General features: G+C 32.9%; 1 protein-coding gene, 1 long non-coding RNA gene and 2 pseudogenes across 2 annotated transcripts; 2 read left to right on the forward strand and 2 right to left on the reverse strand.

The window, feature by feature from the left end:
- Positions 1-12,508: 12,508 nt before the first annotated feature.
- On the reverse strand, positions 12,509-13,856 carry LOC120140604 (annotated as a pseudogene).
- A 560-nt stretch (positions 13,857-14,416) lies between these two features.
- LOC120139508 lies at positions 14,417-16,027 on the reverse strand. The gene is made up of 2 exons (XR_005517649.1): positions 15,953-16,027; positions 14,417-14,911 (listed from the first exon to the last, which is right to left on the reverse strand). It is a non-coding gene; the product is annotated as an uncharacterized LOC120139508 (long non-coding RNA).
- A 41,557-nt stretch (positions 16,028-57,584) lies between these two features.
- LOC120142851 lies at positions 57,585-58,548 on the forward strand. The gene has a single exon (XM_039157337.1). The coding sequence runs from the start codon at positions 57,628-57,630 to the stop codon at positions 58,444-58,446; it is 819 nt and encodes a 272-aa protein (XP_039013268.1). The 5' UTR covers positions 57,585-57,627; the 3' UTR covers positions 58,447-58,548.
- A 7,944-nt stretch (positions 58,549-66,492) lies between these two features.
- Positions 66,493-71,676, forward strand: LOC120140613 (annotated as a pseudogene).
- The last annotated feature ends 413 nt before the right edge of the window (positions 71,677-72,089 follow it).

Raw genomic sequence — 72,089 nt, forward strand, 5'->3', positions numbered from 1 at the left:
ACCAATGCACCCACTCCCTTTATAGACCTAATGAACTGAGTCTTCCACTATTACTTAGACCAATTTGTTATTGCATTCATCGACAACATCTTAATTTACTCTCATTCAGTGGAATCATGACCATCACCTCTGAATTATACTCCAAATACTAAAAGAGCATAAGTTGTATGAAACGTTTAGCAAATATGAGTTTTGATTATCTGAGGCATCCTTTTTAAACCATGTGGTAGTTGTTGAGGGTATTCGAGTAGATTCACAAAATATTCAAGCAATGCTAGAGTATGAGTTATCGAGTAACTTATCCAAAGCATGTATTTTCTTTGGACATGTCGTGTATTACCATTGCTTTCTCAAGAGGTTCTCCATAATTTATGCTTCTATGAAAAAAATCCTTTAAAAATATGAGCCTTTTGTTTGGAATAAAAAATGTCAGCAGAACTTCGATAAGTTGAAAGAAATTTTAATTCAGAAACCAGTTCTAATGTAACCCGAGCCTGGTAAGGACTATACTGTGTTTAGTGATGCCTCGTTTAATAGACTAGGATGTGTTCTTATGTAAAAAGGAAAGGTGCTTTGTGACAGCTTAAACCTCAAGAGCGTAACAATACCACCCATGACTTGGAGTTGGCCATAGTAGTCTTTACTTTGAAAATTTAAAGGCATTACCCTTTTGGAGAAAAGTGCTACATTTTCAAAGACAAAAAAAGCCTTAAGTATATGCTTACTCAGAAAGAGTTGAATCTAAGAACACTATTGGGTGAAGATATTAAAGGATTATGATTGCGTTATAGAATAACACCCAAGAAAAACTAATGTGGTTGCCAATTTTTTGAGTCGTAAATCAATGTCAAACTTTTGAGTGATGTTAGTTAAGATGAATTTGACCTCAGATGGGGGTTTAATCGCAAAACTCTGAGTTGAACTATAATTAGTCAATGAGGTAAAGGAATTGTAAGTGACAAGCAAGCATATGATGTCTAGAGTAGAGTGAGTCTATCAAGGCGAGTTTCCGAAATTCGAGTTGAAAGATTGGAGCATGTTATATTTTTAGAACCAACTTTATGTGCCATCTAATGAGGAGTTAAGGGCAATGATATATTGTAAAACCATTGCATTCCACTTTCTGTGTACCCCGAAAGTGACAAGATATACCAAGAACTTTGACATTTGTATTGGTGCCCAAGCATGATAAGGGAGGAATATGAATTCGTATCCAAGTGCTTATTTTGTAAACGTGTTAAGATGAAACATCAAGTTCCCTCTAGTTTGCTTCAACCGATTCAAATACCTCAATGGAAATGGGATAGGGTGATCATGGACTTCATTACTAGGTTGTCTATGACCCGTCAAAAGCATGATGTCGTTTGGGTAATGGTAGACTGATTGACCAGATCTGCCCATTTTCTACCAGTACGAATGGATTTCACCTTAGAAAGGTTGGCACAACTCTACATCAAGGATATTGTCAAACTTCATGGGTAACCCACATCAATCATTTTCAATAGAGAACCATTGTTCACTTCAAGATTCTGGAGTATGTTACACGAAGCTTTGGGTAATCGGTTACATTTTAGTACTGCCATTCACCCATAGACAGATGGACAGTCAGAGAGGGTGTTTCAAATTCCTGAGGATATGTTGCGATGCTGGGTCGTTGAATTTGTGGGTCGTTCGAAGGATCACCTTTCATTGGTCAAGTTTACGTACAACAACAGCTACCAAAATAACATTCAGATGGCATCTTACGAGGTGTTGTATGGGAAAAAGTGTAGGAATCATTTGTGTTGGACAGAACTTAGCGAGAAGAAATTGGTCGGTTTGGAGTTGATTCAATAGGTAGTGAAAAAAGATACGCTTGATTCAAGGTCAATTAATGGAAGTTTTTGATAGATAGAGGTATTATGTAGACTTGAAGGAAAAGGACACAAAGTTTTTCTTAGATTATCACATTGGATAAAGGTTATATGTTTTGGCCAAAAAGGGAAAATTAACTCCACGTTTCATTGGGCCTTATGAGATCCTTGAGAGGGGAAGTTAGGAGTTATTTTATTTTAATGTTCCTACGGGAACAATCTGAGTTCATAGGAATGATTCGACACACATTTTTTAATCATACTCTTTCAATATCACATGATTTACGCCGCGCACTTAAATATATAGATAAATAAGAAATATATAACTATTTTTATAATTATTTTTCATTATATTTATTCCTAGAATTAGAATTCATTTTTATAATTAGAATATAATTATAATATTAATAATATGTTATGATTAAAATAATTTTATGATTAAATTAATTATGATTAAATTAAAATAGAGTCGTTGCAGCTTCTTCCCCGTCGAGAGATGTCCCTTCTTCTTATCTCCAGCATCCTCCGTGCGAGGGCCAATATTCAAATGAAAGCAAGGGGTTGATTGCCCTCATGGGAAAGGGATGAATACGAGCATTTAGAAGAGAAGGCCTCTCAGAAGCAACCAATCCAAGAATTGATGGATTTGGTAGAGTGCCAGTCACAACACGTCTCAGCCAGGTGCATAACTTTCCCTAATGCGTATTAATGATTTCCCGTTGTAACCCTCTCAGCATAGGTCAGGCCGCTTGAGACTTTTGATACATCTCTTTCGGGTCGGTGATTCTGTCATGTCTGTCTAGCCCGCCTAAGATGGAGCATATTCATAATGTGTTACATGTGTCCATACTTCGGAGGTAACGTTTTGACTTATCCCATGTTATTCTGGTATAATAGATTGAAGTATGGCTCGAGAGTTCAAGAAACTACGAAATAAGAAGATTTCGTTAGTTAAAGTTCTATGTAGGAATCATGGCTTTGAGGAAACAACTTGGAAAGTTGAATAAGACATGCAACTACAGTAGGCACACTTATTTGGTTAGGTAAATTATGAGGGTGAAACATTTTTAGGACGGGTGAGTTGTAACACCCTTAAAATTGGTTTAGTAGTTTTGAGTATTAACTTTGTGCTTTTATTGTTTAAATAAGTCTACTTTAAACATTTAGACCAAATAGAAAGAGGATTAGGCTTGAGGGAAAGCCCATAAGGTGTTAAAAAGGGTATTTTTAAACTAGGACCAAAATAAAAAGAGGTCCAAGAGTGTAATTTACCCATAGTTTGAAAAAATTTGATCCCCTTTAATTGTGCATATGTCACACGTTGGGAAGGGCTAGTTCTTTGTCTTCTTCTCTTTCATCTTTTCTTTCTCTTCAAAACTCTCAAAGGTAGAAGATTTCTTGTCCTACACTCTTAGCACAGATTTGTGAAGGTAACAAATGTAATCTTCTCCCTTAAAGCTTCAATTCTAGTCCAAAATCTTGAGGTTTGTCCATGGTGACCAAAATAGGGAGGGTTTTAGAGAGGTTTTGATTTTAGGGGTTTTGTTTATAATCATGTTTTTACTCACTTAGAGTCTTAAAACGAGATTATAATTACCTCATTTACTTGTGGTTAGTGAAAGAGTTGGGGAGAGCTCAAAGGCCATGAGCAAAGAAAAATTAGTGCTTGGGTAATCTTGGGGGCCTTTTCTTTCAGCTGGTGTTAAGGTAACATATAACTAATTCCCCTTTACCACATTAGGTCATTAAACTATGTTTGCTTGCTATCATGTTCATGAGTGCAAAAATGGGTCTTTGTGGGTTTTGATGAAAACAAGCATTTTATTGTTTCTATTGTAGTAAAATGACCTATAATGATGCTATAAACTCTCATAAAACTTAACAAACATTTGGTAGCCATAGAGAGGCTTGTGAGGGGGTTTTAGAAACCATATTCGTGCATTAAAAGGGAAATTATGGGGAGGGGTATCGATACTCAAATAATAGTACCGATACTACCATTCGTATAACCTTTAGAAGTGAGGATTTTAGGCTAAATGTATCGATACCCATTCATTGGGTATCGATACTTCAGGGAGGGTATCGATACTCGGAGAGGCAATATTGAAACCGAGGACACTTTGTAAATTCTAGTAGCCATTTTTGGTATCAGTACTCATGGGAGTATCGATACTAGCAATAAGAGTAATGGTACAAGAAATTATTTTGAAACATCAAAGCCATTTTTAGTATAGATACGATGGTAGTATCGATAGCTCCAAAGAAGAGTATCAATACTCTCACATAAGTATCGATATAGAGCAATTTTCTAAAACATCGATTTTGATTTTGGTATTGTACTTAGGGAAGTATCGATGCCACAAGGCCAGTTCAGATACTGCCAGGCCCAGTATCAGTACTATCATCCTGGTTTAGGCAGAAAACTCTAATTAATTTTATGAGCTTGGAAAGGGGTTATGAGGGCATCAAAACTTCTCTAATAAGACTACAAGTGAGAACATCATTTGAAATTATTGACAATGAGAACAAATATTAATGTGGCATAAGATTAGCCTTTGTTTGCTACTCAGGAAATATCGAGGCCGCTCGAGAAACATCAAGGACACCCGAGTTACTTGAGTGTATGCATATACGATTCGAGATCGAGAATAGAGACATTCAAATATTCTCACTCAGTGCTAAGGAACTTTAGTATCAGTGCGTATGCACTTCTGTATTAGTGCCAAGGCACTTTACTATTAGTGCTAAGGCACTTCTATGATTAAATAGAAAGCCCATAATAGGCGTTCATATGATGTATTGACGCACGATATTATGTCATGATTTATGTCTGATGCATTTCATTGCAGCATGATTTAACTTGTTAAGCATTCGTTGTTAATGAATCCATGTAGTATAGTGGAGTCATTTATGTGGCACTGAGCTTGTTGTGATGCCCCAAATCTTGAAATAGGAGTTTTGAGTATATTTGATTTAGATATTAGGATAATTAGCATTGACCCATGAAGCTTTGGACCCAAATAGATTTGATTTAGGCTTGGGATGAGCCAAACAAGCCTTAAAAAGGGTGTTTTTAGCCTTGAACCAAATGTGGAGGGAGCAAGTGGATAATTAACCTATTTTTTCAAATCAACGATGATTTCCATTTATGAAGTATGATATCACGTATGAACCATTACTCCTCTTTTTCACCATCTTATTGGTTTCTTCTCTTACATATCTCCATCCTCTTTCTCTCCAAGCATCACACAAAGTTATAAACTTTAAGAGTTTCAAGCATCCATTTGAGATTCCAAGGTAAGATTTATAATCCTCATCTCTCAATCTTTCATTCAAATCCCTATTTGTAAGTTTTGGCTTTAGTAACCAAAAATGGGTTTTTTAGGGTTTATGTAATCATTAGCTTTAGCTCGTTTTGTGATATTTTAGTTGTAGGGAAACGTTTGTGATATTTTAGTTGTAGGGAAACGTTTTTAGTATCATCCAAAGGCAAGGGTGAGAGCTCTAAGAAAAGGGGCAAGAAAAATCTAAATCTTGGGTGATTCAAGACATTTTTAGTCACTTAGCATCAATGTAACATGATTCTAACTTGTTCATACCATATGTAGATCATTGTATGCACATATAAGGTTTGTTTGTTCATGAAAGCATGCTAGAGTAAATTTATGTTAAAATTTGTATTTGATGTTTGCAAGCATGAAAGTTAGTACCTTTTGACCTCTAAGACACCGAATAATACTTTAAAAATGTTTTCTAGTCTTAGGGGAGTGAAATGGGGAGATTTGTGCGTGATTTCATGCTAAAAACATAGCACACAGGTTTGTAGGTATCGGTACTAGAAGAACATTACCGATAATATTCTTCATAAGAGGTAAAAATAAGACAATTTTTTAGGGTGACTGTCGATACTCTCTAAAGAAGTATCGATACTCAGGGTCTAGTATCAATACTGAGAGGGTCAGTATCGATGTTGAGGAACTTTTGAAAACATCGAAGCCAAATTTGGTATTTATACTCATGGGAGTATCGATACCCAGGGTAGAGTATCGATACCCCTATAGGAGTATCGATACCCCTATAGGAGTATCGATACCAAGGTATTTTTCAAAACATAGAATCTAATTTTGGTATCGATACTCAGTTGAGTATGGATACCCAATGGGTCAGTATCGATATTGTTGGCATAGTATCGATACCCATGGTGATTTTTTGTGATATTTGGTTCAATCAGTTTGGGTGTTCGGGCTTTAGTGTTTTGAGTTCGTTCAAGCTTCAAATATTCTATACAAGTGAACACAATCAAATTAACTAATTTCTCACCTAGAAATTGAGCAAGTTAGGTTGACAAAAGATTTTCCTTTGTATGATGCTCGGGAAATGGTCAGGATACCCGAGTTACTCTAACATTATAATTATCGTCCTTTGTTTATGAATATCCGAATATTGTTTGTTTGATACGCATCCGATGCACATAAATTATGCGTCGTACCGGTACACATTTCGGTGCTTGTAAATTCCAGAAAAATACTATTAAAATATATTTTGATATAACAATTAAGGCAAAATGTTTTTGGTTTTGAATTGAATTTATTCAAAGTTTTTCAAAGTTTTTAAAAATAATTCAAAGTCCATTTAAAGGTTGGAATTGAGCACAAAATGTTTTTCTAGACAAGTAGTACCGACTTTGTTCTTACAGTATCGATACCTAATGAACAATATCGATACTGTTCATATGGTACCGAAACCTATGGTAAGGGAAGTATCGATACTTACTAGGTAGTACCGATACTACCAGCATTGCTCAAATTCCAGAATGCAAAAATAGTATCGATACCCAAAGGAGTACCGATACTACTCTGTATAGTAGTATCGATACCATAGGCATAGTATCGATACCATCAGGCCCCAACGGCTAGTTGATTTAAATATAACAAAGGTAGTACAGATATTCCCTTTAGGAGTATCGATACCCTCTACTCTGGGAAGCTTTATTTTGCACGAAAATTGATTTCCAACGGCTCCAAAACACTCCCAACAGCTAGAAACGGACACAACAACATTCCAACATATAAATATAAGTTGAGGACACTTGAAGAACGGTTAGAACACCTATCCAAGCAATTAAACATAAGAGAAGAGTTTTTCCATTCTTATTTTATCTCTCTTGTAAATATTTGTGTTTTAGTGAGCTAAATAAACATCCTACCTTATTGAGGTTTATCTGTTTACTTCTTTTTTCTTTTGTAAAAGGGGATTGGTTTTATCTTAGCCAAGTGAAAAGATAGGGAGTTGTAAAGGTTATCTCCTTTTCCATGAAAAAGAAAGAACAAATTAGTGAATTTGTTAGAAAATCCTAAGTGAGGAGCTTAGGTAGTGGATGTAGACTTGGTTGATAAGTCGAACCACGATAAATCATTGTGTAATATTTTTCTATCTTTTGCTCTCTTTACTCCCTAATCAAATTATTGTCAATTAACCCCCTTTACACTTTTTCAATTATTCAATTGAACCTCTTTAAATCCCAACAATTGGTATCAGAGCTTGACTCATTAGAAGGTTTATTCACCTTGAGACGATCCTCGAAGAAGCTCTACCGATTCTCGATGCAACCGACAAAGAAATGGCTTCAACCTCCAGTGCCTACTACATTAAAGGTTCACAACCGGTCAACAAGTCACCCTATATCAAGGGAGAAAATTATTCCCATTGGAAGAATAGGATGATGTTTTTTATTCAAGCCAACGACTAGGAGCTTGGAACTCTATAATAAAAGGCTACACCATTCCAACCGGCGAGATTGACGATTGGAATGATGGAGAGAATAAGAAGTTCCAACTCAATGTTAAAGTTATGCACATTCTCTTTTATGCATTAGGCCCGGATGAATATGGAAGAGTTTCATGTTATTCCAATGCCAAGGTGATATAGGATAAGCTCTAAGTCACTCATGAAGGAACCGATGAAGAGAGGGAAACCAAGATAATTTTTCTCAACCATAGCTACGAGAATTTCAAGATGAAACCCGATAAAGACATCAAAGCTATGACAGATAGATTTTTCGTGTTTATCAATGGTCTCAAGGTATTTGGAGAAGTAAGCTCTAATGAGAATCTTGTGAGGAAGATGATCTACTTTCTTCCAAAGTCTTGGCAATCGAAGAAGACGACGATTATCGAAGCTAGAGACCTAAAGTCTATCACTCTTGATGAGTTGATTGGTTCTCTTCTTACTCATGAGTTTATGGTGAAGGAAGAGGAAGAAAATGAAGAGAAGCAAAACAAGAAGAATAATGAGGTAGGCATTGCCTTCAAGTCCACCAATGAGAGCTATCAAGATTCAAGTGAAGAGGTGGATGAAGACGATGATGAAGAGGAAGAGATGGCCAAGCTCTTCAAAAAGTTCAAGAGATTCATGTCTTCCAATGAAGTGAAGCATGAATCAACCAAAAAGAAGGGTCCCCCGATGTGCTTCAATTCTCAAAGAACGGGGCATGTCAAGTACAAATGCCCTCTCCTAAAGAAGAAGGGATCAAGCAAGAAAAAGGCATTTGTGGCTGCTTGGAGTGATGAAGATAACTCCAATGATGAAGATGGAGTAGCCAACCTATGCCTCATGGCCATCAAAGGATATTCAATTATATCTTCTAACTCTAATAATTTAAATTCACATTCTTTTGATGAGTTACAAGATGCTTATAATGAGTTGTATTTGGAATTTGAGACCATGATATCCTAATATAAGAAATTAATTTCAAAATTTAAAGTTGAAAATGATTTGATTTTGAAAGCCAAAGTTGATTTTGAAAATCAAAAATGAAATTTTGAAAAATGATTTAGAGATTTCAAAAGTTAAAATCAATGATTTAGAAAAAGAAAATTTTGATTTGAAAGTTAAGTTTGAGAGCTTAACAAAAGAAAAAGAATTAATTTCTCAAAACAACTCATTATGTTTAAAAATGGAAAAATGCTCACATTGTCATTTTTATGGTCATTTGGAACATACTTGTCCCATAAAGAAAAGAAAATCTTTTAAATTAGACAAGTATGTGTTCCGAAAAGAATAAGGGACATTGAAACTAACTTCCAAGGATCCAAAGCAATTTGGATAACAAAATCTACTTAAATGTCTCTTGTAGGTGTGTGGGAGCAATGAAGATATTAATTGCTCTAGCCACACTTGAAAAAGAAATGGGTAACCTCTAAGGTTAATGTTTTTTATTTTTGTTATTTGGTTACTCATTTAGTTTATGCATGCATTAGTTTTGATTTTAAATGATTATGCATTGTTTTTAATCTCATGTATGTTGAAAAGTGTTTTATGATGAACAATTTAAAGTTTTAATATTTTTTATAATTTTTAGTTCATCGTAATGAATTTTGGTCAAAATTGATTTTCAATGCAAATGATGTCTCTCTAACAATTGATATAAACTTTTAAAAAAAAAATTATTTTACAAATTTTAAATTTTTGACCTAAATTTAAATGTTTATGCATGTTTTTTTAATCAAAAGATATATCTCTAACAATTGATATCAAATTCTTCAAATGCTTAACATTTTTGAAAGCTTTATGCACATGTACTTAATTTCAATTATTGGTATTGCATAAAGTATTTTAGACTTGGATATATTGAATTTCATGTGCTACTAACATGTTTGTTACTCTTTGTTGAAATTAAATTTTGTTTAAGTGTCAAGCTTTTAAAGTCAAATTTTGTTTGGAATGCAATTTTTGAGGGGGAGCTTTGATTTTTCAAATGTTTTTTATGTCAAATTCACCACTTACTCTCAAATGTTATTTTTTAACTTTAAAGTTGAATTCTTTTTGATCAAACAAAAAGGGGGAGAAGTATGGTTTGAAAATTCAATTTCTTAATGAAAAAGGGGGAGCTGAACATTTTCACATATCTTCCAAAAATTGGTATTTTTTCATTAAATATTTTACTAAGGGGGAGTTTTGCCAAAAACAATTTTTCAAATGTTTTGTTATATCAAAAAAGGGGAAGATTGTTGAACTATATTTTGATATAACAATTAACGAAAAATATTTTTGGACTTGAACTGAATTTATTCAAAGTTTTCAAAAATAATTCAAAGTCCATTTAAAGCTTGGAATTGAGCACAAAATGTTTTTCTGGACAAGTAGTACAAATAATGTTCTTACAGTATCGATACCTAATGAACAATACCGATATTGTTCATATGGTATTGATACCAAAGGTAAGGGAAGTATCGATACTTACTAGGTGGTACTGATACTACCAGTATTGCTCAAATTCCATAATGCAAAAATGGTATCGATACCCAAAGGATTACCTATACTACTCTGTATAGTAGTATCGATACCATTAGGCCCCAACGGCTAGTAACAGCTAGTTTATTTAAATATAACAAAGGTAGTATCGATACTCCCATTAGGAGTACCGATACCCTCTATTTTGGGCAGCTTTATTTTTCACAAAAATTGATCCCCAACGGCTAGAAACGGCCACAACAAATTTCCAATATATAAATACAAGTTGAGGACACTTGAAGAAGGGTTAGAACACCTATCCAATCAATCAAACACAAGAGAATAGTTTTTCCATTCTTATTTTATCTCTTGTAAATATTTGTGTTTTAGTGAGCTAAATTTTGTAAACATCCTACCTTGTAGAGGTTTATTTGTTTACTTCTTTTTCCTTTTGTAAAAGGGGATTGGTTCTATCTTAGCCAAGTGAAAAGATAAGGAGTTGTAAAGGTTATCTCTTTTTCCATGAAAAGGAAAGAACAAATTAGTGAATTTGTTAGAAAATCCTAAGTGAAGAGCTTATGTAGTGTATGTAGACTATGTTGATAAGTCGAAATTATTTCCGTTTGTAGGTTAGTAGGTGCAGGATTCGTGAGCTTATCGCCAGACAATTGGATTCCAGACATCAGCAGTGGCAGAGTATGTCTTGATTTTTCTTAGTCGGCATGTATTTCTTAGACCTTTGTGTACATCGAGTCATATCCCCTGAGTTTTATTTGTGTCTAAGATTTATTTTTGGGAGCCCCCGATTTTGTATACTTAACTATTTTGTTCTTATTTTATCTTATGGGATGGTTTACGTTATGAAATTGAAATGTTTTTAATAAGAAAAAAGTTGGGTTAACCACTTCAGAGGTCCGTGCAATCTCCAAACCCACGGGCTTCAGTCAGTTCGAATTTGGGTGTTACATTTTGGGTGGTACATATGGTCATGGAGCTGCTCTACTAACACAAATAATTGGCCGAGCTTTTTGATTCTTCGCTGAAGACTTTGTAAAAGAAGATGTGATTTTGTCTTTGATGAAAACTTTTATGATCGTGGGATCTTATTGTATCCTGTCATCAAATGGTTTCGATGATTGTTGAAGCAAGGTGTCCAATGATCTTGCCAAGAAGTTCGAACCAGGTAAATTCCATAAGTATTCCTACTCAATCTTGGGTTGGGATTGATCAAGGCGAGTATGGATGGTGCGGTGAATCTCCAAGGAGGCGAGGCCATTGCGGGTGGAGTTCTCCGAGATGAACGTGGTGCTTGGATCTGTGGTTTTTCTCGTTGCTTGGGAAACTGTCCAGTTATAATCGCAGAGCTTTGGGCTGCCCATGGTGTCCTCTCCCGAGCTTGGTGTTTGGGATATCGACGTGTTAAGGTTGAAACAAATAATTATGAACTTTGGAAGATTTTATCTCGACAATCTCATGTTCTTGAGGGTAGTGCTTAGGTTGTTTCACTGCATGGTTTGATTTCACAGGAGTGGTTTATTCACCTTCGTCATGCCTGACAATAGTTGAATGTGGTTCCAAATAAGTTGGCTAAGCTTTCGAAAGGGCTTCCCATCGAAGAGACTAATCTTGTTGATCCTCATGGTGAGAATGCTGCACTTGTTGTGTTAGAGAACACAGCTTCTTAACTTTCTGCTTTCTGTATTATCTAAACAAAAATAATCTTATTGACAAAATTAATAGAACAATGGTCAAATTGGAACCATCTCATAATTAAGTGGTCATTCATGTGGTTTGCTCATAAAATTTAATCACCGATTAATCTTCATCAATTAAAATTATAACAAAAATCAACTTTATTAACCAATAGAATTTTAATCAATATGTAAAATAACATTTTCAATTTTCTTAATCGGGTGAGCTATTTGTTGCTTTAGATAATGGGCAATTGGGCATCTTGTTGCTAATTCCTTGGATTTTTTTTATCTTTTTGGATTTCCATGTATTTGTTTAACGTCTAAACCTATTAATTATAATACTTTGTTATCTATTTTTGTGTCTTTGAAACAAACATCAGTAAAAGGTTAATTGCAAAGAAAAGTTGGTTCACTTTGAGGAGGTACGATTTAGTTTAAGATATAGAAAATCTGGGTCTGGATAATCCATTTTCTGTTTAAAAAATAGGTATTATTTTAGTTCATGGTGGAAGCAAAGAGTTGCAGAGAAATAATTTTGGTGCTTTGCTCTCATGTTTGACTTTTAAGCTTATTGTTGTTTAATTTACTATGGTATTTCTTTTATCATGTTCTTAGCATATGTTGGTGGCACTGCATGTTTACTTTATCCTTTGCATGAGTCTTTTGCATTAATATCATAGCTTGGTGCTGCATGTTTACTTTATCACCTGTTGCTAACTTGCAAATTACTCAATCTAGATAATAATATGAACCAGCATCCTTTTGCTCTCGGTCCTTGGTTGAATCCATTTTGTTGATTCTTTCTCGGTAATTGGTCGGATATCGCCTAAATGTGATGTCCAGATGCTGCACGCCATGCACACACATGACACAACCAAAGGGGGCAGCTACAAGACTCACAGTTAAGAAGAGATTCATGCCAGTCAAAAAGGACCGACGGGAATTCAAAGTACAATCCACTGATGGTTTCCCCTCATGCACGATTACGTGATCTGCAAGGTAAGTATAAAATCATGCTGAACCACAACCGCAGGTTTCTTTGCAAGGAAAATGAGACTCTTTATGAATTATGACTTTAGCTGCAAGGATTCCCTGCTCGGAGTCGAGATAAGCACTCGGTTCATCTATCAGATATATATCTGCTGGCTGCATGAAACAGAGACAAAAATGGCATCAGACAGATCTAGAAACTGCATCCTTAACTATTTGGTAGTTTATAAAATTTACCTTTCCAAGGCATAGACATAATGCAACTCTCATTAACTCTCCTCCAGAAGGATTCAATACTTCCCGATCCATCCATTGTTCAATGAGAAGACGCTTCATCACATCTGAAATAAACTGGCAACGCATGCACGAATCAGGTATCTTTACATATAGCAAGTTCTTGACTGTTGATTCATATTTGGGACTGATCTTTTGGGGCTTGTAAGAAACATTAAACTCGGTTACCTCGACCTCAAAATCATCTACGTTATCGTGTTTGAATGAACCAGCCTTCAGGCTGCAGGTTTACCAAACAATGTCAATCGACCTATGCATAATGCATGAGACATGCAAATCTATAATGAATGAAAACACAGAAAATGGGGGAGCAAAGTACCAGCATACGAATAAATGTCGTCTTTCATGTCCATTTCTCACCAAGCATTACAATAATCTGAGAATCAGTAATTACTCCAAGTTGAAAATTGTTCCGAGTTTTTGTCATGGTTGGGCATCTGTATTGAGCATAAGCTTTGATTTTCTCGACACTTTCCCGCTCGGTCTCTGCAACCTAAAACAAAAGAGAAACATGGGTAAAATGACAATAACTTAAAAATGAATGAAGAGCTCACTACTTGTAATACACTAATACTTGAGGGTTTACCTTGAATGTCAAAGATTCATCTTGAAACCTTAGATTTTCTGTATGGACAAATCCAGCCAAGAATATATTGATTCCTTCTCTTACTGAAAAGGGAAGGGTTAAGACACCATATGGACCCGGTTTTCCGTACAAGCAACAAACGGAGTCAGATAAGTATTCAAGGACACTGAGTACATGCTCGACCGTAAACACATAGCTGAATGACATAGTGTAAACAAATTAGCACTACCTTAATTCGATCCATTTGAATGATTAGAGACTTAAGGAGAAATGAACATTTAACCGTCGAAGTGCCGTCCTTTAGTACATCGATTGCATCCAGAATGTGTAGCAAAGGCAAAGCAGAAATAAAATAGGATAAGCTACCTATTCAATTTTAGTCACCCAACTATTTCTTTTTATAATCATACCTAACGTTACATTTTGATTTTATTTAGTCACTTACTATTAAAAAATAATAGTGATGAGGATGTGTCATCATAAGAAAATGTCACATCATCAATGAAAAAAATGAAAAATATCATGTCAACAATTTTATTAGTTTTTTAATGTCAACAATTTTATTAGTTTTTTAATGTCAACAATTTTATTAATTTTTTAACGACGGGTGATAAAAAAATGCCACGCCTAATCCAACATCCAACCTCTTCAAACAATAATATAAGATTACAAATGATAAGCTTTTAAGCATGTACTATAACTATAGTTTCCGAGTAATACATACATAACAAACAAGCAGGAACAACCCCTTGTTTCTAACACATACGTATATACAGAAGAGAAATCTCATGTAGAGCCATTGAGCTTAGATAGCAAAAACAGGCAACCAGAGGAGAGTAGGACAGAAGCCGAGAAACAAAGCAAATCCTGTGTAGAGTTTATGGCAGTCTTCTTGCAATTGTTCAAAAATCCTATCAGAAGAAGCATCACTATTACATGACCCAGTTTGGTTTTCAGTTCACTCACTGATTTTATTTCCAACCATCTTGGTCGTCAACTCAGCCATATCAGAAATCAAATTATATTCACAAGCTCATACATGCAAGAAAAAATATCCTCAAGACTGCAACTAGAGAAGACCCCAAAAAGAGAACAACATAGCCAGAAAATTTGACTGACATTTAAAGCAAACATGCCAAAGAGATTTGATGTCGATGTGCCCTTTTCCTTCGATTGTGCTTTTGCAATATCAAGATTGGAAACAAAGAGCTCATAGAGACCCATTCCAAAAACCAGCATTACTGTTCCTAGCAGATATACATCTGGAAGAAGAATACAGTGGCAATTAGAGGCCTCATCTCAATAGGATCTAACCATAAACATGCATACTTATAAAGCCAAGCAAGGTTTATTATCGATGAAAGCCATCTATTCAGGCTCCAAAGCACAAAGGGTGTTTACTTTAGGGTGAAAATATTTGCTTAAGGTGCAGGCCGAGCATCTAGACTTTCATGCTTAATAGCCTTATAGTGTAATCATCTTTCTCAAATTGGCAGCTAACCAAGCAGGATTTCCTCTTGGATTAATACTTGTGATGTTTCCCCACCTTCACCAAACAGGATCGACAGAAAAGTAGAGTTTTTAAATGCAAACCAACGGACTACGCATGAGTTTTTCTAACTATCACTTTACTTCAATCTGAACGTTCTCATAATAACTATGAAAGTAAATAAGCAAAAACAGCAAGCCTATGTTAGATAGTGTGGGAGTTGAGAGAAAATAATGGCTGGGAGTGTGGGAAACAAATGATTTGCGAATTAATGACATAATGCTAAAGTCTTTTAATCATGAAAAAACGAAATAGACACACAAGAAAAGTATCAGCACTCAGCATGCCAATCTAGACTCCAAACCAATATTAGTCGATGGAATTATGCAAAGGAAAAGAAATTTTGAACGAAACTACATAAACTAGCAGCGTTAATTGATTACACAGATCATTTGATGTCAGCCAATGTCAGCTTTTACACCAGATCCATACAATGATTTTCCTTTTTATCAACGGTTTAATGGACATTGATGCTGATGCAACTGTCCTTATGTAAAACCTATATGAACTTTGTCTAGAGAACTTGCTTTCTGCCTGGAAATATAAGCATTCGTTGTATCTGTAGAACCAGTTTAGTAACAAGTGTTTAATTTCACTTGACAGTGTAGTATCTGGAGATTATAGCTATAGTATTTGAGACAGTATCAACTGAATTGTTGATAAGAAATAAAGGCAAGTTTCGTTGTTTCGTTGATTGGTACTCTATCATCCATAACCTTAAAGAGCAAAAATATTGGAATGAACAATCCCTCACCTATTGCCTCAACCAGCAACAAAATAACTTTGCTCCGATCCACAAAATATTCAACGAAAGATGACACGATAAAAGTACAGCCCAGCATATCATAAGTGCAATTAAGATAACAGACTAATGCAATATTACAAGTCACATCGTCCAACATGTGGATGTGGTGCATAGAACAAAACATGATAAATTGTGTTTTCTCCAGGCTATATTATCAGCTCTTTATATTATTAGCTTGGAATATACAATATAGAACAAAATAAACAATATTACATCCATGAAACCAAATCTTGAAGCCGATTAAGTGTAGAAGATAATCAAGTAAGCATTACAAGAGCGACTCAATAATCAGTAGCACCCCAAAAGAGGGGGAAAATACCTTAACGAAACAAAGAATTGATCCTGTTAAAGACCCGAAAACAGCCAGAAGAGTCATAAAACGAAATTGATAAATGACCTGTAAAATACACCCAAAAATGGAGATAAGTCTGAGACACAGTATCTTATTTGAAGAATCATATAGAGAACGTCACACCTTATCTAAGCGCTCTTCTGTAGCTTCCAAGTAGCTGGATGAGGTCTGGGTGTCCAAATGAGAATTGGCTGCTGAAAAGGCTACTGATGGGACTTGAGTACGACGACCCAAAGATGTTCTGGCGATCGGGAATTTGGCAGTGGCACAAGGAGGGTGAGGGAGAGAAACCCTTTTGAAATTTGGTCCCGAACGGTGAGAATTGTGGTAGAATTGCATCGATGGCGCGGTGGTTCTGAGGGGATTGGGGGTAAAATGTAGAGGAGATTGTGGTTTCGTCTTCATGATTTGGCTGCTGGCATAAAGAACAAGAGGGAATGGAATAAATGTCAAATATACAGAAAAATAGAAAATGGAGGAGCAGTGAATAAAACAAGTGAAGGTGGTGATTTGGCTTGACAATTTGCATCCAACTTTGAAACAAAAATGGAAGTATGGGAGCCACTCATAATCAGCCATGTACAGATGCAATTGTTCACTTGAGTTCCCAGCAATGTACAGATGCAATTGTTCACTTGAGTTCCGTCGAGATTCTCGAGTGGTGACCGGTGATTGCAAGACGATAATAAATATATTAAATTAAAATATATATAAATAATCTTGAAATATTCTAAAATAATATTTTTATTTAATTTTTAAAATTATAAAATAACGATTAAGTTTTTATTATAAAATAAACTTCTAGTTGTTAATTTTTAAAAATATTAAAAAATATCTGTGATCTATTAAATTGATAAATATTAATTAAAATATATATTTTTTAAATCTATCAAATAATATTAGAGATTAAAAAAATATTATTATTTTTAAAGATTTCAAATTTAAATAATGAGTTTATAAAGTATGTATGCGTTCATTCTGATTGAAAAATATTAAATCAATATTATATTATTCCAAATTAATAAAAATATTTGCAACTTTCTCCAGCAGAGATATAAGCTTGAACTCCTTTTGGTGTATACTTCGATTTCTTTGAACTCATTTTGCGAGTGTTAAGACAGGTTCAAGATAAGGTGTTCGTGCCTCCCCCCCCCCCCCCTCTCTCTCTCTCTCTCTCTCTCTCTCCCTCCCTCTCCCTCGCCCTCCCCCTCCCCCTCCCTCCCTCCCTCCCTCCCTCCCTCCCTCTCTCGTGAAACTTATTTCAATTGACAACAAAATCTAACCGTCGAGACATACAAAACCCCGTTTTTTACTCTGTAAAATTGGTCCACTATCGTAGGCAAGCTAATTATTTAGTCTAATACAGGACTAGAATTTTATTTTAGAAACTACTACATTTATTATAGTGACTTGAAACTCATCATATGGGCCTGACAAATTCTAATAAAATATATTTTTATTGAAATTTATCACTCCGACATCACAAAATCTAATAAAAATTAAATTTTATTGGAACTCATCACTTCAACGTGATGAGTTTAAATAAAAACAATATTGTAACCTCCTCAGACTAATATGGGTGACCCAACAATTTCAAAGCGCCACATTAGAACCATCGAAGTGACACACTTTGAAAATTTCAAGAAAAACAAAAAACTTTAACCAATAAAAATTTAAAATCATAAAACAATCTTAACATGTAAATAAATTTAGACATTAAAATAGAATTTAGTAATACACACTATAAAATTAAGTTTCACACTCTAGTATATATAAAAAACTGTAACATACATGTCTCCTAATTACATGTGTCGTACTCCACAAGCAACGTCGGAGGAATCCCAACTGATGTCGATAAGAGAACATAATCATTGCCTTAAACCTGAAACGGTAAGTGATAGAGTTAGCTTTAGGAAAGTTCAGTAATACAGAACTACCAAAAGATGCTAAAGGACAAACAGATATATGGTAATACATGAAATTTCCTTAGTGATATAGGCATATACAGACTCCAGAAAAGTCTTGAAATCATATTAATAAATCCTTAGAGTAACAGTCGGGAAGTATCTAGGTTGAAAGAGTCAGACAGAAATAGATCCCATACGTTAAAGAGTTTAGTGTGTCTCATTAGTGTAGAGAGATACATATATATATTTCCATATTGAAATAATTTATTTAAGTAAACATACATTTAAAAAGACGATAAATTTTTAGTTTTTAAAAAAATAAAATTGGCTGCCCTCCATCTAAACGCCAGAATGTGTTGGTTCCCTTGAACCATACATCTGCCTGTACACCTGGTAAGAACCTTATACTTATCGCATAAGGGTCTGCAGTAAGAATTTACCTTGTGCACAAAGTATAGGAGCCTGCAGTAAGGACTTATCATTTGCACAAAGTAAAGGAGCATACGATAAGGACTTACCCTGTGCACAATGCAGAGGAGCCTGCAATAAGGTCTTACAAGCCATAGACCATGCCTAAGTCACTTACTCCAATAGTAACCAACCCCAGAACAGTAAAACGGTAATATCAAAAAATCATGATCTAGATATATTTTCTATCAGTTAACATAAATCAGAGATTATGTTTTTTATTCAGATAACAGAATCATCATTTAAAATAAGAGAAAACATATTCATTTAAATCAAAGAAAATATTCAGATGGATATGGAACACACTAGAGGGCCCAATTCATTTTTCAAAAGTTCTTAATGATTTTAAGAAAAGGGGAATAGATTTCAGACTAATTTCATGATTGAGATCCTTCTTTAAAAAGGGTTCGATAACTAATAAACCAGATTAGAAATTTTATATCAGATACATTAAGACCATTTAGGATTTAGATAACTCGTAAGGTTACTAAAGAACTGCAACCCCAGAGTTATTCTAGATTCTGGTATTTAAGTTAGTATGGCATTTTAGTCACTTTGGTTTTCGGAATAAATCTTGGTGAGACGACTTGTTCAGTTTCCATGACAAATCAAACTAACAAATCCCATCACTGTAGTACTTATCATGAATTATGATAGGAAAACTTTACGGATGTTGATTATTTGATATTGTCTGCATTATCAAATTGAACAATTTTACCTTCACACTTCTTCCCTAAACAAATCCCAATGAGATGTAAACATTATTCATACGATATCTATCCTTATGATTCTTGTGACAAAGTATTAAGAGAAGCCGACATATTCAGGTTGTACTCCATAATCCTTATGGTCGTTAACGTGTTTAAGCTTTACGAGTATTTTCAGAACTTATATAAAGTACACTTAATCCAATTTATGAGGATATTTTGGTCATTCTAGAACTCGAGGGTATTTCAGACATCTTAAAACTCATGGATATTTCGATTATTTTAAAGCTCAGGAGTATTTTGATCATTTTAATGTTCGGGGGTATTTTCAGTCATTTTAAATAAACTTAGCCATATAGAGTACTTTCGGTAATATAGTCTTCAGGTGTTGCTCAGAAATCAGAAAGTTTAGATCATGAGCCTTCTTAGAGGTTAGAGACTGATTTTCGAAACTTTTCCAAATAGGTCAGGAACTTAAGAGATAAATTGGTAGTCATATCATGCCAAATTATAATTTTTGGGTTAATTCCACTATTAAATGCAATTCGCGTCCTTTTTAAACCTTAAGGGTATTTTCTTCATTTCTTATTTGAATATTAACGGTATAAAATCTCATAACATAAAAAATCAGGAGGTTAATTTTAATCAGTTTAAAAATCCATACCAATCCCCTAGTTCCTTATATAGGTCATTCGAACCTTAATCAGCTACTAATGTTATACCTAAATCAGAATACGATTAGAATAATCAACCAATAACACATATCCAACTCATATCCATACATGCACTGACCAATTATCTACATGTACCGTGAAGCATGCATAGGATAGTAAAATATTACCTCAATTTTTTAGCCATATCAATCAACCAATTAAACACTATTCGATCACCCTTTAAAATGAATTTGATTCCCCATTAAGTCTCAAATACATAGCAAAACAAATTACGTCAGAAAATATAACTTAATCGAAAAAAATAATCGAATCAGAAAATAAAACGCTGAAAAATAACTTATCGAGTTTGAATTTGGTGAAACAGACTTGGGATTGGGACTTGGGATATTAAAAGACATAAAATAGGACTTTTCATTAAAAAAATTTAACTTTTTGATCAAAGTCAACCCTGGTCGAAGTCAACTGGGGTTAGAGTTCACTCTAGTCAAAGTTAACGGTCTAGGTCAAAGTCAATGGTCAGATCAGTTTGAGTTGATTTAGATCGGTTTGAGTTGACTCACTTGATTTAACTCACCTTAATTGACTCAATTGACTCAGTTTTTATAAAACTCGACTGGAAGAAAGCCCCACGAGCGGTGGTGGTGCTTGGTAGCGCTTGTGTTTCTAACAAGTTCTGTGGATGTCTACTGATTACTCTTGAAGTTATAACTCACCAAAATCAATCCATAAACACTCAAATTTCAATCCCAAAACACAGTGAAATAACTGGAAAAATAATTGAAGGCTTATCACAACGACGTTAGGCGAAGGCCGCGACGGTGAAGTAGCCCCTCGATTGGGTTCTGATTGGAACTACATAGGGAGCACAATGGTGACAGTCTTTTGGCTCATGACAGTTGAAATCATGAAAATAATTAGGTGACTCTATGGGTTTGAGGTTCCTTCAAACGATTTTTCACAATGATCGACGGGGAGTTTCGTCAAGGGGCTAACGGGGTCTAGATCATGGTAGCCTAGTGCTCACGCTGACACTGGCGGTGATGGTCATCGCCCAATAGCGACAGAGATCACCGACGAGTCTTTGAATAATCTTCTCACGATTTGTGACAATTAGCGAGTGATGACGATTATTTGAGAATAGGTTTGATTGGGGGACGATGTCGAAGTTGATGGCAGTATAAGCCACCGCTGGCTTGAGACTGGTGAATGGTAGGGCAACAGTTAGGGGCGATGAACTTTCTAGATTGGTTGCGGGTGTTTTTTTACCTGGGGATTTTTTTCGAAACAGATTAAGGTGTAATACCCCAAATATTAGGTAAGAGACTTTATTGAAAAGATTTGAATAAATGGTAAAGGATGAGGAAATGATTTGGAATAGTGTTTTAGACTAATTTGTAACAATATATGAATAAAGAAGGCATTTTGATCCTTTAAAGGAAAATGTATTTAAAATTCATTTTCTTTAATAAGGTATTAAAGTAAGGGAAAGGGGAAATTAAGTTAGTCAAAAAAAGTTATTTCTCTTTTCTTCTTCTTTCTCGTGGAAAAAGCTCTCCCCATAGCAAAGGTAAGGTTTTATTTGATTAGTTTCTTCTTTCGTTTTTGGTTGGTTTTTGAAACATTGAGTATGATAGAAGCTTAAGGAATGATATATGGAATCAAAACTAAGAGATGAATGAAATATTAAGGATTGAAGGAAATGGGTTTTGAAATGATATGTTAAGATATGATTGTTTATTGATGTTTACTAGTATATTTGACTTGTCAAATAAGTAAATGAGAGATTAAAAGCATTGGATAAGTTTAAAAACAAGTTATAAAAAGTGGTGTGATTTTTAGATTTAAATGTTCTAGGGAGATTTAAGATGTTTTAAGAAGCTAAATCAAGGAAAATTTGTAGAGAAAAGTAAAGAAGAGTTTAATAGTATTAAGGAGGTAAAATTAAGATATTAAAGGGGAAAATATAGTAAAAATTGGCTTGAATAATGGTAAATTTAGGTAAGGGTATCGGTACTGATAGAATAATATCGATACTATAGGCTTAAATGGGTAGAAATGTGACGAACAATATCGGTACCTATTCAAGTAGTATCGGTACTGAAGGGGTATTGATACTGAAAGGGAAGGTATCGATACCATTGATAACAGAATGCCAAAATGTATCGATACCAAAAGGGGAGTATCGGTACCATAGTGTAGTAGTATCGATATTGAGAGAAAGGTATCGGTACCATAGTAAAGTAGTATCAATACCATGGTAAGGGTATCGAAACTATTGAGCCAAAAATTTAAAGATATGATGAGATTGTTATAGAAATTTAATAATAGTACTTTTGAGTATTGTTTAAGTATAAGTGTTAGAGAATATACTAACAATTGATATTATATGTGTCGTTAATGGATGCTTGAGTAAATCGAAATCAACTCCCGAGTCAAGCAAAACGAAAGGCAAAGGCAAAGTAGTTGATTAATCAGATTTGCGTTTTGGATATAATAACGAGGCAAGCCATGTGAGTGCATTTATTATGTACTTATAAATTATAATAGTTATAGATACATGTTGCTTACTATATGTATAGTGATTACCAAATGGCACTATGTCTGCAAAACTAAGAAATTCATAATAAGTTTATGAATTTCCGTATGAGCACTTTGTGTGAAAAAATAATAAATTCATAATAAGTTTATGAATTTCGGTATTGGTAATGTGTGTGCAACCCACGTAACTAATAATAAGTTTGTGAATTTATTCTAATTGGCACTACGTGGGCAAACTATAGAGTTTATAATGAGTTGAAAGAGTTAATTGATATTATAAATAATTATTAGAGTATAAACTATTCCAAAATAAAATATTAATGGCCTAGCTGCGCATTTGACAGAAAGGTGTCAATTATGCTAGTTAGATGAAATGTTAAATACCGATGTGCATTTGACAGAAAGGTGTCAATTATGCCAGTTATATTAAAGGTTAAATACCTTTGAGTAAAAGATTAATGGCCTAGCTGTGCATTTGACAGAAAGGTGTCAAGCATGTCAATTAGATGAAAGGTTAAATACCTTTAAGTAAAAGATTAATGGCCTAGCTGTGCATTTGACAGAAAGGTGTCAATTATGCCAGTTATATGAAATGTTAAATACCTTTGAGTAAAAGATTAATGGTCTACCTGTGCATTTGACATAAATGTGCCAATTATGCCAGTTAGATGAAAGGTTAAATACCTCTGAGTAAAAGATTAATGGCCTAGTTGTGTATTTGACAGAATGTGTCAATTATGCCAGTTAGATGACAGATTAAATACCTTTAAGTAAAATATTAATGACCTAGCTGTGCATTTGATAGAAAGGTGTCAATTATGCTAGTTAGATGAAATTTTAAATACCTTTGAGTAAAATATTAATGGTCTATCTGTGCATTTGACATAAATGTGTCAATTATGCCAGTTAGATGAAAGGTTAAATACCTCTGAGTAAAAGATTAATGGCCTAGTTGTGTATTTGACATAATGTGTCAATTATGCCAGTTAGATGAAAGATTAAATACCTTTAATTAAAAGATTAATGACCTAGCTGTGCATTTGACAGAAAGGTGTCAATTATGCCAATTAGACGAAAGGTTAAATACCTTTGAGTAAAAGATTAATGGCCTAGTTGTGTATTTGACAGAATGTGTCAATTATGCCAGTTAGATGAAAGATTAAATACCTTTAATTAAAAGATTAATGACCTAGCTGTGCATTTGACAGAAAGGTGTCAATTATGCCAATTAGACGAAAGGTTAAATACCTTTGAGTAAAAGATTAATGGCCTAGCTGTGTGTTGAAAACATTTTGATGTTTCGATATTACAAATAAAGTACTATTGAATTTTAAGATTTTATATTCGATTAAATTATTCGAATATCAAAAATATTACTCCAAGTTTTCAAATATCAATTTCAATCCTTACTTAAGTGTAAAATTGTGTTTGTCTTAAAATATTTTTGAAACAATTTTTACAAAATATTTCGAACCATAATCGGGCCAAACATTAATTGACACATTTGGATGTACCGATACACTCTTGTATGTACCAATACACCCCATACATCGAATGTAATTAGTGTACTGATACACAGACAATATATCGATACACTCCTGGCTTTGAGAAACATCGAATGCAATTAGTGTACCGATACACCTGGGATGTACCGATACACTAAGTCAACCAACGTTCGAAATATTTGAATTTTACACTGAGTGTACTGATACACCTTGAGAGTGTACCAATACACCTACGCTCCCAACATATTTTTAAATGATAATTACACTATAACGGATCTATTGACTTCACCAATGATCCCCAACATTCAGAAGTGATCCAAGGTGTATTTAAACAAGCTTAAGAGCCATTGATCAAAAACAAGAAACAAGAATTGAGAGAGAATCAAAGAGAAAGCCTTGAACTTATCGTTTGAGCATTTTCAAGCCTATTTTCATTCAATATTCATTTTTCTTTCAAGAACACCATTTGTGCTCAATTGTATTCATTCTTGAGTGTTCTTTCTTTGTTCTAGAATTGTGCAAACATCTTCCCTTGAGAGGTTTTCTGTAAGTTTGCAAAATTTGTAATTTTCACTTTGGGAGAGAGTGTTCTCAAGAATTTGGGGTATAATTCTTGAGGGAGATGCAAGGTTACTCTTTGTCCTCAAAATAAAGACAAATTAGTGAATTTTTGGAATTCCTTAGTGTGGATAGCTAAGGTAGTGGACGTAGACTTGGTTGAGAAGTCAAACCACTCTAAATCGCTCTGTAATCTTTTTCAATTTTCTGCAAACGCTTCCACCAAAATTTTTATTGCCAATTCACCCCCCTCTTGGCTGATTCGTCAATCAATTAACTCAATAATTAGTATCAGAGCTATACTCATTTGAAGGTTTAACCACCTCTTGATTCGATCCAGGAAGAATTATATCGATATTCAAGTCATCAATGGCCTCCACTTCAAACTTTGACTTTGTTCTTGATTCTCAGCCCGTCAACAAGCCTCATTTCTTCAATGGATCTAATTATGCTTATTGGAAGAACAAAATGAGGTACTTCATTCAAGCAAGTGACATAGGAGCATGGAAAATCGTGGAGAACAGATACATCTTACCATCCACTCATTCAAGTTTGTGGGGTGAAGAAGAGACGAGAATGTTCTAGATCAACTCAAAGGCTATCCATATTATATTTTGTGCTCTTGGACCAGATGAATACGGGAGAGTTTCATCTTGTACAATCGCTAAGGAGATATGGGATAAGCTACAAGTCACTCATGAAGGCACAAACGAGGTAAAAGAATCTAAAATTAGTATTCTAACTCACAGCTATGAAAATTTTAGGATGAAACTGGATGAAGATATCAAAGCTATGACGGATAGATTTTTCGTGATTCTCAATGGTCTCAAGCCATATGGAGAGATCATTCCAAATGAGAAGCTTGTGAGGAAGTTAATATATTCTCTTCCTAAAGCTTGGCAATCGAAAAAGACGGTTATCATCGAAACTAAAAACCTAAAGTCTTTAACTCTCGATGAACTTATCGGTTCTCTCCTTACGCATGAAATGACGATTCAAGATGAGGTAGACCTCAAGAAGAAGGATGAGACAAAGAAGGATACGGAGAAGAAGAAGAACGTTGGAGTTGCTCTTAAATCCACAAAAGTTGAGAGTGATTCTGATAAACGATGATGAAGAAATTGCATTATTTGCCAAACAGTTTAGAAAATTTATGAAGCTCAATAGAGGAAGAAAATTCAAAAGAAATGATGGCTTCAAAAATAAACCTAAGGAGAAGGACCCGATCATTTGCTACGAATGCAAAAAGCCTGGGCATGTCAAATATGATTGCCTACAATTAAAGAAAAATGGTCAATCCAAGAAGAAGCACAAGGCACATGTGACTACTTAGAGTGATGATGATGATGAATCATCAAATGAAGAGGAACAAGAAGTAGTGAACCTGTGCTTGATGGCCACCGGGGAAGATTCTAAGGTAACCTCTAACTCATTTGATTTTGAAGATTATTGTTTTGATGAGTTATTAGAGGAATATACTGGGTTGACTTCGGACTATGAGAAATTATTTTTGAAATACAATAATGATATTTCAAAATTGAAAAAAAATGATCTCATATCCAAGACCAACAATGATCTTGAGAGTAAGATTAAAAATTTGCAAATCAAACTAGATGAGTTTGAAAAGAAAAATAATGATTTGCATAACTTACTTTCAAGAGTTAATGGCGATCATCAAAAAGAAATTGATGATCTTAAAACTTCTATTGATAAAGTTGGAACAAAACGTTTTAAAAATAGAGAAAGTTCAAAATCAAACTTTGTTAGAAAAAGTTTTAAAAACTAGAACCATAGAGGTCCCCAAAGAACCTCTAATGGATAATCATTAGAAATATATGGGTTCCTAAAGAACTCATTACTACTAAAGATAAGGATATCCTACACAAATGGATACCCAAAAGGACTATAATTTTAGAAACTAATGAATATGGACCCAAAAGAAATTGGGTACCAAAAATTAGAAATTAATCTATGTTTGTAGGAAAATGAGCATGGCTACAAGGTACAAAATACAAGTTCAAATTCATGGTTCCTTGATAGTGGATACTCAAGACACATGACCAGAGACGAGAGCTGGTTTATAGAGCTTAAAGACAAAAATGAAGGAGTGGTAACCTTTGGTGACAACTCAAAAGGTTACATTGAAGGTATAGGTACTATAGGTAATACCTCTTCCATACAAATAGAAAAAGTATTATATGTAAATGGGTTAAAGCATAATCTATTGAGTATTAGAAAATTATGCGATAAAGGATACAATGTCTTATTTGAAACAAATGGTTGTAAAATTATTAACATTGCATCTATTCGGATTATGCTTATTGGTCATAGAATATGAAACATATACATGGTGCATTTAGATTATATTAATATGACCAACTTATGCCTAGTTACTAAGGATGAACATGATAGTTGGTTATGGCATAGGAGACTAGGACATACTAGCATGAATGTTTTACAAATACTAATTCAAAGAGATTTAGTAAGAGGATTGCCAAAGCTAAAATATTGATAATGAAAAAATCTGTTATGCATGTGCTAAAGAAAAAACACAAAACAGCCTCTTTTAAATCCATTAATGGTGTATCAACTAGTTGAGTATTACAATTGATCCATATAGATCTTTTTGGGCCAATTAGGACTGATAGCTTAGGTGGAAAACACTATTGTTTTGTATTGATAGATGACTATTCTAGATATACTTGGGTTATATTCTTAAGTACTAAAGATGAATAGGAGTGATCATGATATTGAATTTAAAAATCTTGGATTTATTTATTTTTGTAATTCTAATGGTATTAGCCATAATTTTTCAGCACCTAGAACCCCTCAACAAAATGGAGTTGTTGAGAAGAAAATTTGAGCTTTAGAAGAAATGGTTAGAACCATGCTTTGTGAAAACAATATGCCCAAATATTTTTGGGCAGAAGCCACAAATACCGCTTGTTATGTTATTAATCAAGTAATGATTAGGCCTATTTTAAAGAAAACTCCATATGAACTTTTCAAAAATAAAAAGCCTAACATTAGCTATTTTCATCTATTTGGATGTAAATGTTTTGTTTTAAACAATGGTAAAGACAACCTGGCAAATTTGATGCTAAAAGTGATTAAGGAATTTTTTTGGGTTATTCCTTAAATTCTAAAGCTTATCGAGTATTTAATAAAAGAACTTTAGTGGTAGAAGAGTATATACATGTTGTTTTCAATGATAATCCCCTTCCGAGGAAGGATTCTTGTGTTGATGATGACGTAAGTATTGTAAATACAATTGTTGTTGGACATGACGTTAGAGAACCATCATCAAAGGAAGAAATGAAATATAAAGAAACTCACGATGCTCTCGAGAATCCAACCATTGAAGAAAGGGAAGTCTCTTACCCATGAGAATACAACTATGTAAATGATGATGAAATTATAGGTGATCCATCCAAAGGGGTAACAACTCGATCTTTTCTTAGAAATATATGTAATTATGTTACATTTATCTCATACAAAGAGCTTAAGAATATCCAAGAAGCATTAAAATATGAAATTTGGATTATGGCTATGCAAGAAGAGTTAAATCAATTTGAGAGAAGTAAAGTTTGACATTAGTTGAAAGGCCTAGTAATAAATCTACTATAGGTACTAAATGGGTATTTAGGAATAAGCTTGATGAAAGTGGTAATATAGTGAGGAACAATGCTAGACTTGTTGCTCAAGGCTATACTCAAGAAGAAGGCATAGACTATGATGAAACATATGCTCCTGTAGCTAGGATGGAAGCAATTATAATGTTATTAGCATTTGCATGTTTCAATGAATTTAAATTATATCAAATGGATGTTAAAAGTGCATTTTTAAATGGTTCTATAAAAGAATAAGTGTATGTGGAACAACCTCTTGGTTTTGAAGATTCAAAATTTCCAAATCATATTTTTAAATTGGCAAAAGCTTTATAAGGTTTAAAACAAGCTCCTAGAGCTTGATATGAAAAATTGTCAAACTTTTTAATAGAAAAAGGTTTTTCAAAAGGGAATGTTTACACTACATTGTTTTTAAAGCAAAAAGGTAAAGATTTATTAGTAGTGCAAATTTATGTTTATGATATAATATTTGGTTCTACTAATGATGTTCTTTACCAAGAATTCTCTAAGCTAATGCAAAGTGAATTTGAGATGAGCATGATGGGGGAGTTTTCATTTTTCTTGGGGCTCCAAATCAAGCAAAGAAAAGATGGCATATTCTTTAATCAAGCAAAATACGTCAAGGATATGCTCAAAAAGTTTGGATTGGAAAATGGCAAACCTCAAGCCACTCCAATGAGCTCATCTACAAAGCTTGACAAAGATGAAGGAGGTAAATGTGTAGATATTAAACTTTATAGGTATATGATTGACTCTTTACTTTATCTAACCGCAAGTAGACTGGACATTATGTTTAGTGTTTTCTTATGTGCTATATTTCAATCAGGCCCTAAAGAATCACATCTAAAATCCATTAAGAAAATCTTTAGATATCTTAAGGACACTCCTAGTTTAGGACTTTGGTATCCTAGAGACTCTAGCTTTGGCTTGCATGCCTTCTCTGATGCGGATTATGGAGGATGAAAAATAGATAGGAAAAGCACCTCCGGTACTTGTCAATTCCTAGGAAATATGCTTATTTCTTGGTTTTCAAAGAAACAAAATTGTGTTGCATTATCTACCATTGAAGCGGAATACATTTCAACCGGTAGTTGTTGCACACAAGTTTTATGGATGAAACAACAACTTTTTTAACTTTTTTATTATGGAATTGAAGTTTGTACCATACCTTTCAAGTGTGACAATACTAGTGCTATTTGTCTCACTAAAAAACTCATTCAACACTCTAGAACTAAGCACATTGAAATTAGACATCATTTCATTAGAGATCATGTCACTAAAGGAGATGCAGTTCTAGATTTTGTAGATACTTTGCATCAATTAGCGGATATTTTTACAAAACCTTTAGATAAAGAAAGATTTTGGACACTTAGAAGAGAATTAGGTTTAACTAACCTACCTTGACTTAGTGTTTAAAATAATTTTAGCACTTTTAATTAGAATTGGAAAATGCTTATAAAAATAAAAAAAAAATTATTGCATTCTTTGCTAATAGTTAGGGGGAGATTATGATCTTTAGTGAAAATTAATTTTATGTTCAAAAAAAATTTAAAGATAGATTTGATTGATTGATTGAAAATGGTTAATTTTCGAAATATGAGTTGTTAATACCACTAGAGCTAATTAATTTAGCATTCTAATTGCTTAAAAACGGATTTTGACATTTTTGCAAAGTGTATCGATACTCTATGAATGTGTGTCGATACATTCCTTGAATGTTTATCGATACATTCAAAAGTGTACCGATACATTCAAAAGTGTACCGATACACTCGTCGGGTTTTAGGCTTAAATTCCTAAAATTTCCCCATTATCTCAAAATCCCTAAAACCAAACACTCCCGTCGTTCCTCTCCAAAATCGGCCAAATCCTTCATCACCGAGAATATTGATCCCAAAAGAGCGGAAGAGCTTGGGAGCTCCAGAGTTCCAGGGAAAAGAGGGTGAAGGTCCTATGGAGGTCGACTTATGGCTAAATGATGTTATAATAATGCTCGAAAATCTTCACTGTTAGGAACCAGAAAAGTTGGGTGGAGTTATATATTTACTTAGAGGATCACCTCAAGTATAGTGGTCAAATACTACGATGTATGCTCCACCGGAACAAGTGACCGGGCAATTCTTCCTGGAAGAATTCAAGAACAAGTATGTGGGTGAACAGTTCATATAGGCAATGCTGTTAAAGTTCCTTAATTTAAAACAAGGTGATAGAGAAGTACATGAGTGTGAGGGTGAGTATAATAAGTTAAGTCATTTCTACTGAGGTGGTTCCCAATGACAAGGTCCGACACGATTGGTTTATTGACGGGTTGAGGCCAAAGTTGAAAAAAATGATGTTGGCTTTGAGTTTGCCTAACCGAACCAAAGCTATTGAGAGAACTCAAGCGGAGACATTAGCAGCGGATCGGAGTTTGTGGATGGGGAAAAGGGTTGGAATGCCTTCAATTCCCCCATTATGTTAAGAGAGGCAGTGGATCGAGTTCTAGATATACGAACAGAGAGGGTTCTAATACAGCTTCACAAAAAATAAAATAGTCTAAGTCAGTTGCTGCTAGCTCGAGTAGAGCAGTGAGAGAAAGAAATGTATGTCATATATGTGGTAGAGTGCATCAGGGAGTATGCAGACTTCTCAGTGGAGCTTGCTTCCAATGTGGCGAGACTGGTCACTTTGCCCGAAATTGTCCAAAGAAATCTGGGGACCATTCGGTGCAATCTAAAAGATTTGTGGAAACCTCTAATAGAACTAGAGGAAGGAAAATATCAAGGGGACAAGATGAATCCTTGCAGCGACAAGAGACTTAGGGAATCACCAAAATCTATAATATTAAGACCAATGAGGATCAGGATGACCCGAAAATCATAACAGGTACTTTTCATATTTTTGATGAGCCTGTATTTGTATTAGTTGACCCTTTGTCTATGCACTCATACATTAGTACAAAGTTGGCTAGAGCTAGAATAATTCATTTAGAACCAATCTTGAGTCAAATGATAGCCGTAAACCATAATGGGTCATGGTACAAGTGTGAATGGACAAGTAGTAAACAATTAATAAAAATTCAAGGGGCTATGTTCTCAGTGAATCTGATGGAATTATCAATTGATGAGTTAAGATCATATTGGGAATAGGTTGTTTGTCTCCAGAGACAATTAGTTCAGCAAGATGCAGAGGGTATGGAATTATAGTTTTGGAAGGAAAGTAAGATCATTACTTAAAGTGATAATGATAATGATTATGAAGAAAATGATGTCAGAAACATATATATATATATATATATATATATATATATATATATATATATATATCTGGCTAATGGGATAGATGTTTAATTAATTAAAGTAGAATTGTCAGATAATTTCACAAAATCGGGAATTGATAAATGTCTTTTTAGATAAATTTATGTGGTTTTTATTGATGCATCTATCAACGATTTATGAAGTGTTCTTATGCACAAAAGTAAGGTTCTGGCATATGCCTCGAAAAAGTCAAAGACTCACAAGAGGAATTATTTACTCATGATTTAGAGTCGGCAGTAGTTAAGTTGCCTTAAAAGATTTGACGTCATTATCTGTATAGTGAGTGGTGCTAATTACAAAAGCCTAAAATAATGGTGGAATGGAAGAGAGTGACACCAAGACATGAAATACGAAAATTTCTTAATAATAATTCTATAGGTAGAAAATGAAGAGATTAATGACTTTTGAGGTCAGGTTCGACGGATGTTCGTATTATTGTGGGAGACTTTGTATTTTTGACGATTAAGAATTTAGAAAGATACTTTTGTTGAGGCATTAAGTCTGTTGACTATGTATTCAGGTGGAAACAAGAGGTACCGAGATTTAAAGAGTCGGTTGAGTGGCCTGGTTTGAATAAAGCCATCACGAAAATGTTTGCAAAATGTCTGACGTACTATTAGAGGAAAAGTTGAACATCAAGTATCTTCTAAATTGTTTCAGTCAATCTCGATTCATGAATGAAAAATGGTTATGGGGAAAATAGAAATTCGATTAGAATTGAAATATGAAAAATAACCAATACATATTTGATCTAGAGAAATCTAGAAACTATATAACAAAATGATTCCTCTAATTGTAGTATTGTGCTAAACGCACAAAGTCTTTAAATTCGAGGACAAATTTTCTTAAGGGGAAGAATTTTAATACCCCAAATATTAGGTCAGGGACTTTATTGAAAATATTTGAAATTTTAAGATTTCTTTAAATAAATGGTAAAAGATGAGGAAATGATTTGGAATAGTATTTTACATTAATTTGTAACAATAGATGAATAAAGGGGGCATTTTGGACCTTTAAAGGAAAATGAATTTAAAATTCATTTTCTTTAATAAGGTATTAAAGTAAGGGAAAGGGCAAATTAAGTTAGCAAAAAAAAAGCTATTTCTCTTTTCTTCTTCTTTTCCGTGGAAAAAGCTCTCCCCCATAGCAAAGGTAAGGTTTTATTTGATTAGTTTCTTCTTTCAGTTTTTGTTGGTTTATGAAACATTAAGTATGATAGAAGCTTAAGGAAGGATTAAATGGAATAAAAACTAAGAGATGAATGAAATACTGGAGAACGGAGGAAATGGGTTTTGAAATAATATGTTAAGATATGAGTGTTTATTGATGTTTACTAGTATATTTGACTTGTCAAAGTAGTAAATGAGATATTAGAAGCATTGGATGGTTTTAAAAAAAAGTTAGAAAAAGTGGTGTGATTTTTAGATTTAAATGTTATAGGGAGATTTGAGATGTTTTAAGAAGCTAAATAAAGGAAAATTTGTAGAGATAAGTAAAGAAGAGTTTCATAGTATTAAGGAGGTAAAAGTAAGATATCATAGGGGAAAATATAGTAAAAATCAGGCTGAATAATGGTAAATCTAGGTAAGGGTATCGCTACTACTAGAACAGTACCGATATTATAGGTTTAAATGGGTAGAAATGTGATGAACAATATCAGTACCTATTCAAGTAGTATCGATACTGATGGGCTATCGATACTAAAAGGGAAGGTATCGATACCATTGATAACAAAATGCCAAAATGGTATCGATACCATTGATAACAAAATGCCAAAATGGTATCGATATTGAAAGGGGAGTATCGGTACCATAGTGTAGTAGTATCAATACTGAGAGAAAGGTATTGGTACCATAGTAAAGTAGTATCGATACCATGGTAGGGGTAACGATACTATTGAGCCAGAAATTTAAAGATAGGGTGAGATTGTTATAGAAATTTAATAATAGTACTTTTGAGTATTGTTTAAGTATAAGTGTTAGAGAATATACTAACAATTGATATTATACGTGTCGTCAATGGATGCTTGAATAGATCGAAATGAAGCTCCCGAGTCAAGCAAAACGAAAGGCAAAGGCAAAGTAGCTGATTAATTAGATTTTCGTTTTGGATATAATAACGAGGCAAGTCAGGTGAGTGCATTTATTATGTACTTATATATTATAATAGTTATAGATACATGTTGCTTACTATATGTATAGTGATTACTAAATTGCACTATGTGTGCAAGGAAAACTAAGAAATTCATAATAAGTTTATGAATTTCCGTATGGGCACTTTGTGTGCAAAAATAATAAATTCATAATAAGTTTATGAATTTCGGTATTGGTAATGTGTGTGCAACCCACGTAAATAATAATTTTTTTGTGAACTTATTGTAATTGGCACTACGTGTACAAACTATAGAGTTTATAATGAGTTGAAAAAGTTGATATTATAAATAATTATTAGAGTATAAACTATTCCAAAATAAAAGATTAATGTCCTAGCTATGCATTTGACAGAAAGGTGTCAATTATGCCAGTTAGATAAAAGGTTAAATACCTTTGAGTAAAAGATTAATGGTCTAGGTGTGCATTTGACAGAAATGTGTCAATTATGCTAGTTAGATGAAAGGTTAAATACCTTTGAGTAAAAGATTAATGGCCTAGCTGTGCATTTGACAGAAATGTGTCAATTATGCCAGTTAAATGAAAGGTTAAATACCTTTGAGTAAAAGATTAATGGCCTAGCTGTGCATTTGACAGAAAGGTGTCAATTATGCCAGTTAGATGAAAGGTCTAGCTGTGTATTTGACAGAAATGTGTCAATTATGCCAGTTAGATGAAAGGTTAAATACCTTTGAGTAAAATATTAATGGCCTACCTGTACCTTTGACAGAAGGGTGTCAATTATTCTAGTTAGATGAAAGGTTAAATACATTTGAGTAAAATATTAATAGCCTAGTTGTGCATTTGACATGAATGTGTCAATCATGCAGGTTAGATGAAAGGCTATATGTCATTGGGTAAAAGTGTAAATGCTTAACAGTGCAATTTGACATAAATGAAATGCATAATGGTACATTAAAGGCATGAAAGGATGATATAAATGAGATTAATGAATAATTACTAAAGAATAATGGGGAAAATGTACAGAAAGAAAGGTATGTTGGACATACTAAGAATGTTTACGATGATAGTATGAAAGAAATATGGTTTAATAAAAGGGAATTATATAATCCTTATGGATGATACGAAGAAGTTCAAAACCAAATAAACCTGATATACTTATGTATATAAAAATGTTTCTTTACAATACTATGTCTCACTAAATAAGTATTTTACATGTGTTGATTTAACGCGTAGGAAAAGACAAATATTAGTCGAGTAAGGAGTGCAGCAGTAGCAACAACTATCATCAATTAAGGTTGACTCGTCAGTAAAAATAGGACAATCTGGTTTGTTTTGGAAATATTTAGTTGGCATGTAATTAAAGTACGAAAAATGCTCTGAATTGTATTTAAGTAGAACCTCTGAACTGATTTCAATTAATGTTTTGCTTTATCTTAAAAATGTTATGTTTTAAGAAAATCTTGAAACAAAATTTTACGTGTTTTTAAAAGAGGAAATATTTCAAAAGTGATGTGACATCTGTATCTCGAGTACGAAAAAGTATATGGGAGATAGATGTTACAAAGGGTTATAAAAATATAACTTGGGATTGTGAAATAAAAATAATTTTAATATCATATTAGTTTCAGTGATCTAGCCTAGATGGTAAAGTTTATAACAATGGTTTTGGAAGGTGTGGGTTAAAATCCCCTTAACTACACTTTATTTCATCAATTTTTTTTTTTTTTGAAGCTAAAAGAGAAACGGGTAAATCTTTGACCAAGTGCTTGAACAAAAAGGAGCTTTCAGAATAGATCCCAAATTTCTAATATTTCACTATTTAGTCCCTCGAAATCGATACTTAAAATATTAATATTATTCCAAAACTTCAGGGTGTCACAAATATTATGTGAGCAAACTCGTCATGGAGGCATGACGAGTTTGCCCTGCAATGTAGAATTTACCTTAGATCCCAAAATAATTTTATAGATGACCTAATTTTTTTAGGCGAAAATTTCACAATAATCCATTTGTATTTTTTATTTCGTAAATAATACAGTTTACAAATTATTTCTTTGAATAGGGTGAATGTTACAGTACATCGGGGAGTTGCACGATCCATGCGACGAAGGGGATTCGCACGGTAGTCCATGTGACCAAGGGGAGAAAACATGCCTACAATGCGTCTCCCACCCCCTTTAATGTTTTCATGTTCGGCTCTGCTCCCCTACGCCAAGATTGTCCTACTGAAGCTTTAGGTGAAATGCGCTAGCAATAACTCATTCAATTGGCAACAATAAATGGCATCAAAATCTAGGAACGCTCGTTAAATTTTTAAGCTTCACGTGAAGGTCATTTTTAAAGTTGTATGGCAGCAATAAATTCTGGAAAAGAAAAAGCAACAACAACAGCAGGTGCACTATTATTGTATCAATAATGGAAACAATTTTGTGTATAGGAATAGCTTTATATATATATGATACCCCAGGTGAAATGAAACAATCAATGAAGAAACAAAAACAAAAGGTAATTTTTTATTTATTTGTTTCGATTGATTATTTTATTCATAAATTAGTATAGATGATTTTTTTATTGTTTAAAATAATTAGTTAGTTTAGATTATTTTTGTTTAAATTAATGTTTACATTAATTTCTTGTTTTAAAAATTTGTTTTTTCTTACAGATTCATTCAAATGGTAAATAAAATCAATTGCTTCATCTTGATGCTCAACATATTTCTAGAAATTTGAGAACAATGGTATTATTATTTTTTAGTAAGATATTATATTTTATTTTTGAAAATGAATTATTATTATTAAAGGATAGAAGTTTATTTTATGATTAATTGATTAATTTCATTATCTAATTAATTGTAGGAAGACAAGTAGTGATTCCTCTGTCATCGACTCAATATGCCCAAGAAGCCACACCGTTTGATTGAAGAAAACTTGCAACATGCTGGATTTATTATGTAACGTTTGTTCGAGAATACAAGTTGGTCCCGCATTTGATCAGTGCATTGATTGAATGTTTGAGACCGGAAGCACATACATTTCATTTGTTGTGCGGAGAATGCACGATAACTCTGTAGGATGTGGCCATGCCAGTGATGTTGAAAAATGATTACAAAAAAGTGGTCTTGGTCAGACGACAGTAAATTCAAATTTAAAAGGGTGGGATTTGAGGCTATCGTGGTTGGAGAATCAATTTAAGCTCAAACAAAATAGCACAAGCAAGAAATTTTATATGCAACCCAAGCATATATATTGCAATTGATTATGGGAATTTTGATGTTTGATAAATCTGGTTCACACGCAGTATCTCCTATTTTTTAGTATTTTTCAGAATACCCATCAATACAATTGAGGATCAACGATATTGGTGTTCTTGTATCGTGAGATGTGTAAGGCGTCATTAACCGTAAATGATACTAATAAAGCAGAAATCGGTGGATGTATGATGTTGCTACAATCATGGGCTTGGAATAGACTTTCATTTATAACACCGATTAGTCGAATTGCGATTGACTTTCCTCTTGTCGAGAGGTAATATTTATCTATTTTAATTTTAATTTTAAATTAGAATTTATTTAATGTGATTAAAAATAATTAATGAATGATTTTTTTATTTATATTTAGATGGAGGCATAAAATAGAAAGAACAGGGTTGATGAATAATAATAATAGAGTTTAGGTTAAAGATCGACATTTTTAGTAAAAAGAAGGTATACTAATATTAATAATAATATTTTTTTATAATTATTTTATTTATTTTTATTTATTTATTTATTTATAATTTTATAATGCGTAATTAATTTTTATAATTTTTTTAATTATATAATTTAATTGGAGGCCGTACGTAGAGGAAGAAAATATTACATGTGTACCGCAAGACGTTTGGCATGGTTGTGAATATTGGTGTGCCTTTACACCATTGATTCATTTTTCTTTTTCTAAGATCTAGTTTTCAGATAGAGTGTTGAGGCAGTTCGGCTTCTACCATCCTATTCCACAGATTCCACGTGATCATTACCACCTCCACAATTTAGATGGACGGGGTAAGAACAAAGTAGATTTGGATGGGATAGCATAGTGGTGGGCATATATTTTCATGGAATGATGAGGATGACTACCACACTCCTGAGCAAGGGCAATGGTCACAACGTACTCAATTTTCTTCTAGACATTATTATTCTACAACACTTTGGCATCGGCAAGAATTATAAACTCCATTGTTATTTGTATTACTTGTATAAAAGGTAAAATATGGAAATTCATCACACTGACTCAAAAATAAATAAAAAAATCGAATTCAAATGAAAAAGAAACTCAAATATTGTTCCAATACAATTACATATATGATTACTAATGAGACCTATATCCTGGTAGATTTCGACATTATTTTCGAATGACCTTTACCCTTACATAATATGCATCTCTTCGGTTGAGCTTTTTCTCTACTATGGAAATCCATACTAGTATGAATACGAGTGGATGTCGTTAGACCCTTTGGACTTCTACGAAGCATTGGATTTGGTAGTTGTTGCATGTGTAGGTATATTAAATTTGATACGTAATTTGTGTAAGTATACACATCGAACAAGTAATAAAGCGATGAGTGACTATCGTCTCCACGCGGATTAGAGGAAAATCAAGGTTGTGCACCTAAATTATAAATAAACTAAATAAAGATGGTATAAACAAGTGACTATGAATGTTATGACAAGTAACAACTTTAGTTAATTGTTGTAGCAAAAAGTGAAAAAAGAAAAGTTGTGGTAAAATTGTACGCTGAGAAATGATGCAGAATATAAGACAATGATCTGACCTCACATATGTGAAACTATCAATAAGGCTAAATGGCTAGGTTTATCTTGGAATCTTATGTCTTACCCGCAATGAACATCAACAACTTCCAGTTTACATAATGCTCGATAGAGTTTCCTAAACTATCTCTTGCAAGAAACCTGGTAGTAATAATGCTAAAGCTATACTTCTCAGTGTAAACCCTTGTAAGATACTATCGTTCGAGCTCTACTCCTTTAGTCGTTGAAACTTTATCCTTATCTCTAAGGTAACTTAAGGTTTTACTTAACAACTCCACCCCATTATTTAGATCTAAGCTTAACTCTCTCGATATCAAGCATCAAACATAGATCACGGCTGTCTCTCAAAAGCTCTTAAAAATCTAAGCAATGAAACAGTGAACAAAGCATGAAGGTAAACTGAAAATGTTGTAACATTCATTAAAGGAAAACATATTCATCCAAAATAAACCCAAGAAAACTTAAGTTAGTTCATGGTTGGGTGAGAAACATTCAATATTTCGTTTAATACAACCCATTTCAGAAAAAGATGAAGGAAACAACAAGCAAAAAAAGGAATGGAAAAGACTCTCAAGTCGAGAGTTTCAGTTGAACACCGTGAACCACTCTAAGCATTGTTGTTTCTCTCAAAGTCCATCAAACTTTATCCCCTTGGAGCTTCAACAATGGAGGTCATCACGATGGAGAAGGGAAGAATGAAGAGAGATATCATTTTCTTTTTCTCTTTCTTATCTCACGCACTCCCCCTTTCATAAATTTGGTTTCCTTGGCTTTATATAGGGGGAGATCCTAGGGTTTTATGCTTACATTCTTCATGATGCCCTAAGGGAATATACCCTTCACGTGTAGGGGTCAGTTGGCAGGGTGTCACATGTGGGCTACCAAAATGAAATATCTTCTTCTTTTGTTTTCTAGTGTGCCAAGAAATAATATCCCATTTGCTGCAGGATAATCGTCCTCTCCCAACAGTTTTCCTTAAGTCACCTTCACATCACCACAACAGAACAAACCCTCTTCAAGCAAAACCAATTTCTCCAAAATATAGAATAAAGTAAGAAAACACCACCAAATGCAAATGAATGTATTATATGCAACTATATGCAATGAAATGAGCTTTTAAACAACCAATAACCTAAGTAAAAAGTCACAAAATATAGTCTTTTTATGGGGTTCACACCCCCCAAACTTAAGCTATTGCTTGTCCTCAAGCAATTGATAAAGATTTACTATGCAAAGTCAATTTGTGTGGTTTTAAATTTCAGCCTTCATAACTATATTGGCTTCAACTAGCTAGATATGTCAAGGTGTCAAGAACGTTTCCTTAGGTCAAAATCCTTTGCATGTGTATGTGCATGGGTGTATCAAATTTATGCTTAACAAAATTAGAAAAATTCTAGGTTATTCCTCTATTATGCTTCAACATTTGTTTACCCATTAAGTGCACAATTACTCCCATTTCCTTAAAGTTAAACTTAATTTAATTAAATTTTAAGGTATTTCTACAAGAGGAGTTAGCCTATAACAACTACTATCCCACACTCTAGATGAATTGGAACAAACATTTCATCCCCGAGCTAGTCAGGTAGAGTTATCCCATGACTACTTTCATTCACACATATGCTACAGCTACCATTTATTCAAGAGGGTTTCCAGGAACTATTGCAGTAAAGAGAAATGTTCCTCTACAGTTATACCAAAGCATTTATTCACAATTCATCACAAATCAACACAATTCATAACATAAGGGAATTTAATCAATTCAATTCATTAATTATTAGAATATGTTTCCATTATTCAAAAGTTCTTTCATAAACATTTTCTAAGTTTCTTAAGAATAAAAAGTATACACTCGTGTATAAATGAATCACAAGCAATCAATACCTAAAGTTGGTTCTATTAAGCTCAACAGTCATATGCATTCAATCACAGCCACAAAAATTTCTAATCATCGGGCATCCTCAATTTATTCCAAAAAAACTAACTTAAAACTTAACTATTGCCATAATAAATATTCTACCAACAACTATCAAATGCAAATGTCTATCTATGAACATTACCTCTCCCATACTTGAAGGAAGCATTGTCCTCAATACAAATATAAGAAACTAACTAAACTAATCTACATGCAATGCAAATGAAAATGAAAATGAAAATGAAAATGGATTTTTATGGATATGATGAGGTAAGGGATTATGTTATGAATGGCAATGTTGTAGTTATGAAGATTCATTAACGGTAGAAATGCCATCTTGCAAAGAAAAAGAATTTTTAATTCATTTCAAATAGGTTTATAACAAGTGTAAAGCATGAATATTATTGGAAAATTCAAGAAGAAGTATTCATGATCTCTCCTTCAAGCCGTGAGCTTCTTCTCCAAGGTGAGAAAACTTTGTTTTCATTTTTATTTATTTTTCTTAGGATTTAAGCTTGAGTATGAATAGAAAAATTACCTACACAAGATTCACGTTCATTTGGTGTAAATATCTTCATGTTTCATGCTTGAACAGGAGAGATGTGGTTGAAGGGGAAGTGTAACATCAATGATATATGGTTGGTTTATGATGTTAGAAGTGTTATGGAGTTATAATCAAGCATGAAAATTTATCAAAATCAAGTAGAAGCCCTTGAATACATGTTTGGCCATTAGGGTTTTTGTTAGGAAATATTGAGTTTGAATTGTATTTGATATGGAAATGAATTGGAAATGATGAAATTGAGCTTGAAACAAATTAGGGACCATTATGCCAAAACTTTGAAGTATTTGGCCTAGGGAAAATATTGGGAAATTTTCTCAAAAAAATTCCCAAGGGCTTAGATTGAGTATAAGAATGATCTTGTGTGCTTCAAAAAAATTCTTACACAAGATTCTCTTTCATTTGGTGTAAATATCTTCATGTTTCATGCTTGAATTGGTGATATTTGGTTGAAGGGGGAGTGTAATTTCAATGATATAAGGTTGGTTTATAATGTTAGAAGTGTTATGGAGTTATAATCAAGCATGAAAATTGATCGAAATCAAGTAGAAGCCCTTGAATACATGTTCGTTAAATAGGGTTTTTGTTAGGAAATATTGAGTTTGAATTGTATTTGATATGGAAATGAATTGGAAAGGATGAAATTGATGTGTAGGTTATGAAATTGAGCTTGAAACAAATTAGGGACCATTATGTAAAAACTTTGAAGTATTTGGCCTAGGGAAAATATTGGGGAAAAATCTCAAAAATTTCCTAAGTGCTTAGATTGAGTATAAGAATGATCTTGTTGTGTGCTTCAAAAAAATTCCTACACAAGATTCTCTTTCATTTGGTGTAAATATCTTCATGTTTCATGCTTGAATTAGTGAGATTTGGTTGAAGGGGGAGTGTAATTTCAATGATATAAGGTTGTTTTATAATGTTAAAAGTGTTATGGAGTAATAATCAAGCATGAAAATTGATTGAAATCAAGTAGAAGCTCTTGAATACATGTTCGACCATTAGGGGTTTTGTTAGGAAATATTGAGTTTGAATTGCATTTGATGTGGAAATGAATTATAAAGGATGAAACTGAAGTAAATGTGATGAAATTAAGCTTGAAATAAATTAGGGACCATTATGCAAAAACTTTGAAGTATTTGGCCTATGGGAAAATATTGGGAAAATTTCTTTAAAAAAATCCTAAGGGCTTACATTGAGTATAAGAATAATCTTGTGTGCTTGAAATTCTGTTTGGGAACATGATGATTGAATGTTGAAATTAAAAAAATATATAACATTAATACCCTAATCAAGAAGTATTGTGTGAATGGTGGAAAATGATGATTGAATGTTGAAATTGGGTTGATTTGGAAAATTTATTAAAGATTTAAGACTAATTTATAAGTATTGGAAAAGTTGGTGACTAAAATATGAAATATGGAAAAGTTAAGGGAATTATTGTGATAATTGATTAATTGAAGGACTTGAAAGGATAATTTAGTTAAGGTTGATTTCAGTTTAGTGATAGAAATTAGTATCGAATGTACATGAATTGTATTTTTAGAATTTTGATTCAAATTTGAGTTTATTATATTAGTTGGAATACTAATATATTGTTTGAAATTATATATGTCGAAAAAACGATCTTCGTTAAGATCGTGATCGTAATCGTAATTGAGGAAGTACCAAATTAAAACAAGGAACGTAGGACAATAGAAAGGTAGCAAAAAACTTTAGTGAGGCATCAGGTGAGTGCATTTTTCCTATTTTGTATTCGATATGAAGACGGCTTGCGATTAACCAACCTCAAATATTTTTAAATGAAACTGATTTGAATGAATTTATGAAATATTTTTAATACGGATTTACTAAATGGTTTTACATGTTTTTCGGTATGAATTACCCAATATAGTGTTTATGATATTTTTTATTCGATTACATGGTATTTTAATTTATAGCATGAGAATGTTTTTGAGTAAGAATTTCCTAAATTTGATTCGATAAGAATTATTTCATATTCGGTTAAAAGAATGCTTTTATGAGTAAATCATTATATGTTTCCGAAATAAAGCCTGATATGTGTATTGAGAGTTTAGGTACAAATGGTATGCCATGAGGTGGAGTAACTATATGATACATGTTTATATGGCACATATAGTGCAATTCTACAAGGCATTTGCGAGTGCAATTCTACGAGGTACTTTTGAGTACAAATATATCTACAAGGAACTTTTAAGTGCATATAGCACACACACTCAACAAAACTCGCGTACCTGATTTTCTTGATTAAAATGCATTGGACTATAATTTAAATAATGAAAAGTACGAGTTAATATGCGTTAAATAAATTAAAGTATGAGTTTATATGGCTTAAATATGAAAGGTACAAGTTATATGAATAAGAAGTTCATGAGAGTTTTATCAGATACTCGATTTGCTTTTATATGTTTTACATGTGAAATATTCTTGAATAATTTAATTTTATGTATTTTAATATTCTTTTAATAATTTTTCTATACATGGTTTTTATAAGATAATTTGGTTTTATTTAAAATTATCTAATGTCTCATTCAGTGAAAACTTAGAGTGTGATTGTTTCACACATATATACGAGTAAGCGAGCATTGTAGGAAGCATGATAGCATCATTTTCGAAAAATCGAGTCTGCCATTCAAATCAGTAAGGACATCCTGATTTGTTATTTTATTAGATTGTAGCATGTATATTAGAGAAGTTTTAGCTGCTATGGTACAGTAGTTAAAATGGTTTGTATCGTCTTAATAATTATAATTTTAAGTATAAGAAGTAGTATAAGTAAATAGTATTTATTTTAATCCTGAATAAATTATTAATTAGTTAGATTTTACATTAGACAGATTTTCGGTAGTTTTTTTTTAAATATGAAACAATACGAAAATGTCTAGTTGCTATCTAAAACCGGATTTGATTTTGATATTAAAAAACTAATTTATGATTTTACGCAATTTAAATAGATTTTGATTAATTTGAACTTCAACAATGAATTTTTTTCGGAAGTTGAATAGTACAATTTTGATTTTATCTGATCAATTGATTTAATAATAAAGTTCAAATTTTGGAGTTTTATAAGAAACAAAATTTTATTGATTTTTTGGTAGTATATGTTTTACAAAAGGTATGTAACATATATGACTCGTATACGGGGACGTATACAGGAAAGGGTGTTACAGTTGTCATGTGTTTGTATCATCAACCACCATCGTATGTTATTGACCATTTTTTCCGCAGGACTTTTGAAGCTCACTTTCAAACATGATGATCATCATAAAACATCTTCAAATTATCAAACCTCTTATTAAAATTTGATTGACGTAGTTCGTATCCTGTTTCATAATATATATATATATATATATATATATATATATATATATATATATATATAGAGTGTTAAATATCAACAAAAAAACACATAAATCGATACATACATGCTGAAAATAAAATTTACCTTTGCTTACTATTTTACTACGAATGCGGGCGTTATGAAAATGATCGATATTATTCTTACTAATATGATGGATACAAAATGTGGGATATGCATACAAAGGTGTCCAACGACTTCATTGTTGTTCAATTACTACCAAAATGTCTGTTATTCGATTGGATATCAAGCAAACTCCATATTCTCGAACGACGTATTGACGTAGATTGGTCAAAAAGAAATTCCAAGCCTCAGTTGTCTCTCCTTCAACAATGGCAAATGCAACTGAGAAGATATTTCGTTCACCATCTTGTGTGACTGTTATCAATAATACATGGTTATATTTACCATATAACCAAGTACCATATACTTGGACCATACGTTTGCAGAATGGAAATACTTCTATGCACGACTTGAATGCCCAAATGAGTCTTTGAAATATTTTCTTCCCTAAAGCAAGTTGATCTTCTTTGTCGTATGCAGGCATGGTTTAAGACATCATTATGGTTTATGGGATGAATCGTTTCATTACTTGTAAAAAATTCGGTAGCTCATTGTGCGATGCATCCCAATCTCTAAAAGTCAGCCTCATTGCCTTCTACTTCACATGCCAAACCTTGCCGTATTTTACTTGGCATCCCAGTTGGCTTTGAATAGATGCAGTTAACACTGAATAAGGGATCCTCGGATTTTTTTCAACCAACATCTTCATGTATTGGCATATTACATTGGAGTCCAATATTTGGTGGTCTTCTTCGATGGAGTTTCACAAATATATGTGAGGATCATTGTACCTTGTAATGACCCAAGCATCGTGCCTGTGAATTTTTGAGACTTTGATCTTCCACTTGCACTCTATGCCATATTTAACACACTTATAATATATGGTTTTCTAGTTGAACTCTGCAATATGGAAATCAATATGGAATTTGTTGGAATACTCTTTAATCGCCAATGTAGCTTCATTTTTTGTCTAAATTGCATCCCAACTGAAAATTCACCCGAATTTTCAAATGATTCAGCCATATGGTATGGAGTTAAATGTGGCATGTCTAGGAATTCAGGTGCCCTCATCACATCATAATCTATCCCGTACATATGAGGGATAGGTTGATACGGTTCCTAGACTTCATTCATGGCTAAATCAGGTGCACCACCACCGTAAAAATCGTCAGTGTCGTCTAAAAGGGGTTCCTCGATTTCTTCTTCTTCGCTGAAATCATTATGTATTTTTTTCTTATCGATTTTCAGAATCAACATCAACATTCAATTCTGAATGATATATGCTTCTCGCCCCATACTCTGCTGTCGCTGATGTCCCACCGACTTCATTTCCACTTTCCAATAGTGCCATAAAATTGTTTATCAATCTATATGTCTGATCCTCAAGCTCACTTCCATAAGCCATTTGAGATGAATTTTCAGTCACATTTATTGATGACCTAGGAACATCAGATATGTTAAGCATCTCAACAAATAACTTAATAACTGCAATATTTGTTTACTCATGTAATCTAATAATGGTTCCAATATCATCATCTTCTTCAACTAATATTGTAGCATATCTAACTGGATTAGGATATACCATAAATTTGTACCTCAAACTATCAACTATAGCTTGAATTTTTCTTTTTATCCAATGCTTTATTTCTACAAATGTGATGTCCCCTTTTTAACATCATATCTACAGGTTTTTCATATTGAAAAACAACTTCGACCTCATTTTCAGTAATATGTTCATTATAATGGAAAATCGTGAAAAATTGTTTCTCATGTTCTCTACAAATTAAAAATTTTAATTTAGAATAAAATATACAGGTACATGTATTATGATAAATATTACTGATCGTAAAATACAACAAATAAAAATTCTTCACACTTGATCGTTTCTTCTAACAACTTGATTCGGGCAAAAATCTTTCGATCACTCTTCCTCTATGAATTGTTTCCTCTGTCAATTGCTCTCCCTTTCAATCTCCTACTTTTTTTTTTCTATAACTCATTCCCAAACAATTACTCCTTTATTCATACATATATATATATAGCTGAGAAATATTTTTCTATGTTAAAGTTTATATATTTATATATATACAATTGTTATTATTACTAAGCTTTACCCTGATCGTTCCCAGTTTTTGATTCCATTTATTGGCAATGACATGCATGAATTGAATGTAGCAATTCACGTGAAGCTTCAATCGGGCAGTCTAGGCTCAAGGGAGTGGAGCCAAATAGGAAAAAAATAAAGGTGATGGGAGGCGCATTGTAGACATGACGCCTCCCCTTGGTCTCATGGACCACCATGCGACTCCTCGGTGTACTGTAAAATTCTCCCCATTCGAAGAAATAATTCACAAACTGCATTATTTTACAAAATAAAAAATCTAAATGGATTACATTAAAAATTTCGCCAATTTTTTTACCCTCGTGACCTAGTGGGCAAAAAAAACCTTTTCTACCATCCATTCAAATATGTAAATAATTCAGTTAGTATTTGCGTTTATGGATCATTTCAATTCAGATCATAATTATTTTCATGCTATATAAAGAAAACTTAATGTTAAAAGAGAATTTTGTTGTTTTAAAAAAAATGATGAGTTTGATCAGTTGCGTTTGTAGGATGTGTGATTATTAGTTGATTAAGAAAGTTATTTTATGATTATCCTAAATTATTTAAAAAATTAATTAGTAGGACTAACATTTATATATTAAAAAAAATATTTTTAAAATTTTTAAAATAAATTTTATTTTTTTATAAATTTCTATAATTTTTTGAATTTTTAAGTTTTAAAATTATGTTTTATTAAAATTATATTATTTTTAAAAATTCTCAAAATTATAAATGTAAAATAAATTATAAATTTTCATATATTTTATATTTTTAAAAAAATTAAAATTATTATTTAAAGGGCATGATTCAATTACACAATGTAAAACTATTTTAGTTTTACATAGATTTAGGATCGTTGGATGAGTGCAAATAGATGACCCATATTAACAGTAGGATATGTGAAGATATTCACGTGGGGAAAAAATAAAGAGTCAATCTGGACCATCTATTTTCACTCATCCAACGGTCCTAAATATGTGTAAAACTAAACAGTTTTACATTGTGTAAGTGGATCATAACCCTTATTTAAAATATAAAAATTATTAAAATAAAATTTTAGTTATAATTGAAATTTTAAATAAGATTTATACATTGATTTAATAGGTTATGTCATTATTTAATAACAATCTTAAAACAAAATTATTTTAATTTAATGTTGATTTTATAACTTTTAAAAATGTAACAACACATGAACCAACTTACTTCAGTGATTAAAGAAATCATTGTTATTCCTAGAGGTCATGAGTTTGAGCATCAGCAGCAGCAACATTTGGAGAGTATTTAGAGTAGATTCTACTTTATAATCACCTTATTTAATGAATACTTTCATATAATATGTAACGATGATTAAAAAAGTTTTTTTAATATTATCTTATGATTGGAATGGTTTTGTTTATTAGTCTAAAGCAAATAAAAAATAATATTTGTTTAAAGATTTTTAATTATTTAATATTAAACACTTATATATATATATATATATTCAAAACTTTAAAAATATCATTAATTCCTTAAAAACAATCCTCTTATGAATTGAACGTTTTTTAAAATAACTGAGATATATTTATTTATCGAAAGTCGCGTCAAAAATATCTTGCCAATTAAAGATTGAAACAATACAGTCATAATTATCATAAATAAAATATAACAATGATCGCCTAGTGATAGCTTGATAAATAAAAACATGAACAAGTGAAGCAACGACGTACATAAACTGAGTGAACCAACGGCTCCGAGCATCAAACATGGAGGATCGAAACTTAAAGAATAACAAAAAAGGCCATAAGAAAAACGATCTCTCCTTAGCGGCAATCCTAACCGATACATTTATGCGATAGCCAACGAATCATCTTGTGCAAACGATCAAAGGAACCATGCAATGATAAAGTAACCAACTATGGATTCAGAAAAAAATACAAACCGAGAAGAAAAAACAATAAAAAAAACATGCACCATAAGTCCACAAACAACAGTAGTCTTGATATCTTTTATCAAAAACAGCCAAGAGAAACATTATTATGAAACTAAGTTAACTAAAAGTGAAAATTAATAAGAGTAAAAAAACAACGAAAGGAAAAGGGACCAAAAGAACATAGAGGTGGCCGTGAACGGCCACGGCCACCAATGCTGCTCCAAAAATAAAACTATGAATTGAACGTTAAATTTGATTGAAAGTGTAAAATGTGATGACGGGGCTAATACTTGCCACGTGGCATAAGGCATGTATATTAATTAGTAGTATTTCGTATTTTCGAGTACACGAAATATCATATATTCGGTACCCATATATTGGGTAGCCGTAAAACCCAGGTACCGTTAATTCGGGTAATAGGATACCGATTAGTCCTGACTCATGATTTACCCTGTCTTTTTCTTCACTCTATTTTTCTCTCACAACAAAGCCAGAAGCATAAAACCCAGAAAGCTGCTTATCCGAGTTTTTAATGATCATTCAGTTTGGGAACAATGATATAGAAGTCAAATAGTAATTTAAGTGACTGAATATATTTTTATGTTGAAAAGGCAAAAGACTATAATTAAATGGGTGGAGAAATAAGTGAAAGAAATGGGTCAGACTTTTCGTCGAACAACTGGTAGGCTTTGATAGTTAGGCCAATTGGCAATCACAACCCACTAAACAAGGAAATCTTTGGGTTCCAACGATGAACAGAAAATTTCCAGCATCCCAGCATGAAAATCTCAATCATAGTAATTCATTTCCCTATTCGAATGGAATCAAATGATGTCTTAGAAATGAATTTTGGACAGAGGTTTCTACTTGAAGGAAATAGAAAACTAAGAAACTATACAAGAAAAAGAACTGAACAATTTTCTACACATTTGAAGAATAATTACCCAGAAGTTTAATTCATGAATTGACAATTCAGTATTTTGCAAAATATTTGTTTTAATTTCATAATCTGAAAACATGGAATATTTGTATGGGCGGGAATAATAGGAGAGGTTTGTTGAAATCAAATGAAAGATAACCAGATAATTGGATACCCGTTTAAATGAAATTTCATCACCGAGCTCGGATCCGAAAACCCGGATAAAATTATGGATCAGATAGCCGATCCTTAAATTCAGTATTTTGATTAAAAATATCTGATAATTTTTAATCGGGTCACTAGGTCAACTAATCGAGTAATCCGGTCGAGTTTTTTAACCCCCTAATATTAATCAATTTAAGTCATCCTGTTTAGTAATATTAGGATAACTGAAAAAGAGCTCTGCAAATCCTCACGGCTGCTTCCAGTTGCGCTTTGCTGGATCGCACACTGCCGCATCGTTTGTTTGTTTCTTTAACTTTTTTTATAACCGAAAACGTGTCGAGTTTCCAGAGTTAGATTTATTTCTTCTTCATTGTTTTGTTTGTTTGTTTGTTTTCTTAGTGTAGCAACCAGCTCTGCATTTTGCATTTTGCATTTTGGGTTTTGTACGAAACGCAAAACCAAACATTCTTTGCTGGTAACTTTGGCATCTTTTAACAACATTGTTTGGGGAAAATTAAGTGTCTTTATTTCTGCTTAATGATCTGTAATTTGCGTGTGGCGTTGTTGCTTTCACTAGATCTTGTGCTCCGTGGTTTTTGTTTGTAGATTTAGTTCTGTTGTTTGTAGTAGCAACGGGTAATTAGTTTTCTTTTATTGAATCTTGACCGAATTGCTTTTTGATCTATTAATTTTTTGTTCTTGAAAATTATAGCATCTTGAGATTCTGAGGTTTGCTTGGATTATTTATAGAAATTTTACTGAAAAAAATTCATGTTTTGAGTAAGGCTTTAAGTTGATGACGTCTTAAACATTCATAGAATTTGTTATTTACTTGAAAAGTAGTTTTGCTTTGAGTAGGATATATTGTATCTATATTTTTCTACTTTGCTTTGAGTAGGATTTACTGGATCTGTATTTTTTCATTGTCCTAGACTCTTAGTATCTGATATCATTATCGATATTTCAAATTGAGTATAACTGTTATAAAGATTTATAAATTTTGTTATGGTTTTACCACTTTATTTCTAGTTGTTGGCCTAAAGTTAAGTAAAATAGTGTTAATTTGTCTTGAAATCCTATTAAGTAACCAACTAGGCTTCTTAGTACCCCTCAATTCTCTAGCGTTTTATTGGTGCATCTTCTCTCTTCTTTGGATTCCTTTTTCATAGTTCCTCATAGCTTCGACTATAGATGATTACTTGAGGTCATGTCCTTCTTTTAGATCCCATAGGACGTATAGGGGGAGGGCTCGACAGAGTGGTGTCAAGGAGACTAGACTTAGAGTTTGTTCGTTGAATGTAGGCACATTAAATGCTAGGCTGCTGGAGCTGACCGACGTACTTAGTAATAGGAAAATAGATTTTGCATGTATTCAAGAGACTAGGTGGAAAGGGGCTCACGCCAGAGAGTGTAATGGGTATAAGTTGTGGTATTCAGGCATAGATAACGCTAGAAATCGGGTGGATATCTTGGTATCCTCTAGGCTCAAGAAAAATGTAGTTGAAGTTTGTAGATACCTGGATAGGATCATGATGATTAAGGTTATTATAGAAGCGTAAGTGGTGAATGTCCTTTCAGTGTACGCCCCACACGTTGGCATAGGAGAGGGGGAGAAACGTTGCTTCTGGGATTAGTTAGATGATGTACTTAGGAGCATTCTGGAGGACCAAAGAGTTTTCATAGGGGTAGACTTCAATGGCCATATAGGTAGTGCAACCGACGGGTATGACGATTTTCATGGGGGTTTCGGTTTTAGTAGTAGGAACGAGGAGGGGTGTACGTTGCTTGAATTTTCTATTGCACACGATATGGTGGTCACTAACTCCTTTTTTAACAAGAGAGAAGTGAACTTGATTACGTTTCATAGCGGGGGACATTGTACTCTAATCGACTACATCCTGGTTCGAAATCGGGATCGACGGGCTTGCATTAACTGTAAGGTGTTCCAATCAACTATGCACCTTCAGGTGATGAGACAAGTTCTCAAACTTTATTATCTTGTATAGAACTTATACTTTTTTTACATGGCATTAATCAATTTTGAGAGTCAAAACTTTTATGACTTGATGAAAGTTGATTAAATCATCCTCCATCATTCCACTGTCATCCTTATTTATCGGGGAGATACAACACAATAATCTAAATATTATTTCTCTCATCTCATGGATCTTCTTAATGACACTTGTTCTCTGAGATTGTTGAGTTTGTTCTCCCGAAATGATTTCTCATCTTAAATGGAGAGTTATTTAAAATAACCTTATTGAGATTCTAGATTCACTTCTTGATTAACGACATGTATAAACACATGGATATCATCAAAAGTGATCATAGGAATTGAATTATAATTCAATTATTCCTTAAAATCAATTCATGAAACTTTATTTCTCCATCCAAAATCAACATCCTAAAAAATAATGTTATAGATCTCACCTTAAAAAAATATTCCTAATTATGAGATCATAAAACTTATAACCCATGGATCGCTCACAATAACCAAAGTAGTTACTTAATGTTTTAGAATTCAATTTCTCCTTATTTGTCTAACTTATCTCAAAAGAGAACAACCCTTTGTAACATATTATTGCCTCTTTTGAGTTGAACCCTTAACAATTACGTTCTAGTTTTTTCCCCTTATCTTTATATGCACTTTTTAAGTGAGTACTTTCAAACTTATTATGCTTCAACCTTTCTTCCTCTTTCACACAATGAAAAATGAGCTCATTTAGAGTTTATTTCTCCATTTGAGTTGATTAAAATCTATAAGAATCGATACTGAAATCACAAGAACAAGTAATTCTTCAGAAAAACTCGATCTTAAGTGTTTCTACTCTTGAAGCAATGTGAAACATATTCATAATGTACTCTCTCATATTTCTTTGACCTTTATACCTTATAGACATCAAAGAAGTCAAAAGTGATGTCATTTAAACCTTATTGTTTTGGGAAAACATTTCTTAATTTCATCAAGGAAACCATTAGCCTTAGTAATCTTTTCAGGTTATAATACCCCTAAAGGCTTCTAAAATATTGTGTTTCGTGACTACTAAACTTATGCAATTTGAAAAAAAAAAAATCACCTCTCCTAATCCCTTATACCAATTAAGGATGTTATCCCCCATGAGAGGTGGAAATTGTTTTTTTCTTAGTGCAAAGTCTATGTTCATACAACCAAAACCTTATGCAACTACATTTTCTCATTCCTTGAGATTCGTTTTCTGAAGCATGAGAAGAAAATGTATAATAGCAGATATTATGGGAGCAATAAATAATTAGCTGAATACAGAACAAAATGTAAATAAAATTAAAGCTCACATCTTAAGTAAACAAATAAATTCAAAATTATGGCTAATTCTCATCTCAAGATACCAAACACTACATCAATATCAAGTCTTTGGACAGTAATATTAATAGTAAATGGTACTCTTGTTGTAGTAATCAAACATTGACAATAAGCTATGTCGAACAAAAGACTAATCTTTGGACTAATGTAATGCTCACATAAAATACCTTATAATTATCACATTTTATTACCACATGTGTCTCTTAAAATTCGGCCAAATATTAACTTTTATTTGGGTCCATTAATAAATGCATAAAGAACAAGAAACACGTAATCATCTTAATATTCTAAATAAATCAGCCTACACAAAAGAGATCACTTTGGCGACATTATGTTTCAACTAATCTATCAAAATATCAGACATAGTCATAATATGAATTAATTTGTTTCAAAATATATATATTCTAGTAACCAACAATCAAAATTGAAAACCCAAATTGAATATACATATATTGCATTAACAATATAAATAAAACCATATAAATATTGTCAACCAATCAATTTCTCTTAATTTATCTTTAAATTAAATTAAAAGATAACCAAAATAATAATAAATTTGAAAACACTTAAATTTTATCTCTAGATATCAAATACTCCATTAATATTTTATCTTTAGACAAAATATTTATTTTAAGTGATATATGAGGCGGTAACCAAGCATAGATAATAAGAACATGTCAAGTAAAAAATCTTCCTTTGGGTCAGTTTATTACTCACACATCAAACCAAAAAATAATCACATGCTTATTACCAAGTTGTACATATGATCATGTCAGTTATTAATCTTCCTTTGTGCCGATCAATACTAACATATCCTAAGTTATATGTACATAACCTTTATAAAGTATTTTCCATAATTGGGGTAACTTTGACAACTTATTGCTTTAATTAAGTTGTCTCAAAATTAGTATTCAAATTTAATATTTCTATAACAATCAAAGGTCAAAAAACTAAAATTTCTGATTGCACTACAATATCCAAAATAACCCAAAATAAGGTTACATAAATAGTGCTAGAAAAAATCGAAAACTCAAGTATTTGATTTTTTAAAAGAATTCCTTAAACATGCATTTAATGCATAATTGAATTAAATTAACAAAGACAAAATGAATTAAAAAATAACCAATGTTAACAAAAGTAAAGGTTAAATACATACTACTAAATTAAATCTTTAATCAAATTTAATCGAATATATCAATACCAAATATATATTCTATAATTCATAACAGTTAAAAACCAAAATTGAATTTTCTAATCACGCCATGATTTTCGAAGTAACCTATAATAAAATTGTCTAACAAGCGTTATTAGAACTCGAAAACATAAATATTTAACTATTTCTCCAGAATTTCTTAATTATGGATTTACCAAATTAAACGAAAACATGATATAAGAAACTAAAATCAAATACATAAAAGAACTTAATATCATAATAATCTCTTATCGCGTAACGCATAGCCATTAAAAGAAAGAAAAAAATACAACCTTGAAGCCAGAAAGATGCAACCTCATTCCCTTAAAGAATTCCCTTAGTAATGTTGGATTTAAGATCCACAATCACCGCACATAATCTAACTTAGACATCAATTTCAAGAATTGAGAATCTTTTAATAAGTATGCGACTAAATTTATCCAAGAGATTCTTAAATTGAACATTGAGATAAGAGTTAGGCACTCTAATAATAAAAATGTTGAGTATCCACAACTTTCAATAATGACGCATAACTTTGAAATATTATAACATATGGGAAAATAGAATTGTAGTATTAACCGAGAACATTTAACATAAACACTATTAAATCCATCAAAACTAATGATATTATCCAACTTACGCCACCATTCATGATTCACCTCAAATGCAACACGTGAATCTAAAAATTTTAAACCATTTTCCCATGACTGTTCGTCAATATTCTAGGTATCTTTAGCGATAACTCAAATGCATATAGAAAAAAATAAATAATCAGTACAAATAATCTGAATTTAGAAAGCAAATCAACAGGGTTACCAAAACATAAACATAATTGAAAACTTTAAAATCGCACGAAAAAATAACCCTAAATTTGATATACCCTCATTCGTGTGAAATATTAACCCTAAATCTAAGAAGTGAATCAATCTAAAAATAAATCAATTAGTTCTCAATGATTTAACATGACATACGATGATACCACTTGTTAGAACAAAATCATATTAAATACGAAAATAACCATAATTATGGATTTTAATCTAACATTCTGATCTCAATCCTATGATTTCTTATCTCCACTAGACACTTGGCTCAACCCAAATTTAGAAGAGTCTCACCTGAATCGAAACCTATGAGTGAAATTTTTCCCTGACCCTATCAAACTCGACATTATTTCAAAACCCAAAATTCATTGAACTAAAAGTTAAGATTCTACCCAAAAATGTAATGTAAGTGCAAAAATGGAACAAGAAGTGAGTTAGAAAAAAAATATAAAGCCAAAAATAGAGAATAATGGAAACAAGAAAAAAGGATACACATATTTTTGGCATAATAGTTAAAAAGTTAAGATAATATTGGCATGTCATCGTAAGATGATATTACATCATCATTAAAAAAGGAAAAAAATATCATGTCAATAATTTTGTTAATTTTTTAATGACGTGTGATCAAAATGAAACCAAAAACATAACGCTAGTGATGATTTTTAAAGAAAAATAATTGAGTGACCAAAATAAAACTAAAATAATAATTAGATAACTAAATATATAGTTTACCCAAACAAATATCATAACATAAAGGTTATTTACAATCCTAATCAACCCTAACATTAGTAAGTACACTAAGAGTAGTACTCAACTTCCACTCCAAACTTACAAAACAACACTAAAAGAGTGATCTTTCCCCACCTCACTCAACCACCTTATTCCTGCCTTTAATAATGGATGGACTCCCTTGAATATCACCCTTGGAAGTTTCATCAACAACAAATTAACAACATATTTTGCTACAGATTCATATGAGAACCTCTAAATACTTTAAATGAAACATGAAAGATGTTTTCAGCATGAAACTTATTTCAATATATTAACGAATGGACAGAGAAAAAAAATGAAATTTTACATACTCATTTTTAAAAAAAAATTAAACTCTCATTTTTAAATCTGTCACTTGTTGATTCCATCAATCCCTTCCAAAAATCTTCAATTAATTACCAATAAGTGAATGGCCAAATTGAATAACCAAGTAATATAACTCACGAAGGAGCAAAATTACCACACACAAAAAAACCGCCAAGTTTCTGTTACAATTCTGAACCCACGTTCTTGTGAACAGAGGAAGAAGATGAAAGAGCAAAATAAAATGATGAAATTTCATTTTTGTTTTCTTCTTATTGGTTAATACCCAAAATCCAAACAAATCTAATTTAAATTGTTTTGCTGCTGCCCTGCCTCTAATAACTCTTTATGAATCTGCTTCTCATTGGAATAGTGCTCTGGTAGCAAGATTAACAAACGGTATACTTTCCAGCTCACGTCTTCTAATAACTCTTTATTTTTTGATTAACAGATCCAGAAATTTAAGAATAAGAGTTGAAAATTTTAATATATTTTTAAAAATAATGAGTATACGAAAGTTTTTATTTTTTTCATTTTTCTATCTCACGTTAAATTAAATTTCACATTATTCTTTAAATAATATGATACACTTATTCCTTATGAGGCTTAGTACATCCACCCCTAATAATTGGATTACCTTGAGCTGGTTCATCCCAGGAGTCTTTTACTAAATTTCCAAAAATTAAAAAAAATCGAAATGGGCTTGAGCTTATTAATGGTGTTGTTTCTCAAGCCTAGCAAAAGCTGGACTGTGACCTGAAATACCTATTTTTTTTGGTACATGTATTTTAATTAAAAATTTAATGTAGTGCATGTACTTTTAAAGTATCTAATGTGGTACTTGTTTTTTTTTTTGGAAAAAATGTTTAAAATGAAACTTATATTCTGATTAAATATCTAATTCGGTATATATATTTTTAAGATGTTCAATGTAATATTTATACTTTGCTAGAACTTGAATCATCATTTTGTATAATATGATACTTGAATTAACATTGCTAGTAAGTGTAGTATGTGAAATTTCATTCACGTATTAATATGATATTTGAGTTAGTACTAATAATAATACACATAATAATAGTTTAAGTGCCACATTAATTTTTGTTTCAAAATATTGGTACCACATTAATTTTTTTTACCAAAATACATGTATCGTGTTAAACATTTTAAAATATACAATACAAATGTTTAGGGTTTAGGGTTTAGGGTTCAAGATTCAAAGTTTAGGGTATAAGATTTATGATTTAATGTTTACAATTTAAGATTTAGAGTTTAAGGGTTTAGGGTTATATATATTATCAAAAATGGATTAGGGTTGAGGCAATCGTTTTTTTAAAATTTTTAAATTATCATATATTTTAGATTTTTTTCTTTTAATATTTTTCACCCCTAAAAATTTATAAATTTGTCTCCTGTAAAATTTTAAAAATTTCGCTTAACATAAAATCTTAGGTATATATATTTTCTTATTACTAAAATATATTAAATTATATGTTGTGAAGTTTATTATAAAAAAGAAATTGATTAACAATTAGATGTAAAAAAGATGAACAACGCAAAAGCATATTAAAAAGTTAATATAAGATAATGAAGTGCATATTCTAGAGAATAGGAAAGAAAGGAGGAGAAAATGGAAATGCGTGTACATGTCTACATAGGAAAAGCAAGAAAAAAAAAGAAAGGAAGATACGAAAACCTTCCCCACCAATTACGCCCAATCTTATACCTTTCCTTCATCTTCACCTTTACCCTTGCCCATTCACAATTTGCACAAACCCAACCCACAATAAGAATAAAAATCTCACCGGATGCTGCTGCCATCCATCCACCCCCGAACCCAATGCCCACAAATCCAAAATTCTCTTCCGGTCGTGAACGCCGTACGCCCCTCTGGCTCTGGTGCGCCGCCATCGTCTGCACCGTCATCACTTTAGCCGTAATCATCGCAGGCATCGTCACCTTCGTAGGCTACTTAGTCATACATCCCAGGGTGCCTTACGTCAGCGTCGTGGGCGCTCACCTCGATCCCTTGCGGATCGATTACGCAGGCATTCTGCAGATTCAGGCCACCATCGTGATCCGAGCTCAGAACGGGAACAAGATGGCGCACGCCAGCTTCTCGCATTCCAATTACACTCTCAGCTTGAACGGGGAAGATATAGCCCGGCTGGTGGCGCCGCCGTTCGAAGTGAGTAAGAACAGTTCGGTTGATTTCCATTATTTGGTTCAGTCGTCGCCCATACCCTTGGATCCAGAACAAGCTCAGAATGTGGATACGGCGTTGAAGCGTGATTATATCACGTTGGATCTGAAAGGAAGCGCCAGGGTGAGATGGAGAGTGGGCCGCCTTGGGTCGGTTCGGTTCTTGTGTCATCTCGATTGCCACTTGCATTTCCATCCTTTCAATGGAACCTACATTCCTTCACGCTGCACTTCCAATGCCAAATAATTTCTTTTCTTTTTCCCATTTACGTATCCTTTAATCAAATATAGTTTTCTTTACCCTTTTTCTTGTACAAGCACTAATAATGTGGTAGCTGCTAGCTGACAATCTAGGCAAAGTTGTTTTGTATTTTCATTCCTTAAAAGTTTTTTTTTTTTTTTTTATATATTCTTAGGAATTAAGGTGTTCTAATAGTTATAATTTTCCCATTTACGTATCCTTCAATCAAATATAGTTTTCTTTTCCCTTTTTCTTGTACAAGCACTAATAATGTGGTAGCTGCTAGCTGACAATCTAGGCAAAGTTGTTTTGTATTTTTATTCCTTAAAAGTTTTTTTTTTATATTCTTAGGAATTAAGGTGTTCTAATAGTTATAAGGGCAAACAACACTTTTAACACTTAAATTATTATACTTTTATTTTATTTCAGTACTCAAACTTTATTTTTATTTCAAAATCACACTTAAAGTTTAGTTTATGTTTTATTTTGGTATCCATTATTAATTAACAGAATTGATGATATCATTTTAAGGGTAAATTGTGTACTTAGTACCTAAACTTTCAGTTTTAGCCCTTTTTAGCACCTAAACTTTTATATTTTTTTCAAAATCATACTTAATGTTTAGTTTTCGTTTAATTTTAGTACCCCGCCATTAAAAAACTTAACGCAATTTTAGTACTTGAACTTTCATTTTTTTTCAAAACTCGGTGTTAAATTGTGAACGGTGTACTAAAATGAAACAAAAACTAAAATTTTTAACAGAGAGATACTACAATGAAACAAAAACTAAACTTTAGGTACGGTCTTAAAAAATTAAAAGCTTAGGTACTGAAACGAATCAAGGTTGATAATCTAGATACTAAACACATAATTTACCCCTTTTCAATGGTTACATACAAATTAACGTTACTGTTAAGTTTTCTTGTACAAGTACTAATAATGTACTACCTGCTAGCTGACAATCTAGGCAAAGTTGTTTTGTATTTTTATTCCTTAAAAGATGTTTTTTTATATTTTCTGAGGAATTAAGGTGTTCTAATAGTTATAAGGGTATTTCAGTACCCAAACTTTATTTTTATTTCAAAATCACACTTAAAGTTTAACTTATCTTTTATTTTGGTATCCATTATTAAAAAATTAACAGAATTGTAGATATCATTTTAAGGGTAAATTATGTATTTGATATCTAAACTTTCAGTTTTAGCCCTTTTTAGTACCCAAACTTTTATTTTTTTCAAAATCATACCTAATATTTAGTTTTCATTTAATTTTAGTACCCGCCATTAAAAAACTTAACGCGTTTAGTTCCCAAACTATAGTTCTTGTCTGTTTTAGTACATGAACTTTAATTTGTTTTTCAAAACTCGGTGTTAAATTTTGAACGGTGTACTAAAATGAAACAAAAACAAAAGTTTTTAACAAAGAGATAATAAAATGAAACAAAACTAAACTTTAAGTACGATCTTGAAAAATTGAAAGTTTCGGTATTAAAACGAATCAAGACTGATAATCTAGATACTAAACACATAATTTACCCTTTTAATGATTACATACAAGTTAACGTTATTGTTAAGTTTTCTTGTACAAGTACTAATAATGTGCTAGCTGCTAGCTGACAATCTAGGCAAAGTTTGTTTTGTATTTTTATTCCTTAAAAGATATTTTTTTTATATTCTTAGGAATTAAGGTGTTCTAATAGTTATAAGGGTAAACTACACGTTTAGCACTTAAATTATTATTTTTATTTCATTTCAGTACCCAAACTTTATTTTTATTTCAAGATCACACTTAAAGTTTAGCTTATGTTTTATTTTGGTATCCATTATTAAAAAAATAAAATAATTTTAGATATCATTTTAAGGGTAAATTATGTATTTAGTATCTAAACTTTCAGTTTTAGCCCTTCTTAGTATCCAAACTTTTATTTTTTTTCAAAATCATAACTAATGTTTAGTTTTCATTTAATTTTAGTACCCTTCCATTAAAAAACTTAATGCGTTTAGTGCCTAAACTATCAGTTTTTATCCGTTTTAGTACATGAACTTTCATTTTTTTCAAAACTCGGTGTTAAATTTTGAACAATATACTAAAATGAAACAAAAAATTGAAGTTTTTAACAGAGGTATACTAAAATAAAACAAAACTAAACTTTAGATACGGTCTTGAAAAATTGAAAGTTTAGGTACTAAAATGAATCAAGACTAATAATCTAGATACTAAACACATAATTTACCCCTTTTTAATGATTACATACAAGTTAACGTGACCGTTAAGTTTTCTTGTACAAGTACTAATAATGTGCTAGCTGCAAACTGACAATCTAGGCGAAGTTGTTTTCTATTTTTATTCCTTAAATCATTTTTTTATATATTCTAAGGAATTAAGGTGTTCTAATAGTTATAAGGGTAAACTACAAGTTTATCACTTAAATTATTATTTTTATTTCATTTCAGTATCCAAACTTTATATTTATTTCAAAATCACACTTAAAGTTTAGTTTATATTTTATTTTGGTATCCATTATTAAAAAATTAACAGAATTGATGATATCATTTTAAGGGTAAATTATGTATTTATTACCTAAACTTTCAGTTTTAGCCATTTTTAGTACCTAAACTTTTATTTTTTTCAAAACCAAACCTAATGTTTAGTTTTCATTTAATTTTAGTACCCGCCATTAAAAAAATTAACGCATTTAGTGCCTAAACTATTAGTTTTTGTCCGTTTTAGTACATGAACTTTCATTTTTTTTTCAAAACTCGGTGTTAAATTTTGAACGGTGTACTAAAATAAAACAAAAACTAAAGTTTTTAACAGAGGGATACTAAAATGAAACAAAAACTAAACTTTAGGTATGGTCTTGAAAAATTGAAAGTTTAGGTACTAAAACAAATCAACATTGATAATCTAGCTACTAAACACATAATTTACCCCTGTCGACATCCGTTTTAACCCGAACCCGTCTTTATTTTATTATTATTATTTTTATTATTATTATTAACATTTATTTTATTTCCTTTGCAGGCTAGTACAACAAGTACCCAAATCGGGCCTAACAACCCAAAAACTGACCCAATTCAACCAACCCGAACCGGACTCGGTTTGATCTCCCACGTGAAGCCACTGTGCCATCACTGTAACCCCAACTACTCCTGCCACCATCAGTTACTCCTGCCATAACCAAATGAGCACGCCACCATCATTCCTTGTCAATCAACCCATGCAACAAATCAGAGATATATACTTATTATTCTAAATGTAATAGGGGGATGGCTTTCTGGAAGAAGGGAGGTTGTTTCAGTTTTAAGAAAACAAAGGGGATTCATTCAGGAAAAAAAACAATTTGTAAAGCGGGAGAGTTCGTAAAAAGGCTCCCCGATTCGAAAAAAATTATAAAAATAGTTAAAGGGTTCCTCGAAAAATCATTGTATCATTCCCTATTTTTCATTAATCAGAAAGAAGCATTTGGGAATCGTTTTTTTTCAACTTTCCATCTTCTCATTTAAAAAAAAACAATATATTTGAAACCAAACAAAACTGAAGCAAGATAGAGAAGAGAATAGGGGTTCTTACCATTCGACCGGAGCTTTGTCGGTGGTCAGGGTCACCTTTCCAAGACCCGAATGGTGAGGATGTGGAGAAGATGATGGAGAACAACATCTTTGAAAATTGGCCCAATCCGACGACGGACGGCGGAGATTGGGACAGTGGAAGTTGAGATAATCTTGGCCATTTTTGTGAAGCTTTGGGTCGATTCTCGCGAAACCGACCCAGATTAGAGACAGGGAGGTCAAGGTGAGCCTCATGGTAAAATTTGGTGACCAATGACAACCAGCGGCGACGGCCGACGACGGATGGAACGGCGGCCGGCGAGTTGTAAGCCACCAGCGATAACAGATTTTCTAGAGAGAATGGAGATCATTTCTCTAGAAATATTTTAAAAGAAAAAATTAAAAAAAATAAAAAAGATTGAAATAAAGATGATATTTATAGAAAATTTTGGGGGAAATTACACTTAGGTCTCCCTAAGTTAGGTGTGTTTTTACAAAATGGTCACTTTCATGGATCATTTTTGTAATTTACCTGTTTCTTATGCATGTTATATATTTTTGGTTTAATTGTTGTTTGGTACCTGTACTTTTAGGCGTGTTTTGCATTTTGGTCATGTTTAGTGACTGTTCAAATTTTTTTAAAATACTTAGGGACTGATTTAGTGATTTTCCCTTCTTATTTTTGCGCACTAACCTTTTATTTTCTTCCAGATCCCTCTACTTCATGTGTGTTTTTCTATTTTGGTCACTAGTCTTTTGTTTATTTTATTTCTGTAATTTGGTATTATAATTTGTGCTTGTTTCCATTTAGTCATTTTTATTATTGTGATTTATTCAAATTTTGTCACTGGTTTTTATTTTTATTCATTTTAACCATTGTTTGGGTTCTGTTTATTATTTAATTATAATTTAGATATGATATCTTCAATTTATACATTTTGGTCACTAATGGTTTATGATTTGGATATTGTTTTTATTTTTATTTCATTTCAGTCCTATTTCACTTGTTATCTTATTTTTTAGAAATATTTTAATTTGAGTGCCTTATTTTAATGAATTCCATCTTGGTCATGGATGATTAAATTTGGTTTATTTACGATTGCAGCACCTAATCTATGAAATATTTGCAATGGTTGCCCTGATTTCTTGTTGGTTGTATAGTTTAATCCCTAAAGTTAACATTTTTATTATTTTGGTCCATCATTTATATATTTGTTAATGTCCCACTAGTTGTAATATTTTCAAATATTATTTTACTCGAGGAATTGATAGAAACGCGCCTTAACTAACAAGGAGTGTGTTTCCAAGATTTTTTCGAACAAAATAGTACCTTTTAGATTCAAATGAATTTGTTATTTAATATATCTATTTTATCTAAAAATTTGGGCAATAATATTTTGTATGGGGAATCCATGGAAATGCCCCTTAACTGACAAGGAAGGAATTTCGAGAATTGTTCGCGCAAAATAACAACCCTTTTATTTTTTTTAAAATGATCATAATTTAAATGTATATTTGAAGTTGCCAATTTCAATATTTATATGACGTTTAATCGCTTAGGTACCAATTTTGGGCGTTGTGGGGGTGTTAATCATTCCCAAACATAATCGACTCCCGAACCCTTTTCAAACGAATTTCTGGTTAAACGTAGATCAATTTTTATCTTTTAAAATTATTTTTCTTAAAATTATTTTAAAAGGTATTCTTAGGTATTCGACCTACCTAACCCAAAGGTCGATGGAAACTCCAAAAATATTTATTTGTTTTATTTTAAAACCCAACCTTTTCCCAAGATTAAATTGGATCGATCCCCTTCATAACCCTAAAAAGCTTAAGGATCATTTCGACAGCTTGACGACTCCGCTGGGGACCTTAGAGAGTTGTGATGTAATTGATTATACGTCATCTTTTTAGTTGAAAATGGTAAATTCGAATGATATTTAAATTTTTATCCTCATATTTTGGTTGCATCACATTGTACATCTTTTATTTATTAGTTGTGCTAACATGTGATTTACATGTTTCAGATTTTTTAGTTTTGTTTTGGTCTATTTGTTTTTGGATCGAGGCGAAGGATTGTGAGTTTCCCCCCACTCGCACTATAACCGTTCGATACTTAGAGCCTTTTAACTATGCTTTGTCCCGTTAGGTAGGGGTGAACGCTACGCTTACGTGAGAAAAATTATTTTTCTCCGCATGAGCTTTAGCAAGTAACCTCTGGGGTACATATGCCTCATGTTTACGAGTTAAACATTGAGTTTCCTCACATGGACATAGGGAAATGCATCCTCTCGAATTGAACTCAATTCATTTAAGCCTATAATGGGTGAGGATAGAGGGTCTCGCAGGCTCAAGGGGGCATTAGCAAAGGATAATTCGAGGACCCTGTTAGTAGTACCAAAACCTTACTTGTTTCATACTAAATTTCTGTTTATGGTTCTTTAAAAGTCACAAAGGGGAAACTCACTCTAACCTTCTTCTCGAATTTATTTATTTATTTTGAAAAAACATGAGAACTAGAAGAGTATGCGGTTAGGTTCATTTTTTTTCAAACAAGCATGCGAACTAGGTGGCATGAGGTTAGGATTTATCTGTTGAACAAAGCATGGGGGTAGAAAACATGTCTGGGTAGAACTGTTATAAAAGCATGTCAGGGTATATACCATGTTGGGTAGGATCTTTTCCTTTTGTAAAGATTTCTTCTTCTTTTTGGTTAAATGGTACTAATAATTTCTTTTGTTATCTTATTTTTTCTTCCTTATGTTTACATTTGCATTTTCACATCGTAACCAAACAAGGTATTAATTCACAAGTGATTGATCTAATCAGAAAGCTTTCATATCGACATAAGAGTTCCATAACTAGGTAGTCAAAACTGTAAGGGCGACAACTTACAAACAAAATTGATAGATAGGGGAAAAGCTCAAAGTTGATCAAATATTCTCATTAAACAAAGATCAAGATGATATTAAATAGCCAAACGATAGTTGGGTCAATAGTAAGAAGATCCTTCGCGAGATTAAAGACCATTTTCCTCTTGGAGAATGCCACAGAAATGGAAGTCTAGAGATCCCATAATCACAATGGGTGAATTAAAACGAAGAAATGTGGGTCAACACTTTGAGTAGTCCAACAACGACTACAAAGACAACATCAAATCCCGAGAAAGGCCTAGATCGAGTAAATGAAGAAAACGAAGCTCGTCAGTCTAGTGTAAGGAGCGCTTATAGTCTGATGAAGGTTGTTCTACGATGATCGCTTTTGGAATTAGCACCCAATGTATTTGCATTTGCATTATCTTATCAATTTTGCTATTTGCTTCTATAATAATCTTGTTATATCATTTTTACTAACTTGTTTTTATGATTGTTTTTCTTTTTGCTTGCATCGCATGATCATGACATAATCAAAACGTGTTGATTTGTGAGTGGTCATCACAGTAAAAGGCTTTCATAATGGACAAAGGGTTTTACAGTCAAGTAAACTATAACACAACTAGGGAATATCATCTTGAGGAGACTCCGAGGATAGTGGAGAGCTATGCACCCAAAGATCGTATGTCCGACGAAGAGAAAAAGGTGATAAGAGAGATAAGAGAGCAAATGTCCAAGAGGATGAATATATTAGTTGTTCTGGCCAAGAGAAAAGAGACTTCTACAAGAGAAAGAAAAGAGCTCGATGAAAACGATCATGTGACATCAAATACACAATGGACTACTTTAGAGTAAACTAATCCTAGCAAACCTGAGAAGTCACGCACAATCACCATTCATATCAACAAGTTGTCTGGATATCCCAAGAAAATGGTGACAACTGTAGAAGTTTAGAAAGATGAAAAGAAGCCCCACAATTAGAACTCGTTGTCATTTGAGACTCTGCTCCCAACGTCAGGAGAAATAAACCTGAAGACTCCAGCTCAATCCAATTCAAGAGGAGCTCATGGACATGCCATTGAGAATTGCACTGCCTTCAAGCATCGAGTCCATCACCTTTTAGATCATGGAGTTTGAGATGAAAGGTTGAACTGGTTTGGTAACTGATTATTCTATTCGGTTGGAGCCAAAAGCGTTAAAAGGTAAGGATATCAATGGGGGCATCCAGGAGGAAGAAGGTTTACTTAGGTACGAAACTCAAGTGCGTCCTTTGAGGAGCGGACAAAAGGGGTTACTGAATTAAAAAATGATATTGAGCAATGGAGAAAGAATAGCAAGATGCATGAAGGTTAAGCCAAAAAGTCATTTCATGTTTTACAGGTTGCAGAAAGAAGACATAATACAACCATGGATGATTTAGAAAGATGCAAAGTCGAGAATCATATGTTTGATATGTCCATAGCCAACATGGAAACTTCATATCAGCGCCACAAACATGAGATTGATGTTGAGCTAGAAGCCATTAGAGCCAGGAACAAGAGATTGATGAGGATTGTAGATAATTTTGAAAATGTTGCCCAATGAGTTCATAACAAAACGATACTGAACAATGGAGAAAGAATAGAAAGATGCATGAAGGTCAGGCCAAGAAGTCATTTCACGTTTTACAGGTTGCGGAAAGAAGACGCAATACAACCATGGATGATTTGGAAAGATGCCAAGTCGAGAATCAGATGTTTGATATGTCCATAGCCAACATGAAAGCTTCATATCATCGCCACAAGCATGAGATTAATGTTGAGCTAGAAGCCACTAGAGCCAGGAACAAGAGATTGATGAAGATTGTAGATAATTTTGAAAATGTTGCCCAAGGAGTTCATAACAATGAAGACTTTCATACGAGGAAAAATAAACAACATTATCTACAACTCTGAGAATTGACACATAAGATCTTATGAAAGAAAAAGATAACTATATGAAAGAAGCTATGATCCAAGCAAGCAATGTGGCTCACAAGTTTGGTTGATTTAGTGGGCTTTACAAGAGAATTGAAGTACAACGCAGCACCCGAGCATAGGAGGAAGTTAACTTGACTTCTAAGAGAAATAAAATAGTTAGGAGTTAAGGCTATCCCTAGTATGTAAAGTTTGTTTGACTTACTGAAACCCTTGTGTTCAATGAAAGTTGTTTTAAGATGGTCACTCTGGAATGACACCTCTTGCATTTGCATCGCATATTTTGCATTTCCATTTCTGTATTTTCGTATGTGCATTTTTACATCTTTACATTCACATCTATACATCATACATTACATAATATATATTGCATCTTAACATACATTAATCACGGATCCTGGTGGTAACTCGCGGAGAATCTTGTGACAGAAATGCTGAAGGTAAATTGAAGCCACCCCGTTTGTACCTAAAGAAGGTTTAAAATTCATGGATATGAAGCTTGGGCATGCCATTAAGAACTGCGGGATATCGAAGAGCAAGTTACATGATCTGATCGATTTAGAGTCGTGGTTTTAATGAGTAAGAGGGGCATCAGATTGTAACAACCCTGAAGATCCAGTTAAGCACCCACATGTTGGATGAGTAATAGGGCTTTTAATTAGGAAGAGACCATTTTATCCGTCACAAAGTTCTATTTCACTTGCATTGTCTTATTTGAGTTTGTTTTTGCTATTTCTTTCTTACTTTATATAAAAAATGTTTGGTGATTGAACTTATGCTACTTTTAAGGCTATGAGCAATGGATCAAATTTTTATTCTTGAAGTTCTCTGAGTACCAAGTGAATTAAATATTCTTTTAATTTTTCAAGAGTTATAGATCTTTGGTAAGTGGTAAAATTAGACATTTTATATCCCGTCCAAAGCTAAAAATATAATTACTCGATCTTTTTTACCTTAAATAATTCTTGGTTATTACCAAAACCAAATTTTGACTCTATATTTATCCGAGACTCCGAAGTCATACCTTTACCTTTTTTGTTCGAGATACCAAATTCATACTTTTACCTTCTCGGGTAGAGCCGATCTGTTTATAACACATTATTTCTCCATATATATGACTTTAAAGTCACACATTTGTCTTTTCAGATACAAAACCATCATTTTTCTTTATACCAGTGAAACCGAACGACCTCAAAGTGCAAAACTTTCATTTGTCCGTGAAGCTTCCTGCAAGAAGATACGAGATGAGGCATCATGGATCAACTTGTTGAAGAGAAGCTCGAGTATTTGGGGCATACTGGAAGCAAGAAGAAGAAAAAATAAAGGGAATGATTTAAATAATTCTATCATGCATTAATTACATTATTTTCATGTAAATAAAAGTTAATCCTGAATATTCATCCCCTTGGGGATACCTTATTTTAAAAGGACTTCTGTGTATAAATGATGAACGACATTATTTCATTTATCCTTTCACAAAAGGAGAAACATTTATCCCTTGTTGTCTCCATTTGAGCCTGAATTATTTTTCTTCGGATTCAACCCTAACCAATGATCACCCTACAATTTAGGGGCAAGGTGAAGGATATATGCTCGCATGAGTGAAGACCATCAATCTAGGTTTTATTACAGGAGCAAGTCCCCTTGAGATAAAGAGGAATAACAAAGAACCGCAAGGCATATCAAATACAAAGTTCTTGGAGATCAAATCCAGTCGATAACAACGAAAGAAGTTCCAAATGCAAGAAACAAAGAGGACAAGAAGGTGCTCAAAGCAATTGGAGTCTTATACTCATCCAATAAATTCATAAAAAAATAAATAAAATAAAATAAAAAAGAGAGAGAAAAAGAACATGGAAAAGATAGAAAAAGAAAAGAGAAAAAATAGAAAAAGAAGAAGAAGAAGAAGAAGAAAAAGAGAGAAAAAGAATAAAAGAAAAAAATGAAAAAAATAAATCAAATATTTCAAGATGAGTGACTCATTGAGCCTTAAGCCACAAGGTTGATCAAATGTAATTGTTTCAAAGATTCAGATTCAACAAGAAGAGCGAGAAATGCTGAAGATATAAGAAAATAGAGATGAACTCTAGGGTGAAAACCCAAAAATGGGCAGTCTAGAGGGATTCAGAAAAAGAAAAAGAAGATAAAAAACATGTAGCGAGCAGATCCAAGCCAAACAAGGCAAGATTGAAGGCATCAAAACGAATTGATCCTTGGTTAAATTACCCTTAAACACTTGTTTGGGCCTATTTATCCCTTTCTTTTGTAACCGTGAGCCTTGGCCTATGTTACGTACCTGAAAAGTCCATTCTAGTCATACATGGATTTCAAAGTGAAAGAGACTATCTTCAGATTTCATTCCGCTTCTCAGGATTAATTTTTATTTGCAAAAATTGGTTTTCTAAAATATTTAATACATGATAGGAAAAATAATAAAGAGGGGTTCAAGACGTAAAATTTTGAATAACATCTTGAAGCCAAAGGAGTATTTGAGTTGAAAACCTGAAAGGGAGACTCAAATATTAAATTGTGCAACGACAACATAAGAGACAGTCTTACAAAGCTCTTGATGAAGTACCGCACATCCTAAAGGTTGTTTCCGGAAAGCACATACTAACAACTTTAGAAGGCACCTTCGATCCCATAACTATCCGTTTCGACCCGTCTCTACGGCGAGGCAGCGATGACATACTGACGGATGATCCAAGGCTCAAGAAGAATGTGACCCTTATGTTCCCACAACAAATTGCTCTTGCTCTATCCACAACATCTTCGATGCGGATTTCATGGCTTACCGGTACACTTGCTATTTGTTTTCTTTGCGATCCCGTTCTCGATGTTGATGTGTTTTGTTCATTATGGTTGAGGGGATGCACTGATTGGTCCAAATGTGACTACCCTTGATCCTACATCAGTTGCCAGTGAGGTTTGGTATGGGAAAGAAAGTGGAAAGTATGCCAAGAAAAGAAGAGGAAATGCAACTGTTTATACCCAATTGTACCCTTTTGAGGGGCTCCTGAATTATACCTCTCCCATCATTCACCATGTTATAGTTGATCGTATAATACATGACTAACTATCACATGCATCTGATAGTTTCTTTACTGCTTATTGGGTGCAGCATGTTTCATGCAGTTCTGGAACAAGGGACAAAGTATTACTATAAGTGTGGGGATAGCTCACTTCCGGCTATGAGCGAAGAGCGTGTGTTCGAGACTTTGCCGTCGCCTGCTGGAAATGCCTATCCTCGTAGAGTAACAGTTATAGGAGAACTAGGGTTAACCAGAAATTCATCAACAACCATTGATCATCTGGCAAAGAATGGCCCTTCATTGATTTTAATGCTTGGAGACCTGGCCTACGCGGATCAGTACCTTACGACCGGTGGGAAAGGTGTCCCATGCTTTTCATGTGCTTTCCCAGATGCACCGATTCGAGAGACTTATCAACCTCGCTGGGATGGATGGGGAAAGTAACTTTCTTTAACTTACCTTGTTAAAGAAGGGATTTAAATCGCAGATGGAACACGAGCTCATTTCAAATTCAGGTTCATGGAGCCACTGATCTCAAGAGTTCCTATGATGGTTATTGAAGGAAACCATGAAATTGAACCTCAAGTAGCTGGGATCACTTTCCAATCGTACTTGACAAGGTTTGCAGTTCCGGCTGAGGAGTCTGGTTCTAACAGTAACTTCTATTACTCTTTTGATGCTGCAGAGGTACATTTCGTAATGCTCGGGGCGTATATTGATTACAATAGATCAGGTTTGAACAATACGCTGTCAGTCATGTTTGGCTGCAGATCCTATTTATTTTTAATTTAGATTTGGATATAACATGGGGCAACTGCAACTCAATTCTAGGAGCTCAGTATGCTTGGCTAAAGGAAGACTTCTGCAAAGTAGATTGCACGGTAACTCCATGGCTTGTAGCAGCATGGCATCCACAGTAGTGTAACAGTTTCTCCTCACATTATCAGGAATTTGAATGCATGAGGCAGGAAATGGAAGAACTTTTATACCGATACCGTGTTGATATTGTTTTTTTCTGGTCATGTAAGTCAGAAACAAAGTAAATTTTCATATCGATATCGACTATGCTTTATTATTCTGTTATTTTCTATACTTGAACACATGGTCTTTCCTTCATTTCTGCAGACTTCCACTCACTAAAATGCTACATGTTTGAAATTGCATTGAGCAGATAAACATACAACAGTGGTTATCCTTATATTGATCCATGTGATATTTTTCTTTTTAATTTTTGAGTAGGTTCATGCTTATGAGAGGATGAATAGAGTGCATAATTATACATTAGATGCCTGTGGACCTGTCTACATAACAGTCGGAGATGCCGGGAACATAGAGAAAGTAGATGTCGATCATGCAGACGACCCTGGAAACTGCCCTTCAGAGAAGACAATATACCAGAGTTTGGAGGTGTCTGCCACTTGAATTTCTCGTCTGGTCCGGCTAAAGGCAAGTTTTGTTGGAACAGGCAACCGGAGTGGAGTGCATTTAGAGAAAGCAGCTTTGGACACGAAATTCTTGAGGTATATTAAAGCCTATGGTGTTATATTCTCCTTATTACACTTAACTAGGTAGTTTCTAATCTTAAACTTGTTTATGCAGATTTTGAATTCGACATACGTTGTGGACTTGACACAGAAATCAGGATGTGTACGGTGATAGTCCCGGTGATCAGATCTATATAGTGCTGCAGCCGGAACTATGCTCTCCGTCCTCATCCTTAAATGGATTTCCCACGTCAACATCTGATAGCACTTGTATGCATTATGCTATTGACAGAGTAAAAGGAAATGCAGCCGTATCTGCTAAATGGTCATGGTTACTATGATTCTTCATACTTGCCCTTGTTGATGATTTAACATGGAAATTACAAAGTTTATTGCTTAATATCAAAAAATTCTACTGAATTAGATCTACGGTATTATAAGTTTATCAAGTGATCTCCATGTTTTCTTTCTACCGCCAAACTGTAAAATAAGTTTCCACTTGGTGACCTTGCTCATCAAATCGTTATTTCATTTTGTTGTTTTATATTTATGATAAATTGATTTAATAAACATAGTTCTTTATAGGCCTTTAAATATAATTTATGATAAACTGATTGTGAGTAAATATGTGTAACATTGTTATTCGTTTAATTGACTCCAAATATATGTTAAAACGTGTCTTTAATGTGAGGAACAAACCGTTCTTTTTGGATATTATTCACGTAATTTTTTTATCAAAAACTTTTTCTTTATA

This window comes from Hibiscus syriacus, unplaced genomic scaffold, assembly GCF_006381635.1.
Source record: "Hibiscus syriacus cultivar Baekdansim isolate YM2019G1 unplaced genomic scaffold, ASM638163v2 tig00002237_pilon, whole genome shotgun sequence".
NCBI lineage: Eukaryota > Viridiplantae > Streptophyta > Magnoliopsida > Malvales > Malvaceae > Hibiscus > Hibiscus syriacus.

Excerpts from the sequence above, each read along its gene's own strand:
- LOC120142851 (XM_039157337.1), top strand. The coding sequence starts at position 57,628 with ATGGAAATGCGTGTACATGTCTACATAGGAAAAGCAAGAAAAAAAAAG.